This window comes from Arachis hypogaea, chromosome 7 (assembly GCF_003086295.3).
Source record: "Arachis hypogaea cultivar Tifrunner chromosome 7, arahy.Tifrunner.gnm2.J5K5, whole genome shotgun sequence".
Lineage (NCBI taxonomy): Eukaryota > Viridiplantae > Streptophyta > Magnoliopsida > Fabales > Fabaceae > Arachis > Arachis hypogaea.
The window spans coordinates 2382285-2453099 of NC_092042.1; the positions used below are offsets into that span (position 1 = coordinate 2382285).

Here is a 70815-nt window from a genome sequence, read left to right on the forward strand (position 1 = left end):
TGTTCCTCAATCATTTCCCTTTCTCCCACATTATTAATTAATCATACTATAATTCTTTATAAACAATAATATGACCAAAATGCCCCCACCAAAATAAAACATCGATAAAATGAAAAATAAAAATTTTATTGTTGAAATTATAATTTTATTTTACATGAACTCTATTTAAAAATAATTAAAATATTATTTTATCACTTTAGAAGAATACAATCTTTACTAAATACTTCTTTTTCCTTCATTGTAAAGATTTTGAATGGTGTCTTATTTATTAAAATAATAATTATTACTTTTTAATTAATAATATATAGAATTTATTATATTTGAATTAAATTAATTTCAATAGTAGTCACCAAAAAAATTAATTTAAATAGAATTAGTTTCCGATAGAATAAGATCATCTCCATATTATTATTTTTATTGGCAATAGTATAACTTAAACATTATTTTCATTTTTAAATATTATTTAAAATGAACACATCTTTTTTTAAGGATGAACCTAAAAAAAAAACACACAAATTTAATATTGGCGGGAGAGAAGAAATGGACCCAATGGAACACAAGTAATAAATACATCTGTTCAAGAAACTCAAATCGATAACCACTTTTTTTTTTCCTTCTAATAATTCATAATAATTAAGAGTAAAAGTAATGCTGCAAAAAGATTAATTGAAAACTTGAATAATGCCTCAGCTTCTGTATCTCTATTCTCTAGCCTACATGGGAGGCTCTTTTAAGATATGTTTGGTGTTTTGTGTATTTATATTTTTTAATAATAATATTTTTGGTTTATTATGGTATTTTAGATTTTAGTAAATTAAAGATTAATTTATTATAAATTTAAATTTTATTTAAAAATTTATTATTGATTAATAAATTATTATATATACAAAAAAAATAAATTTTTAATATTTATTTAAATAGATTAATAAATTAACTACTAAATCTACTTAAATTAATTATTTTTAATAATATTTAGTTAATTAAAAATAAATTAATTATTAAAATTAGTTATTATATATTTATGTATAAATATATGTATAATTTAATTTATTTTTAATATATATTTTATATTTTAATATATATTTACATAAATAACTAATTTTAACAACTGATTTTAATATACACAGCTAATATGGTGGTTAACTAATATACCAATACCATTGATTTATTTTATACATATATTAACATTTAATTAATATTTATGCCACTGATTAGTTTTCATATTTTATATTACAATACCTTGTTGCTCATCTTTTACTAACTTTCTTGCTACTACCAATTTCAATTATATATTGTGAAATTTAATTAGAAAATGAGTTATGTATTGAAATCAATCATCAATCATAGACTTGTGTAAGAATATATAATAAAAATATATAACGTAGCTAGCAACAAATATGAAATAATAATTTAAAGACCAAGAATAGTCCCAAAGAGCCTAACAAAGGGCAATGTTGTCATAATAACACCAACGGGCATGCATGGCCTTTTTGTTAAATGTTCCATATTTCAAAATTAAGTAAAGCTATGTATTAATATTATTAATAAGGAAAATAATTTTTCATTAAAATAAAACTAAAAAAAATTATTTACACTAAAATCAACCATCAAAATATATATTAATTTATATATTTTTAAATAAATAATCAGACACTAAAATAATTAAATCTATAATAAATAAATAATTAAATTTATAAAATATTAAATATATATTTTTATACAGAATATAATTAATTGATGATTAATTATTTATATATACGGAACAAAAAAAAAAAAAGAGAAAACCAAGAAATGAGGCAAAGGGCAAAAATTGTGGTCAGAGGTTGGGTGTCAAAACGAATCTACAGACACGTTTCTGTCCAAATTAGTTTATGACAACATCAATGTGAAGACACCTATTTTTTCTGTTTAGTGTATAATATAAGCTTCTATAATATATGTTTAATAATATTTATTATTTAATATTAAATTTAAAAAAAAACGAAAAGTAGTATATATATGCGCAAATGATGTTTTTATTTTCAAATGTAAAATCGTTTAGTTAGAGAAGTAAAAATTAGACGGTTTAATTTATGAGAAGTATAAAAATTAGACTATCTGATTTATAAAAGATACAAAAATCAAATTAAAAAATTTCTGTTAAAAAAATTAAATAATTTAAAACAAAAATTAAATCCTCCAATTTATTTCGATTTGTATACTTTTTACACTTTCAAAAAATATAAAAAAAAACATCACTATTTTTACTTCATAAAAAAAAAAAACCTATATATGCTGCGTGCAAATCAAAGAACTACATTTATATTTTTTATTTTCGTGACTTTGTTTGGACCATAGCCTGGTTCTCTTTTCTACGTAAGTATCCATTATTAGAATATAATTAATCATGCATTGACTATGGCCCTACGTTTCACCATTTTTATTGATAAATCCATAAACAGCCTTGGTGCCCATCAAGTGTTCTATATGGCCCCCCATAAATTTCCATATTTTCTACAAAATTATTATAATAATATTATAATGCACATATTTAGTAGTCACGTTCTTACTTAAACAATACTTCATCAATCATTAGTTTCCTTTTATTATTCATTCATGATTTAATTTCTACACGCGAGACAAATAATAATTATCATTTTATATTTTTTATTTTGTCCCTCAAATTACTCATTTCATTATTGTTAATCATATGCTTATTATGAAATTTCTACCTATCTAACAACTATGAATTTTAAAATTGTTATTAAGCATGCATTCTCTCAATTATATATGCAAACAAGTAAATAAATTGTGAAAACTCAGGTGAAGTCGATTGCACGTGAAGTTGATATTTGAGAGCCGTTAGATGAAAATTTAGTCAAATCAGTTAAATCATCTAACCGTTTTCAGACATTAACTTCACGTGAAGTCGACTGCACCTGAGTTTCCACTTAAATAAATTTAGAGGAGTGCTAGGAGGCCAGCAGTTTTGGTGAATTGTAGCCATCAATTAGCCATCAATAATATATTTAATGGTGTGAGATTTCATCAAATAAAAAAAATCACTCATTTTTGTTTTGCTGGCTAAGTGCTGGCCAGATTTTAATAAATCTGCTGACCCCTAGACTTTCCCATAAATTTATTTGCTGCTTACAACTTTTTAGAAAAGTTTGAGCAATAAATTGGTAGCTCTATCTATTTATTATTCAACCTGCAAAGCATGCTGGGTTGGTTAGCTAATAACCTCAATATAGAGCTTAAAAGGCATGATAAAAAGGTGTCACCCTTTAATTAATTAATTATCCTAATAATATTACTGTATGTGATTAAGAGTTGGCTTACTTGCCGGCATGAGTTTCTGCCTTCTACTTTCGCATTGCATATTTTAACTCATCTGGTAAAAAAGTTACTTGTTACAGATGAATCTAAATTTTATTTAAGAATTTATTATTAAATAATAAATTATTATATACACAAATTATGATTCAAATTCTTTATGTATTTATTCATTTAACTATTCGATCAATTTAAATTGATTTCTATTATTATTATAAAGAATGTGTTATGTGTTTAGTTTGAATAAATTTTGACTAATATGAGGAAAGAAAATATATATAATATATATAACTTACATTATCTATCTAATATTTTACGGTATTTTTTGATTTGATAAATTAAAAATTAATTTACTGCAAATTAAAATTTCATCTAAAATTTTATTGTTGTTTGACCAACAAAAAGATATAGGATTTGTTTGGGTGAGTTTTTAAGAAAAGATTTTTTTTGAGTTATCTTTTTTTAAAAGATCTTATAGAAAAGTAAAAGTAATTTTATGTTTGGATATCTCATGTAAAAAGATCTTTTTATCTATCAATTATGTTTGGGTATAACAATATAAAAGTACTTTTTTGTTTATTTATTACATAAAAAATATCTTTTTTTAAAGAAAAAAGATCTTTTAAAAAAAGATGTAAATTACAGCTTTTCAAAAAATATCTTTTTTTTATTTTACTAGTAATTTTACTTTTACTACTAGAAATTTGCCAAATACGTTAAAAAATAAAAAAAGATCTTTTTTCTTTAAAAAAAGATATTTTTTTAACAAAATAATGACACTCAAACATATATATAATGTAAAATTAATTTAACTGATAAAATAAAAAGTAATAAAGTAGTATGATAAAATTAAATATGGATTTTAGATTGGATTAGTGTGAAGTGTGGAAAACAGCAAATCGATAAGGAAGATACCAATAGAATGCACATGTGGCCTTAACACAACAGACAGGGAATACATTCGAAACTTGAGAATTTTGTATAGCTAACATTTTTGTTTATTATTATTATTATTATTAATTTTTTATAGGTAACATTGACCAGCCGAAAGCACAATATCTCTAATAACGTATCCATCACATGCATTTGTATTTTAAAATAATTACTTCCCATTTAGCCTAAAATAAACATGAGTTAAGATTGCCACCCTCACATGTGATTCTAGTATATTATTAGGCACAAAATCTTTGTAAGTTAAGCCCTATTTGCATCATATTGTACCTATTTCTCTTAGTCTGAGAATAAAGATTAATCAACTACAGATCTAAATTTTATTTAAGAGTTTATTGTTAATTAATAGATTAATCTCAAATATATCAACTAATAGTGGTGATTTAATGAATTTATACTTACCTCTCTTAGTTTTTTTTACAGCAATTTCAGTTGACCATCGCAAAAAAACCGCCACTATCTCTACTAACTTTTTTTATAGTGATTATTGCATGGTGAAAATTCAGATGACGTCGACTTCACGTGAAGTTGATATTTTAGAATTGTTGGATGAAAATTTAGCCAAATAAATCAAATCATCTAACGACTTTTAAGTATCAACTTCACGTGAAATTCACTTCAACTAAATTTTTACCTTATTGCATATATAATACAGAATTTAAAAGCGAACAAATGAATTAACTACTCATTCAACTCAAACTAATTTTTTATTTCTCTTAGCTCTTATAAGTTAACTACGTATACCTACTTCCTTAGCTTGACGATTAAATATGAGTAATTGGTATTAGTAAACCCAATTATTGGGTTTGCCACTTTTGCCATAGTTGTTACGCCACCAAATCAAATTAATGTCCATTTTAATGGTAAATTTAATTTGTACTGAGAAATGATATTATATTATAACTACTATGCACGACTTGAATATGTTATATTTTTAAGGTGAAGGTTTAGTTAGTGAATATAATATTATGTATTGTTAACATAAAAAAATTATACAACTAATTAATTATGTATTATTACTTTAATAAAATAATTCATTTTAAAACCTATTATTTAAATATAAATTTGAGCGAATAGTAATAATAGCATATAACTCTTTATAACTGTTGTAGAAAAAAGTTGGAGAGAGGGACTGTTTTAGTATCAACAAATTTGGCAACAACCTCTATACTTTTATTTTCATTTTTTTTTATTTTTTGTTCATAGAATAGTAATAGATATACACCTAAATGTCGATATTACAAATCATAGTGTCCCTCTAATAATGTTGTATCAAATGAAAGGGAAAAGAAAATTCCTCTTTCTGTAAGCCCCACTATTTTTTTAGTAAAAAAAAGTTAGAAGTTAGGCGAAAATTAAAACATACATCATTTGTATTTTTTAAGTCAGTGTAGTATCAATTCCATTCACATCAAGGGTTAGTTTGATATGGGAGTAAAGATTAGGGTAAATAATAAATCAAACTTACTAAAACAAAAAGAAAAACACTCGATGTATACGATTATCTTTATGTAAAGTTAATAATTAAAAATTATTAGATTATAATTTAGTCAAATATGTTTAATCATTCAACAATTTTTAATTAACAACTTTATATAAAAACAACTGCATATGAATTTTTATAAAAAAAAAATCCTTATTTCCATACCATAAATTCATTATTGTGTTATATTACACGCTAATTATTGTTAAAAAATTTCTTCATATATCCAACAGCACCCAATGTTACAAAGCGTATGTATTTAAAAAAACAATAATAATAATAAAAAAAGAATGCATGACAATATGACATAAACTAGAAGCATAACATAATATAGATTAAAAAATAGTATATATATAAAAAAATTACTGTTCACTTATATATATATATTTAAATATATTATTTTATATATTTTTACTGTATATTTTATATTTTAATGTAATTATATATACTAATGTAATTTGATTTATCTACCTCTTACGTTAAACGTTGATAAATACATTAAATTATTTATATAAATATATTTTATATGAATAATTAATTTAATAATAAATATTATATATATACATATACCATTTGATTTGATTTCAACTAGTGAGATAAGATTTTATTGTTAAAGAAAAGTATAGGTAGACAATAAAAATATTAAATAATGTGAATAATAGATATATCGGATGTTTATTTTACTAGGTGTATGGATAGTTATTTTAATATTAAAATTTAGATGGATAATTTAGAGATGTAATGTGTTTTTATTTGATTGATAGTTTCTTCATCTTGTTTAAAATAGTTAGTGTTTACCTAGCATTCCCCATTTGTTAATGTTATACTGTGGAAACTTAGGTGCAGTCAACTTCATATGAAGTTGATACTTGAAAACCGTTAGATGATTTGACTGATTTGACTAAATCTTTATCTAACGACTCTAGAATATCAACTTCACATGAAGTCGAATGCACCTGAGTTTCCACCATGTTATACATATATTTATCATCACTAGGCATAAGAAATTGGAGTGTATAGGGAGGGACGATTATATAGTTGAATAGTTAGAAATATTTGGGTGGTCAAAGAAAACCGCTATATAGTTTGTTGTGTCTCTCTTTTCCCTCAAACATAGCCAAGCCACATTCAACAAATTACATTCACATCACATCCTGCGTTTTCTTCCTCTTCAACAACATAACTTTCACCAAGTAAGTAAATTCTCTCTTTTTGTATTACAATAATAATAACTTCTATGATTTCATTCTCAATACTAATGATCATGCATGCCATTTCTTTCTTGAGTTTGAGATAGGCAAAGATCTATTCTATTCCAATAATAATAACAATGCATATATTCATTGTTGAATTAGGTTAAATAATGACACATAATACATTGAGATCAATTTATATTAAGTGTATGTATATATGGTTTTAAATTGCGGATCACATCATCACATGATTTTAACTTTATTATTGTTTTTGAAGATCATATATAATCATGGATTTGCCTATTATTATTACGCCCTAAATTTTGTGATGTATGATGTTAGGGGGATCAAGGTCTAAATGCATTCATGTCTTCCACTCCAAAACATCTCCGAAATATCTCTACATCATCAATGAGAGATATCAATAATGAATTCCATAACTGTAATTCTCCAAGAACTCCAGGTTTTATTCGCCAACGAAGGCCTTCACACTCAAACGAGGTTAGTAATTTGTTCAATTATATTCGCAATTAAGGACAAAGATTAATTTGTTGATGGTCGAAATTTCATTACTTAACCGGACTAGTAAACTAACTACTAGACCACCCAATTTAGTTATTTATTTGAACATATAAATATTAGTGTACCTCGTACAAACTAATATATTATTTTGAATAATTATTTTGGGTTGGTCAAGTGGTTAGTTTACGCAAGTGTTCGGATTTCAAATTTTATCTTGTACATGTAGTAATCTATTGGTTAGCAATAGACTTTTAAATGAAACTCAATTTTGTGATGGATTAGTTTTTAATCTGTCATGATTAAAAGATAACGGGAATAACTAAAAAATATGTGATTTTGAATATAGTAATATGCTGATTTTTTTTTCTTAAATTATGTGCAGATTCCTGCAGAGATAAGCAAATTAAATGGGACTAACCATTTGCTTATCGATGACAAAGCTAAGTACAAGTCAATGTGGATACGTGCACACTCATCACTATGGATGCTTTTAAGTCTCTTACTTCTCATATACTTGGGTCATCTTTACATGTGGGCCATGGTGGTTGTTATTCAAATCTTTATGGCACATGAACTCTTCAATCTACTAAGAAAGGCTAATACTAATAATCAAGATAAACGTCTCCCTAAGTTTAAGTTCTTGAACTGGTAAGCTACATGCTACTTTCATTAATTTTCATGCTAAATAGTGTCTTAGGTTTTGATAACTTGAAATAATTTATTTTTGTCTATATGCTACATAATATTTATTAAATTCAATTTTTAAAGGGTATGATTTTGTTCATTTGTTAAACAAAATTTACAAAATTATAAATCCTAATTATGTATCGAATTGACTTAATTTAATTCGATTTATTTCAAATTAATTTAGAATTGGATTTGAATATGTTGTAGGCATTTTTTCTTCACAGCAATGCTATACGTATATGGGCGTATTCTGAGTCAGCAACTTGTGAATACAGTTTCATCAGATAAATTCCTATATAGACTTGTCAGCAACGTCATCAAGTATCAGATGGTTATATGTTACTTCCTATATATTGCAGGTTAGTTATTTAACTTAGTTGCTTAATTATTACAAAGTTTAATTATAATTATATTTGAATGATTGGTTTCATTTATATATAATCTCAGGTTTTGTATGGTTTATTCTTTCACTAAGGAAGAGATATTACAAGTATCAATTTGGTCAATATGCATGGATTCATATGATACTCATTGTTGTGTTTGCCCAATCAGCATTCACTGTAGCCAATATATTTGAAGGCATATTCTGGTAATATGTAATACTTTTTCATGCATTACCTTAAAAATATTATATCATTATTATGATTAAGATTAAGATTAAGAAACTAACTAACATGTTAAATTTTGTTATGAAGGTTTCTTTTCCCTGCAGGGCTAATTGCTATGAATGATGTTGCTGCATATTTCTTTGGTTTCTTTTTTGGGAGGACCCCTCTTATAAAGCTTTCTCCAAAGAAAACATGGGAGGGTTTCATTGGAGCTTCTGTTGCCACCATGATTGCTGCATTTGCGGTAACCATCAATCACTTGTTTGGCGAGAGAGACAGATATTGAAAAAGATAAAAATACATCTATTTTGATATAAAATTTGTCTATTTTTCTATTCATCTAAAATCTAAGAATACGAAAATAGAAAAAGAAGTAACTTTTTTAGTAGTTACTTCCATGAAAACATCTTCATGTGAAGATGATATTATGGACTATGAGATAGTTTGACATGTTTGACTGAACCATCTAACGGTTTGCAATATCATGAGTGGTCGCCAACTTTTTTTTTCCTAAGAACAAAACATGTTAAAAAATGACAAAAAGACATAACTGATTTAACTGTTAATATCTGTTGCAGTTTGCTAACTTCTTGGGTCGCTTCCAGTGGCTAACATGTCCAAGGAAGGTAACAATCTTTCATTGGATTAAACTAATTAATTAATATATGAATTTGACCAAAAGACTTGTGATGTTCCTAACTATGGTATCATTTTTGGTGGAATCAATCAATTCAGGACTTATCAACTGGTTGGCTTAAGTGTGACCCTGATCCAATATTTAAGCCAGAGTACATTCCTTTACCAACATTAATTGCTCAATGGGTAATTCATAATAATAATTCTCGAGTTTTAGAAATTTTATTATAATAATCATAATCTTATAATTAGGCTCTTTTTCTTTTTAAATAATTTTGCAACATGTTTTTAGCTTCCTTGGAAAGAGATAGCAGTTTTGCCAGTACAGTGGCATGCCTTGTGGATGGGACTATTTGCCTCCATTATAGCACCATTTGGAGGATTTTTTGCAAGTGGTTTCAAAAGGGCTTTCAAAATCAAGGTCTTTCTTTGCTCTCTAATTTAAATTTAGAGTAAATTAGATGATATTACATATGACCAATTATTTTTCAGTCAATATCAGCCAACCTTTTCAAAATTTTCCTTTTATTCTAAATTTTAAACTCTAAAACCTAAATTCTCAAAATAGTGAGCATTAAAAAAAATTACAATAAAAAAAATTAATTGTTAGTTAATTAAAATTTGATTCCCTATATTTATTCTGATGTAAAAAACTATCTCAGTGTCCCTTAATATCTTTCTATGAATATAGGACTTTGGAGACAGTATACCTGGACATGGTGGAGTCACTGACAGAATGGATTGCCAGGTATATATGAATCTATAAATATTAATAGGTTTACAGTAATCTAAGCAGACAATAATTTAATTCAGGGAATAGTGTCACTATAGTATTACAGTAATTAACTTGCTGTTCAAGATATTCATATGCTATAATCCAAAAAATTATATTGTTTTTACACTGTGTTAGCATGCATCCCTTTTCAGATGGTAATGGCTGTTTTTGTCTACATCTACTATCAATCATTCATTGCTCCCCATGACTATTCAGTTGAGATGGTTTTAGGCCAGGTCAGCATTCTTTTTCTCTAAGAAATTTATTTAGTAATTTTCCATTAAGTTGAAATTAGATAACTCTAATTCCTTCTAACTATATTTAGATGTTCTCAGAGAATACAAATATAACCACTTAACTTTATTTATAAATCTAAAACTTATATGCAATTATCTATTGATGATGTAGGTATTGAGGAACCTTGATATGGAGGAGCAACATGCTCTTTACAACAAGCTGGGGCAGGTATTAAGAGAAAGGCGTTTCATTCAAGATTGATTTAATGTACATTTTTTTATAAACCATGCTTTGATTAGTTAATATTCATAGATGATGCCCCTATTGGAACAAGGGGGTAATCATCAAAAAAAGAAAAAAAAATTGGTTTTTGACTCAGACTTCTCATTCTAGCTGCTCAAGTAGGTATAACTTATTTCTCTTTAGGCCTTTAACATTGAAAAGTTTAATTTTTGGTACTATTGTTACCTGTGTGTCTGAAACTTTAAATATTGTTTGTAATCCAAAATTACAACGGTGACAACAAAGCATTATCTCATTAAGTGGGGTCGGTTATTGAAGACGTAACCTGAGGCAGGCCATGTCAAACTTTGCAATGAAGTTTAACAGACAGAGATGTTTCTAAGTTGCAATTATGTTCTTAAAATTATTTGTTCAAAATTCAATCAATAATAGTTTATTTTCTCATAACATACATCAGCCGAAACGAAATTCATACAAATAAATATAGAACTTACACTTTCTTGGCTTTGCTTTTGCCACTGCTTATCTCTCATCTGGTTACATACTGAATCTCTGCATGTTCTCTCAACCATTCAAGCACCTTAGCTCCTTCTAGTATTTCTTGGACCTTCATAGAAGTTCAAAAGCATCATATTAAATCAATGAGTAGAATGAGTATAGAATTTAAGTCAACAAACTTGAAAGAACATGCAAATTACCTGATCCTTTACCCTTTCCTCGTCATATTCTTGATTTTGACGTTTGAATTCGGTGATGGAATTCTCAACCTCCTTGACAAGGTCCTCAGTGGAGAACTGCAAAAGAATTATGCAGAAATCATTTTAATAAGCACAAAGCATTCAACAAACATACTAAAATGGTCCAACAGGAGCAAATGTTATTTCTCAATCACATCAAATTGAGTGGTCAAAACATAAAGGATAAATGTCTTAATCAGATAAGCATACCTGCAGATTTTCGCGCCTATATATATCACCGACGGCCAGATTCTGTTTTATCAAATTTCTTATATTGTCCTTCTGATGCTCAAGATATTCATTCACAGCCTTTTGACTTGACAGAGAAGCCAATTGCTGGTCATTTAGATTCATTTTCGCCTGCATAACATTAGGACAAGCAAGTATAGTAAATCATGTGTAGCGCGGAGAAACAAGACGACCTTTCGTTTTTACAAAATATTGGAACCCAATTTACTTGATTTGCTTGAAACAGTTGCAATAAGTACCTGTATTTCTAAAAGGCTGGCTCCATATAGCTGTCTACCTTGTTCCTCAAACAAGGATTGAGGTATATCAACTTCTACCATCTGAAAATGACAAGTATAAATATGTGTTGTGATAAACAATGCATACACCAGCATTTTCTTGTAGCAGGTAATGCAAAAATATCAACAACTGATGTTTTCCAAGTATAAATTTTCCAACATACTTGATATAGATTATTTGACCATTCGGGCCATACGAAAAAGAGGGTCATATCATTATCTCATCCCTTGTCAATGAGAAGTATGCAAATTGCAAACAAAATTGAGAAACATGCATTGCAACCTACAAGAATAGACAACTTCAAAATAATACTGCTACCAATCAATACAATGTCACTTTACCTTGGAAATCTGATCTAATATAGCATTATCAGTTGCTTGTTCTCTAGCTGATTGCTCCACCTCTTGACATCTCTGCAACAATAGGTCTCTGACCTGAAAATTCATACCGAAAAGTTAAGACTCAGAATTCAACTTGATATAATTCTTCATTTTCACTCTAAAATGAAAATAATTCTTCACCTGTTGCACTGTGGTGCATCCAGGGATAAGCTTATCAGCAATAGAATCATCCAGTTCCGGCAAATCTCTGTAAAATAGTTCTTTGCATTCAACCTATAATCAATGAAGAGAGGTTTAATAAGCATGACTCAATATAGTCAGAGGCCGATCTAACAGCTAAGCCAATAATAAGAAAATAAATATCTAGGGACGAATGAGGATACACGAACTACAAAATTCATGTTCTCAGAGCTAGTGAAGCACTCTATGTATCCTATTTAAAAGGTCCAAAGTTTTTAACAAAAGGAGGATTAAAAGCACCATAGAAGCCTGTAAAATATGCGGCTACATAAAGCACTAGGCTGGCTTGTGGGTTGTGGCCCTAATACAATAAACTTTTGGATTGAGCATGTGAATTATGTATAAGAAACTTACAGTAAACTGAGCATGAACACCACGGAGATTTTCTTGATTCCATGTTTCAGGAAACACAAGAGGAAATGACTTTGTTTCACCAGGACGAATTCCAATTATAGAATCAAGGAAACCGGGCAATATTCTGTAACCATCTTCTGTATCGAAGTTAAATCCTGCACACGCAATAGAATAAGGTTTAGAGGAAAAAAAGTTCATGATATACCATGAACAAGAATGCTACCCCTATATCGGTATATGATCATCCTTCAAGAACATCACCAGACCTTTACTTTCAGCAGAAGGAATATTTTTAATCTTTGATTCATCTTGGTCAATGGTTGTTGCTGAGATGTCAATGACAACAACATCACCAACCTGCGAACAAAATAAAGTTGATGTCAATTTGTGCAAAAAATAATTACCAGCATAATACTAAATACAAAGAAAATGAAACACTATTTGATTGCCAATTATTTGCTAGTAATTAGTAAAAATATGAAAATGATCAGAACTTCAAAATTTCAGGAAAATGATTAAATGTTAGCAAATAATCATATTAAAATGCATGTACACCAAGTTGATGGATATAAATCAAGTTCAGCCACCTGTAGTCCTCTGTCAGCAACAACCTTCAGCGCACCAATGGATTTGTGACGCCTTTTGAATTCTTGTTCAGATGCTTTCTGAGCATCAATATCACTGTCTATTTCAACAACAATTTTCAGATTCTTGTATCCATTATCAGGAACCCATTTGATTTCAGGTACAATATCAGCAAGGACATCATATCTGGAGAACAGAAATCGAGAACAATAATCAATAAAACTTCCCACCGAGTATTACACATTTAGCTTAACCAATACATGTTGTACCTAAGACTCCCTTGAGAAGAATATGTTTTCTCCAACTCAGAAAACTTAGTCACTATACGCACAGAGTCCGGCAAAGCCTTTCTGGTAACCTAATAAATAGAATGGATCATTATGTATTAAGTATGAGACCAAAGTAGTATATCTTATCTAATAATCCATTTGTTTTTTCAGTATTAACTTCGGATAAACGATAAATAGTAGAAAACATTATAATTAAACAAAAAGATCCCTTGATCAGTATCAATCTCAGCAGCATATAGATTTCAGGCCATGTTGTTGACAATGAGGAAAGATCAATAACTATTTAAGCATGACTTTGAAGAATGAAGAGAGATTTCAGTAATTTCAAATAAACGCAACGAGCTGAATTGTATAATAGACTAAACATTAGGAAGAAACTAAGACATAAGAAGATAAGAAAGTAAACCATAATGCAACATACTGAAGTCATAGCATGTGGAAGTGTTCTCCTCAATATAGATTCGATTGTGGCCTTCTGAACATTTTTGCGCCCGACGTAACCGACAAGAATACTTTCTGGAACCGGCTTTCCGGGGCGGAATCCGGGGACCTGTTGATGTGAAACGGTAAATTAGCCCATAAAAGTAGCATACTATTTCAAAAATTTTGGATACATGAATCTTGAGCAAACTTCTTTGAGATATATGGTGAAGCAGTAACCTCGGACTGTAAAAATTAGTCAGCTAAAATTTTTTATAAGAAAAACAAGGTAGGGATGTTATACTCATCAATGTAGATACAAAAGAATCATAAACTGCAGGCATTATAGATAATAATTGCATGTATAAAGCATAAATTAAGTGTTGATAGTACCTTTGCTTGCTTTGTAAACTCAGATATGACCCTTTTGTAACAATCCTCACAGACAACTGGTGGCACCTCCACTTGAAGTCTAACCTGCAATGAAATGAGATAATATGTTGAAATAAAAGGTCAGTTTTTTTTAAGGGTACTGAATATATTATTGAATGCCTAACTACAAGTGCATATAAACTAATTGAATCCTTCTTTATAGTCCCACAAACTTAGACTCATATAAAATTTTAAATTAGGTTATCTATAACTATTTTTTGTTTAAAAATCCTTTTTTTTTTCGAATATACGTTTTTGTATACCAATGAAATATTCTAAAAGCAAATATTCTATGATTATTGTGTTACTTTTCTTCTTAAAAATAACAACTAACAAGGATCTAATTACAAAATTTTATTTAGTATAGGACCCAATTATAAACTTTTAGACATTTAATTAAAAATTTGATGAAATTATGTGTAATTAAACCTTAAGTAATCATATATAAAAGCATATTATTAACAATAGAAATTAAAAAATAAATCAAAACCCTTAAAAAATCTCACTTTCTAAAATAGTCCTAATTGTGCAAACACCTTACTAACATAGATTGCAGAAGCTACTCTATTGAGCAAGAATCTAAGCAAACCAAAACTTAAAGCATCGATGTAATTATGTAAATGAGCTATTAAAATCAAAGCATTGACAGAAAAAAAAAAAAAACGGATGAAGAAGAAGAGCGCATACTCTGGAATTGGGTTCTTGTGTTTCGGTGACGTTCAACTCTGCCGGAAGACGGTCCATTTTCTCTTCTGTGGAAGAAGCAGCCACCGAAGAAGAAGAAGAAGAAGAAGAAGAAGAAGAAGAAGAAGCTGAAACAATGAAGGAAGAAAAACTACCGTGATGATGGTGAAAGAGAAAGGGTGGTTGTTGGAAGTGGTGAAGAACATGATGATTATGATAATGAGATGACGATGATGATGAGAGGTTGAAGTAGTTGCTGGATTTGGAAGGTGTTGCATAGTTACAAGTAGTTGCACGAAGAAGAGAGTGAGAAGAAGAAGAAGAAGAAGAAGAAGAAGTGCGATGAAGAAGAGTTGTTAAGGTTCGAGAACAGAGCTCCATTCTTCAAGTTAGTTAGTAGCAGATAGACTTCACACCTTGCTCGGATAATAACTAGAAACAAAGATATTTTGTTGCAAAAATATTAAAGGGAATAAATTATTAATAAGATACTTAAAATCTATTTTAATTTCATATTATTGCATACAACCAATATATTAAAGGAAAAGTATAGGATCAGCAACTTTGTTAAATTTTGGCCAGTATGTAACTAGCAAAGAAAAGTGAACAATTAGATAAAATTTTACACTATTAAAATCATCATTAATGACTATTTGATGACTACAAATCATAAAAGTTGCTGGCTCTAGCATTCTTCTATATTAAACAATGTGTTAATAATAAAAAATAGAAATTATCACTTAAAGTGGGAAAATTCTAAATACATCATCGATAAATTACCTACTTCTTTTTTAGAAGTGTTCACGGTGCGATTTGAATCGATTTTGAATAAAAAATTTATCTGATTTGAACACTAATTTTATTTGAAGTGCAGTTCTGGATTGGATGATTTAGAAAAAAAATCCAATCCGATCAAATTTCAAGCGGTTTGGACTTTGGATTGGATTTGATTTGTAATTTTGTAAATTAAAAAAAATAAATACATATAACAAGTCTCAACATCAAATTTTAAATAATCAACAATAACATAACAATCTCAATAATATTTTAAAAAACCAATCAAAACATAACAATAACAATAGAAATAAAATTATAGGTTAGTTAAAATAAATAAATAAATAACATTTTGAACAGAAAATATTCATTAAATGATAATAATACATAAATAATATAAAAATGTATAACAAATTGAACATATTATAAGTATAATTGTAAATATAATAATAAAATAATAATATTATAGCACATTGTGCGGTTTGGATTGGATTGAATCGGTTATGAAAAGTAGATTCAAAATTCGATCTGCTCTAACAGTTTGCAAAAAATAGAATCCAATCAAATCCGAATTAATGCGATTTTAATTGATTTTCGATCGGTTTGAATTTGAACACCTCTTTTTTTATGGTTCAATAAACATTACTTTATAAAAAGATTTTGCTATTTTAGTTATTATAAAAAAAAAGTAGTTATTCTTTTTTTTGTAAATAAAATAAGTCTACCATAATATTCAAATCTGAAAAAGTATTGAAAATAATAAAATAAAATCGTTGAAAGGCAACTAGAAATTTTAGATGTTTGCTCTCACATCTTAAGTTTGATCCGGGGAGTTAAATATGTTTGTAGAAGGAAATTAAATTCGCAATTATTCTCAAATTACAAATTATATTATCAAAAATTATATTCTTAGATTATCTAAAGACAGATTTTATTATCTTCCTATAAAATTCTTACTCTACATTTTTTGTTACAAAAACTCATTTATGTCCCTTTTTTTATTATATCTTCTCATTTTTCTTCAATTATTTTGTAGTATTCTGTAGTAATCAATTAATGGGAAGGAAAAAACTATTCTTCCTCCTCCATGGTTTATATAGAAATTTGTCTTATCTGAAATATGTTAACCAAGTCATGGTATGCTTAATTAGAGGTAGATATGAAAACTATGGTATGAACATACAACTACAAGGGTTGCATCCTCCCACTACCAAGAATTTTACTATAAAGAATCAGTGTAAGCAGCAATAGCATTGTTACAAACCAAAATCTGATGGTAGCAAACCCATCTTTATGGCATCATTGTCACTCTAAAAAGCTTAGAAGAAAAGAATAGTCCATTGCTCAATGGTAAACAACTGGTCATGATGCTCTGAAAAGATACATATTTGGAAGAAAAATTAGATGATTCCCAATAAGAACTCACTTAGGAATCTCTCTTTTTTTATCCTATGAGCTCTTACTAGTTACCATATGTTAATGCCTAGTCTATCATTCAGTTGCATTCTTATCCTCCTCCACACCTTGGGTTACACCAACTTCGGCCGGGCGAATAACGCGATCATAAAGCTTATATCCTGCCTGCAAACGTATCCAAAAGACATGATTTTGAATCATTTCCAAATCACTTAAATAAACTATTGATCAACGAGCCCTTTTATGGGAATGATTGGCATGATTGATAATGATTGAAGTGGGTTACAAATGGCGAGATTGGTCCCTTAGTATTGTCAAATATAAATTGAAAGGGAATTACGAAAAGTAACATGTGATGAGATGAGATTGTTAAGGATTCAATAGTTGGAAAACCGAATTGCAGCCCTTCATAGGACCAAAAGTTATGTAAATTACCTTGAGAACAGCAGCAACGGTGCCTGGAGGCTTGGAGCTGTCAGGAACTTGGAAGATGGCATTGTGCATATTCGGATCAAAGGGCTCATTTGTAGGATCGAACTTTTCAACACCAAACTTTTTAAGTACCTGTAAGCAGAAGCAGTTACTTCAATAAGCTTATAAACTTGAAATAAATTTAGCAGGTTCAATGATGCAGAAAGGTACTGAAGTGCATCCCCAAACTGATCATGCCACCTCCACGAAGGCATTTACAACGAGAAGCTTGTACAGAAACTAACGAGAAAATCGTTAAAAAAAATAGTTTTTGAAGTTAAAAGACAAATGGAGCCCCCAAGTCTCAAAGGTATTGTTTGCAGGCGCCTCAGCCACCACCAACCAACGTGAAAGCCTAGAGCCCAGAGCACTGTATCCTAGTGCTCAACAAATCACACTTGCACTCACATTCACACAAAATATTCAACCCACCTTTAATGATGAATATAAGTATATAACAGCAATAGGTGCGAAGATTTTATTTTATTTTTTTGGGTCCCCTTGTGGAGTAGGGAACCTTATCTATGAAAATTACTCCAAATAAAAGATAGAAAACTAGATTAGCTTAGACTACTACAATTATAGAAAATGTGAATAAAGTAGAACATTCTACCTCTGAAAGTTGCTTGTCTGTCATTTCAACACCTTCCAAAAGTGTTTTCAAGAGTTTTACGGATTCGGAGGTTTCATTTGATGCATCAATCTTTGAAAAGCTTTCCTTTACAACAGAGGAAGCTCTTCCCAAGTTGTCCGCAACATCTAGTAAGCTCTTTGCGAAATTCTGAAACAAATTTAAACCATTCAGCTTACAGTTAATAAAATAAAATAATAAAACACATTATTTAGGACAAAAAAGTTCAAAATTCTAGACCTGTATGGCAAATTTTTTTGAATTCTCTGATTCACGTCTAGTTCTGTCCATGACATTCTCCATCTCTGCATAAGTACGCAGAACTTTATCCTGCATTTTCTCAATCTCTTTGTGCTTCAAATTCAAAAGTTCTTCCTTCTCAGCAACAAGCTTAATTAAATCATCCCTTGATAGATCTTCACTCTCTATATCAGAATCTGAATCAGAAAATGCAACTCGTTTAGAACTTTTTCTCCTCCTTTTGGGGGTTTGAGATTGAGAATCAGAAGCAGAACCTGATTCTTCTCTTTGATCAGCACCTTTGGCTTGTTCACCCTGATCAATTTCCTTCTCATCCACACTTGTTTTGGCAGGGTCATCATTTGTAGAATCTCCCACATTATTTGCCTTTTCCTTTTCGTCAGGTGATGCTGATGAAGAAAATCCAAATATTGGAGCCAGAGAAGGATTTATTGGTGGATATAACAAATTGGCTTGAACCTGAATAGGCTGAAATATTAGAAAGCAATGTTAAACTTCATGAATATTTTACACTGCATGGGTTCATTTACTCAAATAAACAGTTTCAACAGAAATAATTGCATCATCTTAAACTTATAGTTTTACAGGGCATAATACAGAAAGATAAGTTCAAGCAAATTGTTCTGCTCTCCATAATTTTTTTTTTAAAAAAGAAAAAGCTATGTTCATATGCATGTATCAGATTACTGATTTTTTTTTTATTCAACACTCTTTCTTCTAAAATTGTCCAAAGGAAAATGATCACACTTTTTAAAATCCTTTTTTTTTTTTAACTAAAGCACCTTCTAACATTGGAGAAGCTATATCACAAGCTAGAACTAAAATAGGAATTACAAATCACGAAAAAAAAAATATTAAAAATCTAACAGGAGCTTCAAAGTGCTGAATTTGGATATTCCCACCCAAAAAAAAAAAATCAACAATCCTTATAGAAGAGAAAGAGCATAGAGAACAAGAACACCAGAATATTCGTTAAAATTATTAAAGTCATTAAATTTTCAGCTAAGAGCTAAAACCCTAGCAAAACCCTACAACACAAAAAAGGAAAAAAATCGAATATTTATGATTGAGGCGGGAACCTACCTTGGTTTGCGATTGGGGAAGGAGGGAATGGAAGTGATTGGAGAAGGTTGAAAAGTGTTGGGGGTGCCTTTGCGAAGCAGAGAGAAGCGTGGAGCTTCGAGAAATGGTTCTGGAAACACGGTATAGAACCTTGTAGACGAACATCGCTGATAAGAGGAAGAATAAGAGACGAGAAAATTGAGTGAGAAAAGGAGAAAGCTTGAAGCGGAGATCAATGAGAGGGAAGTAGTAGAGAGTTTCTGTGGAAGCTGCTTGTTTCCAGAAGAAAACAGAGAGAACGTGAGCAAAATGATAGCGGCGGAGGAAAAAAAAAAGATAAATTCAATAATTTTCAAACGACGTCGTTCTAAGCTATTTTGTTTGTCTTCTTTGGGTCAACAAAATGGTTTGGGCTGATGTTTTTTATTTTTTAACAAGTGGATTGGACAACCTCAATCCTAAGTACCTCATAGATTGAACTATCTCAATTCTAGGTATAATATACACCCATACACTTTTCATATGCTTACCAATTTTTTCTTCTCGATTATAGTTAGTAAGAGTTGAACCCAAGACTTTTGAGATGGGGAGGAGGTAGAATGCCGTGTAAACTAAGGCTCATTGGCGGGCTGATGTTAACAAAGCCATAAGCATTGGCAAATTAAACTTTTGGTTTGTCGAATTAAAAAATATCATAAAAAACAAAAAAATATATTAATTTTAAATAAAAATTTATTTTTTGCTGAATGTGTGATAATACAAACTTTAGAAAAAAAGTATAAGATTAATTACGAGACATAAATCAACTTAAGTTAGTTAAGTAGTCAATTCACTTATTTTTCTCAGTATTAACAAATTTTTAAATTAAGTTCAAATATGCAACGAATTAATCATTACCTTACTGGATTGAAAATACCTTCGGAAGAAAAAAAAAAACTTGAGACATGGCACAAGTGGTAATTGTTTGACTTCAGTGATCAAACTTTGAAGAAGTGCTTTTAAGAAATTTAAGACAGAACCAACCAAGCTTTAAGTGATTAAATTAATGATTTCTTAGAGGACTACAATGAAGGTTATCAACTCTTACATTATTTTCTGACTTGGAACTTATTGGCTATTACAAAACTGATTTAATAATACAGAACACAGTCTAAATCCCCAAAAAAGAATAGAAAATACAAAATAAAGATATCTGATAACATCTACAATATGCTGCAGATATCTTAAACTCCAATCAATGCAATAATTATTTAACTGGCAAAATTGCTCTTAAACTAATCATAGGTACTCTTAAAATTCTTCAAGAGGTTAGGAATGTCATAAGCTAACATATCATCTACTGCTTGTATCATTTTTGGTTTCAATCTCTCAAAATTGCCAATATTGAAACCACTCAATATCTCTCTGAAATGCTCAATGTCTGGGAAGTCCCCAGGAGGTAGATGGAATTCTCTTTGTACCTGTTTTCAAAGTTTAAAGTCATATTATGAGTTTGTGTGTGAAATGCATGTGAAACACATCAGATTACATGCTGAATTCCTACCTTTACAAATTCTGAAGCCAAATTATCAATAAGCCTTTCCTGAGCTTTAGCTTTGCCCAGCAAAACCGGCATCTCGTTTTTAAGATGACTGATAATGCAAGCATGTATCTTGGCAGCTCGTGCCCGTTTTACAAATTCATTGATCTACAATTAGTCAATACACATAAACAAAGTTGTTATTGTTATTTATTAGAACACAACTAGCAATTTGGGGAATATAATTATGCATGAACATATGAGTGGTCTGATTTTAATGGAAAAATATAAGATAAACAAAATAATAACACGGAACTCACTCTTCGATCACAGGCCATCTTTGGTATATCTTTTAGGTCTGAAAGAAGGTCATCTTGTTCTTTCTCAAAGAGTTCCCTACCGATTGGACCACCGGCAGCATCATTTACAGGCTTTTCGATGAAGGAGCTGACAGAATAAAGTATTTCAGCACAAAACAGCACATGGCAATCTAACGATCAAGGAACATGTGTAAATTATACAGCACATGATACAAAAAAACAAAAGGTGGAAAAAATGAAAATAAACAAGTTTGCTTCCAATAAAAAAAACGTAGCCAAAACCATATAATTTTAGAAAGCGTAAAATATACTTTTTGTCCCTAACGTTTAATTTCATTCAATTTTATCCCTAACATTTCCGATTCATTCAATTTTGTCCCTAACGCTTTTTATATATGTCAAAACTATCTGAGAGTTTTCAAAGAGCTCCCTACCGATTGGACCACCGACAGCATCATTTACAGGCTTATCAATGAAGGATCTGACAGAATAAAATGTTTAAGCACAAAACAGCACATGGCAATCTAATGATCAAGGAAAAGAACTCGGTTATATCATTTCTAAATTGTATAGTACATGATACAAAAGACAAAAGGTGGGATAAAATTGAAAATAAAAATAAAGTGTCTCTCTATAATGGCAAGTGAAAGAAAACAATTAAGTGATGACAGTTGATTAGCATTTAGAAATACATTTATAAAGTGACCTACCCAATATACACACGTGTGACTTCAGGTGTATTCAGCACCTTCCCAAGTGACCACATTAATGCTCCATAAACCCTCATTAACTGCAAATAAGACCAAAAATGGGTTAGGTTGCACCTTACCAATTACCATGTTGCAGTATATTTAATAAATAAACAAATGGCAGTTTAACTACACATGCTCTTACTTGTTGAGTATCAACTTGGTCTGCCTTGTTCAAAACGACTCGAACTTTATCATCATGCCCACGTAAGGATGAGATCACACGCTTGAACTCGTCACTAATATCAAGTTTGTGAGGATCAAACAGGAGAAGTATCAAATCACATTTGGCAGCAAACCAAGATGTTACACCGGTAAAATCATATGAGCGTTGTGTTCGTTGCTTTTCTCCTGATAGAACTCCAGGACTATCCACCAGTGTAATCTGGTCTAGTAGCTTTGGATGTTTGCATAAAAGAGTAAGTCCAAATACCATAGGAAAATCTGATAAACTGCTTCAATGGCTCTAGCGCAACCTACCGGATGAGGCATCTGAGCACACTCAAATTTTGACAAAAAAGCCGTGCCAAAACTTGTTAGACCACTAAATGGCATGTCTGCTTGGACAGCAACAGTATTTCCAGGAATGGTTCTCTCATCAGGCCCAGACTGTCTTAAAATTTATGCATTAGTAAGCTTTTTCCTATTCACTACGAAATAGGTAGATTATTGGATGTATCACAGATACCAATAATTCAAATCATTAAAAGTCATCACTAATTCTAGAATGCAAAGTACTAACTCCACTATAAAGTTTTGTACCTTATACAGATAAGTTGGATCTTGTTAATAACTAGAAATCAAATTGATTACTAATTTGAAACACAGAAAATCTTGATGTCAATACAGTCATGGGAAGTTTGGCACATACCATGATAGCAACAAACCGATCAGTTGTAGGCTCAGGTCCAATATGGGCTCCTGCAATAATGAGAAACCAAACGTTATCAAATAAATTTCCATAAGAGAGATTAGCAATCTTATATGTATACACGAATACACAAAACCACTTGCCTGGATAATTACTTTTAAGGAGATGTTTGATAAATGTTGTTTTACCAGTTGAGTATTGACCCAAAAGCATAACCATTGGCTTGGCTTCAAAATCACTATTTGTCTAGTGTGTGTAAAAATTTCCAGTCAATAAATTGTGCATAGAAAAAAGACAAACATAAAAAATGAATATAGTGATCAGCTAAAGTTGACAGTGAATCTAGATTGGGAAGTCAATTTTTCGAAGGACAAAAAAAAGAGGAACTTACTGACCAGTAATGGGAATACAAAATCATTAAAACGATATGTAACTTCTAATGGCTTCAACTTCTGGATGTAGAGTTTCTTCAAGCCATCAATTATTGAGGTCACAGAGGAAGGTGAAACCTGTACAATTAGATTATGGGAATCAAATCATGTAACAATATTAATATAAAAAAACAACATATTAGATTAGAAAAAATACATGACAAAAAATGCAAAATTTGTTAGTCTAAAAGGAGCAAACAAAGATTAGAATCGCATTTCAAGTGTGAGAAATCAAATTAGTAATAGTCCTGCCTAAAAATATTAGACATACGAAACCAAAACATACTAAAGATGTTAAATTTCGTTAAAAGTCGTCAAATTTTCAGCTAACGGCTAAAACCCTACAACACAAAAGGGGCAGAAAAATCGAATATTTATGATGGAAGTGGAACTATTACCTCGCTCTGCGATTGGGGAAGTAGGGATTGGAAGTGATCGGAGAAGGTGGATAAGTGTTGGGACCTCAGCGAAGCAGAGAAAAGCGTTGAGCTTCGAGAAATGGTTTTTGACACGTGGCGGGATAAAACCATGTACACGAACATTGCTGCGATGGCGAAGAAGAAGAAGAAGAAGGGAACTGAATGGGAAAAAGGGAGAATATTCTTCGTAATGGAGATCAATGTTGCTGCATTGAATATTTGTTGTCCATTGAAGTATTCACCTCAGAAACACAGAGAAAGTGAGGGAAAATGTTGAGGAACAAAACCAAAATGCAAACGACATCGTTTTCAACTGATTATAACAATTTTAGGTTAAACAAAAAAAACTAACGTCGTTAAAAAATGCGTTTAAGTAAATAATTATACTGTCTAAGTTTATAATTTCTGCTTTATTTATCTAATATTTTAAATATTTTCAATTACTATTCTAAAATTCATGTGTCTAATTAAAATTGTAAAAAAAAAAGTAACTGTTCCAATAAAAACGTCAAAATATATTTTTAAAAAAATATAATTGCCACACTTTAAATAAAAATAACACTTTTATAATATATAAAAATCAAGCCTTATAATTTATCATCTAATAATAATCAAAATAAAATATTTTTACATTAATCATAAAAGAGTATCCAACAAAAAGAACATGTGTTTATTGCTTGCACACATGCAAGATTTAAAGATTATTTGAGATAGGTTTCACGTGCAATGAGAAGATGAATCCATTCACATGTTTGGATGGTGGTATAGTATTCAGATGAGTAAATTAAATCGAAGTAAAAATCTTATAAAATTAGTTAACTTATTTAAAATCGTAATAACAACACATTTTAAGAGTGAAATTAAAATTCTAATTACTATATCATTATAGCTAATAATATCATCAACCATGTACAACAATGTCCCAAAACAAAACACTCTCTACTAGTACTAGGTATTTTCACAAAACAAAACACGTACTAGGTATTTTCACAAAACAAAACAAAATACTATACTAGGTATTTTAACAAAACATGTACAATAATGTCTTGAATTTGAATGTGCTGCATCGACCAACAGGAAAGCTTTGGTCGCATCTAACTCCATGACCTCTCTTGTTAATGTAACCTGGATAATCAAATATTCCAAAAGGTACTTCTTCTATCAATGAATACTCAGCTTCCTTTGCCAGCTTCACTATTTCCCAGTTACAAAAAGGGTGTGCTGTCTTGTGTGTAACATGAACTTCTCCATCTTCCTTTAACATCTTCCTAGCACTCTTCAAGAACCCACTTACAACCTCCTGGTGAAGCCTGAAATAAAAGTAGTACACTTTGTTAACTCAATAATCAAGCACCGTCATGAAATGTTTTATTTCTTGTTAAACTAACTTACATAATTTGCAGCCACTCATGCTCTCTTCCATGAAATCCAGCATGGGGAAAATTGAAGACTATTCGGTCAAATAACTTGTTCTCTAAAAGTGGGTGATGGTTCATTGTGTGGCCATCTACTTCATGCACAAGAGTACACCCAAGATTCTCCAACTCATCCAAGTTTGTTGAAGCTCTAGAGTAATTTCTCAAAAGTGACTCTAATTAAAGAAAAAGAGTTGGAACGAATACAAAAACATCTTAGGATGGAATTGATGAATGAATATGCTAACAAAAGCGTAGTTTGTGTACCTTTGGAGTCAAGGGAAGTGGCAACGATGTTTGAAGCTGAACCAAATGCCGTTGCCAAACTAAGTGCAAATGAGAAGTCCCCCTCTCCAACAAGAAGTATCTGATGACAACTGCTATAGTGCTTAATTCTTTTTACTTCCATTTTACTACTCATGCATTCAAATGATACCATAAACTACATTGTAACTAGTTGTCCAAATACTGATACTAAATATTACTAATGCTAGCAATATATATATATATTCTCCACATTGATTAGCTTACTCATCCATTTCCCGAGAAAGTTTGTACCCTATACTTTTCCAAAGTTTAATTAGGTGTTTAGAGCTTCATATCATCACATGCCAATAAGGTCAAGCAGATTATGGAGAGGCAATTGCTTAATTATTGAGTTTTTCTATGGATAAGATATGTTATTCCCATTAATGACATTGCACAAATCACAATTGAGCCTTTCAGTTGCTCGTTGCATTGCTGGCCAGTGAAACTATGTCAAGCATTTATTTACGAGACAAAATTATCGAGATATAACATCATATTTAGCAAATAAAATATAGACACTATCACACTGATATTATGTTCAAAAATATTGAATTAGTGTGTAAATATTAATAAAAGATATAACTTACTTTTTATTTTTTCTTTCATTTTTTTATTAATTTTTTATTATTATATTTTTCTTCCTAAAATTTTTATATAGAAAAAATGATAGTAAATTAAATATTTATAATTTATTTTTTTATATTTAATTTATCACTAATCAAAATATAAAAACATTATTTTTTGTATTTTTGTTTTTTGTATCTTATTTTCAGAACCTATCTTATCCTGTTCTCTTGACCAAATCCAGTTATTTGCTTTATTTTAAAGTTCGTAGTTTGAAATAATGAGTATAAGAAATGAAAGTTACCATAGTTAATTTTTCCCGGAAAAAATGTACCTAGTCCTTATTCTTCGAGTATAGATAAAACTTAGTTTTGAGGTCTCAGGTATTCTCCATAGTCCATACCTCACAATAAAAATTCAACAAATATAAATTAAAAAATAAAACTGTCGCATTGACAGCTTTTTTTGTTCAACTTTTTTCCTGACTTTTTGAACTTATTCACGAAAACAAAATGATAAAGAATACAGTAAGAAAGTCTACCCAAAAAAAAAAAAAAACGCACATTACATAAAAAATGGCATGATACATGGTATACAGAGTCTGCTACAAATGCCTAAACTCCAATAAACTACTGATTATTTAACAGGCTCAATTGCTCTTAAAACTAATCATATGGATTCCTAAAACTTTTCAAGAGGTTTGGAATGTCATAACCTAACATGTCATCTACTGCCTGTATCATTTTTGGTTTCAATTTCTCAAACTTGTCAAAATTATAACCACTTAGAGTCTCTCTGAAATGTTCAACATCTGGGAAGTCTCCAGGAGGGAGATGAAACTCCCTTTGTACCTGTTTCAAATTTTACAGTCACTTATGTGCTGATGCACATTACTATTGTTATGAAAGAGACATATGCAGAAATCCTACCTTTCCAAATGCTGCAGCCAGATTATCAATAAGCTTTTGCTGAGCTTTAGCTTTACCCATCATAGCAGGCATCTCCTTTTTAAGATGACTGATAATGTAAGCATGTATCTTGGCAGCTCGTGCCCGTTTTACAAATTCGTTGATCTACATAAACACAAACAATATTTTATTATTTATAGGAAGCAGCAACTTCAACAAACAAAACACACCTACCAGAGTAGCAGCAATTGACAAAACATTGGTTAAATACTAAAATATAATAAAGAAAAAGCAAAGTTAGATGGATGAACTCACTCTTCGATCACAGGCCTTCTTTGGTATATCTTTTAGGTCTGAAAGAAGGTCCTCTTGTTCTTTTTCAAAGAGTTCCTTACCGATTGGACCACTGACAGCATCATTTATGGGTTTATCGTTGAAGGAGCTGACAGAATGAAGTAATTAAGCACAAACAGGACATGGCAATCTCATGATCAAGAAAAATAACTCAGTGATCAAGTCTAAATTGCATAGTACATGATAAAAGGTGGAAAAAGAATGAAAGATAAACAACTCTTCCTCAAATAGAACAAACATAGCCAAAACCATGTGATTGTAGAAACAAAGTGTCTCTATCTCAACAAGTGAAACACTTAAGTTATGGCAATTGTTTAGAGATACACGTATAGAGTAACCAACCCGATATACACACGCATGACTTCAGGTGTATTCAGCACCTTCCCAAGTGACCACATCAATGCTCCATAAACTCTCATTAGCTGCAAATAAGCGCAAATAGTGGTTAGGTTTCCCCTTAACTTGTTGGGTCGATTTAATGAGTAAACAGATGGCAGTTTAACTATACATGCTCTTACTTGTTGAGTATCAACTTGGTCTGCCTTGTTCAAAACTACTCGAATTTTGTCATCATGCCCACGCAAGGATGAGATCACACGCTTGAATTCATCACTAATATCAAGCTTGTGAGGATCAAACAGGAGGAGTATCAAATCACATTTGGCAGCAAACCAAGATGTTACACCTGTAAAGTCATATGCCCGTTGTGTTCGTTGCTTTTCTCCGGATAAAACTCCAGGACTGTCCACAAATGTAATGTGGTCCAGTAGCTTTGGATGATTGCAAAAAGGGTAAGTTCAACTATCAAGGGAAAATCTCTTAAACATTTTCAATGGTTCTAGAGCACCTTACCGGATGAGGCATTTGAGAGCACTCAAATTTTGACAAAAATGCGGTGCCAAAACTTGTAAGACCACTAAATGGCATGTCTGCTTGGACAGCAACAGTATTTCCAGGAATGCTTCTCTCGTCAGGTCCAGACTGTACAATAGTACTATTTGCTAGTTAAAATTAAAGCGGTATTAATTTATTTCCCAATTACTTCAAGATAGTTACATCATTAGATGTTCACAGACAACAATGATTCAAATAATCAGAAACTTGGCAGTTATTCTACGATACAAAGTACTAAGTACACTGTAAAGCATTGCACTCAGATAAGTTGAATCTTGTTGGTAAAATCAAATTGATTAGTTAATTCAAAGTTCAAACTAAGAAAATCTTGATGGTAACAGAATAATTGGACAATTTGGCTCGTACCATGACAACAACAAACCGATCAGTTGTAGGCTCCGGTCCAATATGGGCTCCTGCAGTCATGAAAAAACAAGAGAAACGTAGAAACATTATTAAATAAATTTTTGAAACAGATATCATGAGCATTCCATACATATCGAGGACACACAAACCCTCAAAGCAGAGAATCACTTGCCTGGATAACTACTTTTAAGTAGATGTTTGATAAATGTTGTTTTACCAGTTGAGTATTGACCCAAAAGCATAACCATTGGCTTTGCTTCAAAGTCACTATTTGTCTGAGTGTGAAAAAAAATTCCAGTCAATAAATTAAACAATTTTGTATTACTTAAAAAACACTAACATAATAGAAAAGAACGCAAACTAAAAAATGTATTTAAGCGACTAACTAAAAGTTGACAAGAATCTTCCAAAGTACAAAAGCACTAAATTACTGACCAGTAATGGGGATACAAAATCATTAAAACGATAAGTAGCTTCTAATGGCCTCAACTTCTGGATGTAGAGTTTCTTCAAGCCATCAATTATTGAGGTCACGGAGGAAAGTGAAACCTGTAGGCATGTATTTGGAGGAAGGGGAATTAATAACAAGAATGTATTGACAATATATAAGAACTGAAAATAGCAAAGAAGCAGCAAAACAAAAAGTAAAAAGAAACTATAGAAATGCCTGTCAATAGTTGAAAAATGAAATGAATATTCCATATGAAACAGTAACTAAATTGTTACCCTTTTTGTTGACTTCGAAGAGAACCAACTACTTGAAGATGGTGATGACTGCAATGGAGAACTACCTGCATTATTGCTAACTACGGAAACTGGATTTTCAAGACGAAAGAAGGAATATCGAAACCAAAGGAATACAAATACCCATATTCAGTAATAGTGGGAATAAATAAATTACCATTTGAATCAACTTCTTTTTCTTTATGCCTTTTCTTCTGGATAAACAAAACCAAATAGTAAGCACTTTCCCTAAATAAAAATTAAGATATCAATCACCACAATAATACTAAAAGTTAGAAAATACTTACAGCCATTAATACATCCAAACCATCCATTGTGGGAGGTTTCAAGTTTTTCAGCTCAACTGAAAAACAGAAGTTCACAATCAACATATGCGGACAGCAACAAGAATTGCCATCATGAAGTCTTCAACAACTAATATATATATATATATATATATATATATATATATATATATATATATATATATATATATATATATATATATATATATTCAAACCAAACAACGGCAAACAAATCTAGAAGTACAAAAACTCACCACCACTAGAAAGAAGATCTTGTGTTATTGGTTGGCCGGATTGTGCCAAAGAAATTAGCTACATTTCAAAAAACGTAAGCACTCTAGAAAGAGTTCAACATCACACTCCAACTAAAAAATAACATGAATTCACCTGCATAGCAATGATGAACTCTGCAAAACCAAGATATCCTTGTCGCTTCGAATCCGCAATAGCCCACACCTTCAATTTTGGCAAATTAGAGCACACAAATAAACAATTCAGTTAAAACTTGAGAAGAAATCAACTGTGATGCATATCAGCTAAGCACAAATTCCTACAAACCACTCAACCATTCATAGCCAGCTAGCATCTATATAATCAGAAGCTAGAGAGTTCAAAACTAATCAAATATAAAGCTGAAACTAACCACTATCATTAGAATCAACAATTGTAATGAAAATAAAAAAATACAAAACCTGCTTAAGATCCTGGCGAGACAAATTGGACATGGCGAAAAACTTGGTGGCATCACTCCCCGTAATGCGGCTATCGCCATCTGAAAATAGAAAAAAAGCACAGTACAAATTCATCGATTTTTGAACACGAACATCGCAACACCAAAAAATAAAAATTAAATAAACTAAAATAATTGAAAACTTTGCGTACCTGAATCGGCGTAATTGAACCACTGCTGGTAGATGATCTGGTTCTCTTTGGAGCAGGAACCGATTGGGATCGGGTCGAATTCCATCGATTCGCTGCGTTTCGAACGACTTCGAAAACGCAACGATTAAGATCTCGTGTCGTTTACTACTCTAAAGTCTTTTATACTTATCGTTTGGCAAAGTAGAAATTAGAAAGCGTGACTGTGTTTATTAAACGACGGCGATGAACTCCACCAGCGTCGTCGTTTTGGGAGTGGAAACCTGAAGCACTATTTTGCTGCTTTAACGAACCCTTTTATTTTATTTATTAATTTATTTCATGTGAAGTTATGTGATGGCGCCAAACATTAGGGGGCAAGGTTTTTTCTTATTACTTTAACTACTCCTTGAAGCTTAAGCAAGCTTAACGTTAATGGCAGTTTGTGCCACCTCTTGCTTTGTTTTATCTTCTAAGTTCGCTATATTATTTATTTTTGACTATTTGAGGATACATGCTTTATAATTCTTCTTTCTTTTATTGACTGGTGTCTACGTTTCTCTATTGCAAATATCAGAAATAATAACGTGATTACATTTATCTTTATTGATTATGACGTGATTACGTTTATCTATAAAATATTATAATGATACATTTGCCAACCAAATATTATAGCCAATAAATAGATGGTATTGTTTTAACTTTTTAAGTATTGTTGTTACTGTATATTGTTAGTCAATCAGGTAAATTTTGAACTCTAAATATTTAAAAGGTGTAAAATCTTTTTTTTATATAGTTGAGTTTTAATTTTGACTCAAAAACAAAAAAGTGTTCAAAAAGATGACAATTAGGCAATCAATTTTTTTTTTAAATATTGTCACCAAAGATAAATAATTAACTCAACTACCGTCTAAATACAAAAGTTATAAAGACCTAAATATCCTACCAGAACACAAAATTAATTATTATATTTAGCTAAATAAAAAAAATCATCTCAATCAAATATGATATCGAAAATATGATTATATTGCTATTATTCTCTCACGTCAAATTCTATTAATACATTTATTTTCTTTCAATACTTTCAATTTTTCTTTTTATATATTCGTAACGGTACTATTTAAATTCATCAGAATTCTATCAAAATGCCGATAAATCACCCATATCTTCTAGTTTAATACTATTTTTATATTCTTATATCGTTGTTATTTTACATATATAACTAAACAACTTTTAATTACACTAAGTTACTCTATTTTTATTATAATCTTGTGCTAAATTTCTCCATCTATCAATAAAGAAGAAATAATTTGATTTTGTTAAATGAGAGCTGAAACTTCATATGGAAACAAAAATCTAAAGAAAAAGGATAAAGTCTAATTATATCTAGGTGAAAATTCAGGTGCTATTAATTTCACGTGAAATTAATAGTTGAGAGCTGTTAAATGATTTGATTTATTTGACTAAATTTTCATCTCACGACTTTTAACTATCAATTTCACATAAAGTCGACTGCGAATTTTCACCAATGTTACATTACTGTCCCGAAATTAGAGCTACAAAAATGTAAAAGATCCCACGCAAAAATTAACACCATGTGACATAGTGCATGATTATATTTATGTTTAGTAATTGAAACGTATAAAAAATTGTCAAAAATATATATAGAATACAGTTTTCTTTTTGTTTGGTCAGATTTTGGGATTATTGGGCTTATAGAATGGGCTTATAACAGGCAAAGTAAAACTACGTGAAAGAAGCAAGCCCAAACATATATGAACAGATTTTATTCCTCAAAAAAACAAAACACAATGACCAAAAATTATATATAATTAAAAAAATAAAAAAGTTATTTTTTCTTCTTCCAAATATTTGTGTTCTGCGCTGTGGGGATAGATCTTAGATCCAAACTCTTACGCTCTTCTTCAGCTGATTTCTACTTCACAAATCACAAGGTACTCTCTTTCTCTCTCTCGATCTCTTCAATTTTGTTGTTCGATATTTGGATCTTTGCATTTCCGTCTTCTCTCCCTTTTTAAGGGTTCAGTTTTTTAATTCTTTCATTTTCAATTTTCCGTTTGCTTCTATTCGTTGTCTTTCTTCTATTATATATCATTTGGTTATGGTTATGGTAATCTCAAGTATCGAACCAAATTTTAGTTTCAATAAGAGGATTTTATCAGGTATCACAATAATCTTAACAATCAAGCAAATATATGGGATGAGTTTTGAGCTACTAAGACTTTTATGCTGGGATTCTGCCCTAGGGTTTATGTTTTAACGCCGCTATTGGAACATAGGGTTTTGGGAATTGTTTCCTTTTTTTTAAATTGTTATTGTAGATTATAAGTTGTTCTTTCAGTTGAAGCTACCTTGTTTTGGCACATTTTGTTTTCAGTTATTGTAGATTATACCCTTTTTTCAGATTGAGATTACTTTTAGATGCGCTATACTGCCATTTATCACATGCTAATATAGGGAAGGTTTTAGGGACGCGGGATAAGAGCATTATCTATTTTTGCTGATATGTACAAATTTATGGTTTGATAATTTGTACATACCAAAATTAAAACTGTTTCGATGTCAATGGTTTTTCGCTATATGACGATTCTGTTGTCGACTGTTCGCCATGTTTGATTTATGGAGTTTTAGAAAAATGCAAAAATTATTTCTCAAAATAAGCTTGCTAAATGGTGAGTTTGGTATGTATGTGTTGATGGCAGAACTATGCCTTCTCAAAAGGTTGAAACGGGTCATCAAGACACGGTCCATGATGTTGCAATGGATTACTATGGTAAGAGGCTGGCTACAGCCTCATCCGATCACACCGTTAAGATTATCGGGGTGTCCAACAATGCCTCTCAGCACCTAGCTACCTTGGCTGGTCACCAAGGACCTGTTTGGCAGGTTGTGTGGGCTCACCCGAAATTTGGTTCTCTACTCGCTTCTTGTTCCTATGATGGGCGTGTTATATTGTGGAAGGAGGGTAATCAAAATGAATGGACTCAAGCTCATGTCTTCGATGATCATAAGTCTTCTGTTAATTCAATTGCTTGGGCACCTCATGAGTTGGGTCTTCGCCTGGCTTGTGGTTCATCAGATGGGAATATCTCGGTGTTCACTGCCAGACCAGATGGTGGGTGGGACACTTCAAGGATAGATCAGGCTCACCCTGTTGGCGTAACTTCGGTGTCTTGGGCTCCCTCAACAGCGCCTGGTGCTCTGGTTGGTTCTGGCCTTCTAGATCCCGTGCACAAGCTATGCTCGGGTGGCTGTGACAATACTGTGAAGGTGTGGAAGCTCAGCGACGGGCAATGGAAGTTGGACTGCTTCCCTGCTCTTAAGATGCATACGGATTGGGTTCGGGATGTTGCTTGGGCACCCAACTTGGGACTCCCTAAGTCCACCATTGCCAGTGCGTCGCAAGATGGTAGAGTGATCATATGGACCGTGGCCAAGGAGGGGGATCAGTGGGAAGGAAAAGTTTTGAATGATTTCAAGACCCCCATTTGGAGGGTTTCGTGGTCCTTGACTGGCAATATATTGGCCGTGGCGGATGGTAACAACAACGTTACCTTATGGAAGGAAGCTGTAGATGGCGAGTGGCAACAGGTGACAACCGTTGAACCTTAGGATCTGAATTTTTTTTATTCTTTTTTCCAGGTCTCGCATGTTAATTTTGGATTATGGTCCTTAGAGCTTACTTCTTAAATATAGTTGACATCACATTTCATTCCATATTATACGGTTTGAGTAATTGTGCTTGGCAAGTTCCTTTAATGTCGCGATCCACTGAACACTCTGTGATTGTAAGATTGAAGTTGAATAGCATAAGCTGGTTTATGTATGGATTGGAATTTAGAAGGTCATGTCTCTAGGATATCTGTGACATTTCACTAGAAGTGAGTTGCATAAACTTGTGGCGCATCCTTTTTTATTTTGCACAAGCATGGATTAAATGGATAGTTCTCTACATATTTTAGTCTGTAAAGTATGATTACAAAACAAAATAGTTTTCTTTTTAAATTCTTCTGGTGCTGGAGGCTGTGACCTGTGAGCTGCACAAGAACTTAACAAAGGAGTGTGATCATTAAGTAGTGTTTTGTTTTCTATTTTTGTTTTTTTTTTATTTTGGTACTACAACTCTACAAGTTTAGCAAGGTCCTCAGTTACTCAGATTTTATTTATTGTCTTAAAGAGAAATGGACAAAAAGAAATAAATATATGTAAAGGAAAAACGACATGTCCACCACAAGGTGGCAGATAAATTATGGTTTAAATTGTAACCCAGATAATGCTAAGTCCACTAGGAGGACATCTGCAACATTAAAAAAAGTTTTGAAATGCTTTTGGTTTCAATTATAAAAGATAGTAGTAATTTGCTATGCACGAAAGAAATAAACTTAAGGGTTGAAATGTTACAAAATTGGGAATGGATATTGTTACTCTTGGAGATAGATATTGTCATTTTTGTTTGGGAGATGTTACTCTTAATCTCATTTTTGTTTGAAAGATATATATTACTCTCAATACAAAATTAATTATAATAAGATTTTATCAAATTAGAAGTGATATTATAAAAAACGATTATTAGTATCCATTTATGACAACAAAAAATGGCTATGATCTTACACAACTACTTTAGCCAAATCATTAAGGAAAAATAGTTGTCCAAGAAAATTAAAATAAATTATGAAATATTTTGTCATGTGAATGATTTTAGTTCTGACAAAATAGTTCTAAAGAACATAAAAAAAATTTGGCAAATTCTACGAAATGTGAATGATTTAGGATTAATTATAAGTGTACACAATATAATATCAACAATTTAACATGTCACTTTGATACACTAGAACTCATCAACAATGAGAAAATTACAATTGATAATATTTGTCAAAATTTTCAACTTTCAAAAATCACTAGTATCTTTTTATCTTTCGAAAACTATTTCATAAATTTTTCAAGAATTAAAAGGTCTAAAAGGCTGATTATCCAATAAACTAATAAATCCTCTCTTTTCTTCTTTTCCTGGATCTGGAAAGACAAAACTACATAAATGCAAAACCAAAGAGAAGATGGAAATGAAGACCTTGGAGAAAAAAATATCACAAAAATCAGGGTTTGTGGACCACAAATGTCAAGACAGGCATCAACTCCTACCTTAAAACATAATTCTAAAATTTGTCACTTACCCTTACCCCAATCAATTGGTAATACAACAGTGGAGGATATCATATGAGACAGATGGTTGTTCAACCTTGAAAGAAAGAAAGAAGAAAAATAACCCTCAACTAATAAGACGTGGACCAAATGTATACACTTCCTATTAAGAAAATAAGATCACCTACTCCAGTCTCTAACCATAATCCACCATGTGATCATGTCCTCCTTTTTTTTTTTTTTTAAGAATTATATAATCCTACCACCAAATCCCTTATTGGAGGTCCCAATCTCATGTAGAATAATCAACCATGGGTTTATACTTTATACTTTATAGGCATCAAGTAATTAATATTGTTCCATCTAATAGTCATAGGCATGCCTACTCTTAGGTCCTTCATTTTTGTTTTGGTGGAATAATAAAAGGTTCAAGTACCCTAGTCATGTTATTTATTATATTACGAGTTTAATTTTGATGCAATGAAAAGTGTCTAGACTACTTTTTAAATAATAAATTTAAAAATTAGTTATTTTTATAAGAATAAGTTAATATACAAATACAATACAAAATTGGTGGACATTACAATCACAAGGCATTAAAAGAAGGTATGTGATAAACATAACAAGAATTATTATTGTTTCTTTTATGTGGTTGAAGAAGACACAACAAGAGTTATTCTCAGCTGATCCAAACAGCAACATATTTATAAATTGACAACAACTGTGGAAGGTTGATTTGTTGGAAGCACAATGATAACTCACTATTTCATGCTTCCTAATTTTCCCCCAACATGTTGTATGATGATCATATTTTCTTTCTCCATATATTCCTTTCTTTCTTTTGTTATTTGAAAAAAAAATAGTGTTACAAAAATATTTATAAAAAAATAGTTAACAAAAAACATAATAATCAATAACGGAGTACAATCATGAAAAATGATGGCTACTATAAGTTTTTTGTGACCACCAAATTATACAATCATCCTAGCTATTTTGCCTATAAACTCTATAAAATATTTGATGACATAATTTAATCAATTAATTTCATACCTTTTTTATTCTATTTTACTAAGATTTAATTATTCTATTACTACCTATAATTTTATTAAATTTTTAGTTAGATCTTATATATATATATATATATATATATATATATATATATATATATATATATATTATTCTATTTCATTTACAATTAATCATTTTCATGTCAAAAACGTTAAAATTAATAAAATATTTTTTAAAATACATGCAATTAAAAATTTAATAAAGGTTTTAATTATGAATATTTTTAATTTGTGAAAAAATATTTAACTAAATCTAATATTTTTTACATAAAAAAATTATTTATAAAATAAAAATAATATAAAAATCTAATAAAAAATATATATATAAAAACTTAATTATAAATTTAGTAAAATTACAGAATAATTAAACTTTTACTAATAAATTTCTTTCAATGTGCTACAAAACTTTCAAGCATAGCCTAAGGTATGACAAATTAAACCGAATCATAGTGATGTATGGAAATAATAAGATTTGCTTGTATCTTAATAGAAGAATAAAGATTACATTCTTGTGGCAACAATCAAGCCTAAGATGCTGTGTGTGTATATATATATGATTTCTATTAATTATATTAGATTAGATAATGGAATGAGTGGCAAGGTGGGCAAGTTCATGGCAGCATTTTGCGAAGTTGAAGGCAAATGATGGGTCACCTCAAACAGTGTTTGTGTGTGTGTTTCATCAACTTGGTCTTAGCAACGCCGTTGACTTTGTAGAAAACCCCTATGGCCTAATTATGCACTAAATAATGCATTTTATATCTAAATACTAATTAAATAATCATTATTTAAACATGAAGTTAGTGGTTATAAAATATGAACCAATGAAAATGGTAATAAGAAATAAAAAATAAAAAAATAAAATTTTAATGCTAAAAAAATATTAGGAGACTAACATTTTAGTAAAATAAAATAAAAAATTAATCAATATTAACTCAATGTAAGATAAACATAAAAGAAAAAATAGTTACTTAACATTTTTCATAGAAAAATAACAAATTTTAAAGAGGATAAAGGAAATATCAAGATAGATCAAGGCGGTTTTTTTTTATCAATATCGATGTAATTGTAAGTTATTGTTATCTTATTAACTTTTTTTTTATATTGGTGTAACGTTTTACAAATATAACTTTAATTAATTTTTTTACATTCTTTTAGTTGAATCATCAAAATTGGCTTATTTTTTACATGTAACTTTTAAATAACTATCCAGATGTTCTTGAAAAAAAGTTTTGGATTAAACGCACAAAACATTGGTCAAATATAAAATTTGTCTATTACTTATTAAAATAGTGTTATTTTAATACTTTTATTATATTTTAAATTTTTTGAAAAATTTTGTCAATGCAAAAATTTTCAAAAATATTTGTGTTAAATAAATAACAAACACTTACATACAGTTAATAATTAAAAGTTATTAAATAATTTAATAAATTTAATTAAATTATTATTTAATAAATTTTTAATATCACATGAAATTAATAAATAAATATTAAAACATAAAGTAGAGCAATAGCTTAGCAATATAAGCCCGTGGAGTCTAGAAGAGTCACGCACAAAACAATGAGTGAGTGGGGTATGCTACGAAAATTCATGGAAACCCTAATTTCTTATATCCCAATCTCACAAACACCGCACCTTCCTCTCTCTGGAATTTTTAGGATCAACGTTCAAATTAGACAAGCCATAACTATTTAATGTACAAGCCTAATCTCATTTCACTACCATTAGGTCAATTCTTTTGGAATTTGATTCCATCTCTAGAATGATATAACCATTAAAGAAAGGACAACTCGATCTCTAACTTTTTTAGTTCACTTAAGTTTTTGAAAATTTAAAAATATATTTAAATTTTTAACCTTTTTAAAATGGACAGATTAATCATTGAGTCTAATTTGTCGCATTTTAAAAATTCTTCAGCATGTGCATTCGCAACGATCAGGTCAGTATAATAAGAGTCACGTTTAATTTATTCGTTGAGTCTAATTAATCCAAGTAAATATAATAAATCGATATGTTTAGATTTTAAAAAAATTAAAAACTTAAGTATATTTTTAAATCCTAAAATACTTAAATATCAATAATCTAAAAGCTAAAGGCCTGTTTGTCTTTTTCTCTAACAATTATTATTGAATGAGAGGAATTGTATATTCCTTTCTTTACAACAACTCTAACTGTAAGTTAGAATGTCAAAACTCTTCTTATTTATAACAAATAATCTCAAATTCAATTTCTGAATACAACACTATCTATTGAAGAAAGTTGTTTCCTTATGAAATTTCTCTAAAATAGTGAAAAGGTAATATGTTATTCTTTATTTTCACTTTTTATTTTTTTTTTCAAAACTATGAAAATAAAAAAAATGAAAAGAAAAAAAACACAAACCAATATCACTACAATTAACTAATTTGGTGGACTACACCCACTTAGCTACCATTTAGACATTAAAATTCACAAGAAGAAGATGCCCTATAATTCCATTAAAGACATGTTCATTTCTTACAAGGTTTTATGACCTTTTTACAACATGAGAAATTATTATTTCTTAGAAGAAAAAAGAAATTAAAAAAAAAAAAAAAAGAGGGAGGGGGATCCATTTCTCTCAATCTAATCATTCATGCTGAAAATCTACACCCTTTGAAGCCATGCCCCTTGAGTGCTAAGGAGGCAAAATGATAGTAGTACTTTATCTTTTACAATTGCTCTCAAGATAAGAAAAGTTTCAAAAAGAAAAAAAAAAAGAAAAAAAAATTCACCACCTACAACACTAATCAACCTTTGTTTCTTTGGAAGCCCTTCAAGTAATTAGACTTGACCATAAAGTTAAACAAAAAAATCAAAAACCAAAAATGATCTCAGAAAATCTATGCCAATTGCCAACCCTTCTCATCATTCTAAGCCATACATGTTGCTAGATTAATCTCACATTGCTGGAAATTCAGCATAGGAAACTAAAATTCCTAAAAATAATTAAGAGGATTAGTACTAATCTAACTTTAATAGAGTAACACTTGCATTTGTTAACTAGTATTATGAAATAACACAAAAATTTACCAATGCAAACCCACATTAGATTTAGACTTGGATACATAACCTTAACAAATTCCAATCCATAAAATTATCATCCAACAACATAACATAACATTTTTTCTTTTTTTTTTTTAGGTTTTTGCAATTCCACTTATAGAAATTAAAGAAAAAAAATAAATGTGAAAGAAGAAAAAAAAAACGGATCCAATCCATCCAGGAACTTACTCTCACAGAATTAAGATCATATTACCATAATCTTATATCTGATCATCATTCATTTAAATTGTTTTTTTTTTCCTTCCGCATCATAACAGATAGAAAAAAAAAATAATAACAGAAGAAAAAAAAAGATTTAATAGAGATATAAGAAGAAAAAAATATTAAAAGTCATCATTTCTTCAAATATAGAATCATTCAAAGGCATAAGGCGGTGCAGCGAAGCTCATCATCATCGCCACCCTCCAACGGCGGCGCGTTGAGATCAAACGGCAACGGCGCTCTAAACGACGACGAAACAATATTATCGCCGTCGTCAACCACCGACGATGAAGAATCACAATCACTATGGCAATCTTCTGGCACAACCGGAGGAGTCCGAGGGTACCTCCTACCCACCGTCGCCGGCGCCACCGTACACGGCGGCGCCGTCATCGTCCGCGGCCCGCTGAACGATTCCACTGTGCTGCTCATTCCACTGCACGTCGGCCTCTGAGGGTTCACCGGACTCTCCTGAAACCCGCCGCCGGCGCCGCCGTTTACGGCGGCGTAGTAGTAAGGATCCACGACGGCGCTATGGGGGTTGTTCTGGTAGCAAAAAGGAGAAGAGAGAGGAAAATTGGTCTTGGCTTTTGGTCCCCGGAGTGTTCTTGCGGCGGCGTCGTAAGCGCGTGCGGCGTCCTCGGCGGAATCGAAGGTTCCGAGCCAAACCCTTGCTTTCTTCAACGGGTCTCTGATTTCGGCGGCGAATCTTCCCCACGGTCTCTTCCTCACGCCGCGGTATCTAACTTCCTTCAATACTGGCATCGGCCCTGACCCGTTTACCTCCGCCGCCGCAACCGCCGCCGTGGGTTTCAGAGCCGCAGCTCCTCTGCCTCTTCCCATGGCGATGGCTTTGGTTTTCAATATAAAAAAGAGTAATAATTTGGTGATGTTTTAAGGAACAGAGCGGAACCCAGATTGGGAAACGATGAAAAGAATCAAGCTTTGAAATCAAACAAGCATTTCAGTGTGTGAAATTTTGATGGGTCGTTCACACTGATTTCAGAGAAAGAAAGAGAGAAAGAAAGAAAAGCAACACCTTCTTCTTCTTCTTCTTCTTTGTTCTTTGAATCTTTGTCTTTGTTGTTGGGTGTGGTGTGGTGTGGTGTGGTGTGGTGTGGTGTGGTGCACACCAAAAAAATTTATTAATAAAAATGGATGTCAAAGTGTGTTAGCTTCTTTCTTCTCTGTGGCTTTCTCTGGCCGTGTCTGTCTGTAATGTCATATCTTTTTTCTTCTTTTTATTTATTTCTTTCTTTTTTTATTTTTTGAATCAATTCATTATTTTTTATTTATTTCTTTACCTTTATTGGGGGCTTCTCCCTTCCTTCTCAGCCTGACCTCTTGTCCTGCTTTTCTTTTATCCTTTTGTTTTTGTATTTTTCTCCATCTCCTAAAATATTTTACATTTATTCCTAGGGAATCATTTCAAATTTTATTTCCAAAAAATTAATTAACTTGATGGAAATTCAATAACTTATGATTAAGAAACTATATCGCCAATTTTGTAATAATTTTAATTTTAATATATTATCAATCGTAAAATCATATTTATTTTTTAAATAATTATTGGATAAAATAATTATTTTTACTAATATAAATATTTATAATAATCATTTGACTGATTTTGACAAATTTATTTTGCAAATCACGTGTATTTATTATTTTTTGGCTTTTTATCCCCCATTTATGAAGAACCGAGTAATTGGTGTTTGCAATGTCGAAAATGCCCTTGTGGTTGTGGGGTTTCTATATTTTGGAGGGTAAAAAAAATTGCGTTTTGCAACGCGTTTGGTTGGTATGCTGTACTTTTGATTTGGTGAGGTCTCTTTCATGATATCATATCTCTCTGTGTTTTCTTCTTTTCTTTTCTTTTCTTTTCTTTTTATTTTATTTAATTTTTTTTCACTGCTTTCAGCAGTGGGCAGTGGGCACACACAAGGTAAAAATATGGAACAGAGGTGAGATGATCGTATCTGTATCTTAAATCTTAATAAACAAAATTTTCTTACGTGAGAAGCAATAGATTTTGATTTTGGAAACACTCTTCGTCCATTTCTATTAATCCATAAATTTAACTTTTTTTCTTCCTCAAAAAAGGGAAAAGAAGTTTGACTTGTATTTCCTTGTAAATATGATAATTATTTAGTGAAAACTCATATGAAGTCGACTTCACGTGAAGATGATATTTAAGAATTATTAGATAAAAATTTAGTCAAATCAGTTAAATCTTTTAACAGCTCTTAAATATCAACTTGATGTGAAATTGACTGCATCTGAATTTTCACCTTATTTATAAGTTTAACTTTAATATACTAATAATATAAAAATATTTTATATAACTATATAATTATATCTATTTTTTATAATTATTCACATATTTAATATAAAAAATAAATTATTTCATATTGACAGTGTATCAAATTAAATTTATTATTTATATAAAAATATTTTAAAATTTGATATTTAATATTTTTTTATTATTATTTTTAAATAATAATTATTTTTATATATATAACAGCACTTAATGAAATATTATTGTAAAAAAATAGTAATTTGTATGGCAAGAGAGAATGTATATATAGTAATTATGATTAGAGAGAGAAAAACAAAATAAAAAAAATTGAAGATTTTAATGAATTAATTTTCAATTATTTCGGCAAAGGAAAAAGAGAGAGACGACCTTGGCTATGGCAATGGCATGCGTGATGCCATTCATTCACAATCACAGCCGGCTAAAAAGTTTTTATTTATATATTTATTTATTTTATTTATTTATTTATTTATTATTATTATTATTTGTAATTTTCAATGGAGTCCCTTTTATTGATTTCGTGAACCAACCTTTAAAAAATTAAACATGTACGTGTTAGTGTGTTACCACCGTGTGAACCTGTTTTCATTTTTTGGTAAGAAACCTTACTCGTTTTCTCTAACACTCTATGAGATCTTTATTTGTACAAATTAATTAAGCAAGGATTAACATCACGTTCAAAAAGAAGAGTGCATTACTCTTTCTATTATTTTTTTTATGTGTGTGTGAATAATGTAATTTAATTTTTGGTTTAATTGAATATCTTGCCAATAAAACAAAATATTATATATATATATATATATATATATATATATATATATTAAAAATTCTAAAATTCAGTTAACTTCATATAAAATTGATAATTGAGAGTTATTAAATAATAATTTAATTAAATCTGTCAGATTATTTAACAACTTTCAACTATCAAATTTATATAAAAACAACTGAATCTAATATTTCATATATATATATATATATTCGTTTTTGTCAAAAATTTGAATTAATCACTTAATTAGTATCCCAAAAGTGAATTATTATATGTTGAAATAAATTATTTTATTAACTCAGACTATATTGAATCACAAAAAATATATCATAGTGCGAAAGCGTACCTTTACTCATAGAAATAAAAAATTGACAGAAGGATTGTCTCAGCCTTGTGGTTATTTCGATCTTTCTCAACCAAAGCCTTCTGTATCCCTAATAGGACTGAGTTAATTGTGACTCTTCTGATGGGAAAAGAACAACAAAGACAGTTTTGATATTGGAGACCTAAAGCCTGAATGCACTATTTATATTTAAGTTTGGCACCTATTAAACCCTAAAGCTAAAATAAATTAGTATCTAAAGTTCAAAAGATAACATATCTAAAATCTAAAAGATTATCTAAGGAATAAAAGATAATATCTAATTTTATTCTTATTTAATTTCAAATAAAAAATAATTATGATTTATTCAATTTAACATTTATAACAATAAGTAAAATTATTATTATATAAATTATTTAATTTAAAATAACATAATTTATAATTATAATTAATATATATATATATATATTATCTACAAATAAATTAAAAAATTAAAATAATTTCCTAACATTATATAGTACGTGATGCAATCAAATCCTTTTTCATTTTATTACTTTGAATGGACAATTTAATCTAGTAATTATGTAATATATGTATATATTATTTAAAAGGTAAAAAAAAAAAAAAAAACTAGATATTCATGATCTGGTCCACCCCCCATGATCTGGCCTAAATTTTATTTTCTTGGATTTTTTTTTTACAAAAAATAAAATCCTTGTTTATTAAATATTCAAATTGGCAGCCAATAACCAATAAGGATAGAATGTCCTCAATATAATCCAAATGGAATTAATCCATGGTTCACCTTAATGTGTTAAGTTATCAGCTACTTCCCTGAATTTTATTGCACCTTTCTAAGAGTGATTATCTATTGAAGTCTTTAAAAAAATGATACTTTTAATTTTTGTTCTTTTTACATTTTAATTATTTTCAATTAATTAAGTGGATGTTATACTCTATAATTTACTAATAATCGACTTTATATTTTAATTTCCAAAAACATATACATATTCAAATAAATTCGTCTATATTTATGCATAATTAATCTCTTTATATGATTTTTATAAACTAAAAGTATAAAAGGATTCATATAATCGTATATTATATCAACAAAAATAATTAATTTTCAATTACTAATATTTTTTATATAAATATACTAAAATTAAACTCATATCTCAAATTAATTTAAAACCTTTTTTTAATAATAAAATCTCTATTAATATACGAGAATAAATACTTTTAACTTAGGTGAATATTTTAAAAAAAATTCTGTAATTATCTTTATATGAAAATATTTTCTTTTAATGATTACATAGTAAATTATAAGATTAATTTTGATATATTATAAAAATATTATTTTTATCTTCATTTGATTAATTATTTTTTTTATATATTATGTTTTTAAAAATAAATATTTTTAACAAAATATATTTTTGACATTTTCAGGAGAACATGTGTCATTTAATGCATATTTATGGTGATGTTCCACAATTTCTCTTCAAATAAAATTCATGGGTTCCTTCAAGTCCTTCAAGCCTTGAATCTTAGCCAATACTAGACCTACTAAAGGGCCATCTATGAAGTGAGAGAGTTTTATCAAGTGCTTCAAAAAGAGGGAACATTGGTACACTGTACATTGTCTTATTCCCCTACTCATCATTATTACATTACAAAAAGTAACTTGTAACTTGTGAAAACGGTTGCACCAAATGACCAAAGCCTGTGTTTTCAGCTTTATTTTATACTTAACTAATTTAAAGTCGTCGAATAATCACTTTACTTATTTCCTTAAGTAAGTGTTAGAGATTTTAATTTCATTTTATACATGTGTTTCTTGTTCGATTGCCAAACGGGTCGGATTAGTAAGATGAATGAGATAGGAAAAATCTAGATCTCGCTGTTAGTAAACGAGTAGACCTCCCGGATCAATGTCAAAGGGTGAAGAGCTAGAGCATCGCGATCTTCTAACCTGTTGTGATGTAAGACCATCTCCAGTAGGGAACTCATCTCAGTCCCTATTTATGGCCTACTTGTCATAAAAAGTGATTCCACATCAGATTTTGCATCATAACCAATAAATAAGAATTCAATGAATCTCTCTCTTCTCCATTAGAAGGAACTAACTTTAATTCCTATTGTGGTCCCACCTAATTACTTAATTAAGTAATTAAAATTAATATAATTATTATTATTTTTTAATAATATTATTTAAATTTATAAATTCAAAATAATTCAATATTATAAAATATTAAAATAAATAACTTAAATTTGATTAGTATTTTAAATTTTATAAATAAAAATAAATAATCCAACTAAAAATTATTTTATAATATATAAAAATTAAATTTATTTTTTATGTAAAATAAATTTAATTAATTATGATTTAATATAACAATATAAATAATATTTGATATTGATTTAACATAATTATTTATATTAATTATAATTTAATATAACTAATTATTAAATAATTAATATAAATAATTAATTAAATAGATATATAAGTATTTAATATATATTTAATATATTTTTATTTTTTTTATTAACTTACCACATGTCATAATTTTATTGGTTGTTGCAAGTCCCTGCTTAGAGGGACTCTCAACCTTGATCCCCGTGAAGAGCCCTCTTTTTCTTTTCACTCCAATGGTAATTGAGTCCCCATATGTCAGAAGAGGAACTCTATTTCTTAGCATTGGAGTTGGTCTAAGGGAGGAGCCACATGCAAAAAGGACTCCGACGCTCAAATCAAAATCCGTACAAATGACAGTAAAAATGAATGGATAATGACATACCGTGAGAGAAGAGTAAGACCCTCCACTTATATACTCTGCTTCTAAGACAGGCCTCCACATGATCAACTTGTCTTTTAAAAAATTTTCCTCCTCAATTGTCATGTGCCTTGTTAGAGGAGAGAGAATATTCGGGTGTTCCCCTCAATTCGGGGCGACGCGTCACATAGAACGGGTTGCAACAAATAATAATTTATTGGTCATAACATATCTTTAAATATAACTTAAATTCGCGATGGGTTAGTCATTAATCTATCGGATTAAGTGATACCGTAGATAACTGAAAAAACTTTCCTTTATATTTCAAAACTTGAAATGAAACGTTTATTTTTATTTTTTTTCCTCATTTTGTATTCCGTAAGGATAGTGTTTGCAGTTGTAAGCAATATTATTCTGCTGGTTTTAGTTGGCATATAAATTTTGATGCATGAATCATGTCCACATGACTTAATATCGAAATAAAAAACTAAGAGAGTTTGAGATGTGGTTTCCAATTTCCAATGGATGATTTTTTTTTTGTTTTAGTATTCTTTAATGGGGGAATCAAAAGATTGTATTATTAATACTTGGGAAACAAAAAGGAGGATTGTATTGGCAGCATTTTTAAAATAAATAAATTAAATTTTATATTATATTTATATACATTTTTCAAATTATTTACATTTTTCAATCAACTTCTTATATAGTTATGGTTATAAATTATATCCGATTTATACGATAAATAAGATAAGCAATTTAGGATAAAATTATGAAACAATAGAAAAAAATGAAAAAATTTTATTGATTATTGATTAAATTGAATTACGAAGATAAAACTAAATATATATAGAGCATTATCTATAAAAGATAAAAGTAAAGATAAGATAAGATAAAGAAGATAACAAAAAAATAAAATAAAATAATAAAAACTAAAAGACTAAATTTATGGGTCATGAGACTTTTTTATTATTGTTATTGGTTAAAATAGAAAAATAATTTAATAATTTATATTGTAAATAAAAGGTACATGTTAGAATATCTAAATTATAATATTTTAACAAGTATTGTTAAAATTAAAAAATTAATAATATTTTTATTAAAAAAATAAAAAAAAACTGTTACTAAAATATAAAAAAATGCAATGTTAATTTTAACAATACATATATAATTACTATCGCGACCAAAACATCCTTATATAAAATTTAATTTATTTATTTAAAAAAATCTATTACGAAGAGTTTAAGGATTATATTCTCAAATATTGATTAAGAGAATTAACAGTAAAGAAAATCTTGTTTAATCTTAATTACAGCTATCATTGACTTCAAACTGAAGTAATTAAACTTGTTGCTTTCTATCTGCAAATAAAACTTATTCAACACTTAAATTACTAATTTTATATTAGAAAAAGTCTAGAAAATCAGTAAATTTTGAGATTTTTAGCCATCAATTAGTCATTAATAATATTTTAAATGGTGTAAGATTGTATCTAATGGTAAAAAATCATTTATTTTTTTTTTATGGTTAAGTGCTGGCCAGAATTTAGCAAAAATGCTTATTCCTAGCACTCCTCTTTATATTATTAGCAAAATTAGCTGCTTCTTTTTTAATCAACGAAAGCATTATGAAATATTCAAATAAATATAATTTGGCCATTTGTGCATTTACAAATTTCATTTAAAAACAAATAACAGAAAAAATGTTCGAGCCTAATTTTAAGATTGGCTTGGAGGATTTCCTTCAAAAGAAAGGAACATAGTTCATCACTTTTGGGCTCGAATTGTGTGTATATGTTGAAGTCAAAATAACCAATAATAGGAGTGAGGAACCTTATAATAATATGCAACAATTTTGGCCATAAAAGAAGGGTGACCAATTATTTCAAGCGATATATAAAATATTCTTTTAATTTTTACAATTTTTTATGTAGGCACTTTTCTATGATTAAAGTAAGCATTCGAGTACCCTCAATAATGTTGTGTTTTTAAGCAGATGACTAGGAAGTAGGAGTAATGCTTAAACTAATAATCAAATTTTATTAAACCTTATTAAAGTTATTAAGAATATTTGTAAGAGATTTTAATATCTAAATTAGCAAAAATTTAAATTATTTTTTAATAAATTAAGATAAAAAATATGAATTTGATAAAAAATTTATAGAAAAAAGTATTATTACTTACAAAATTTTTAACTGTAAGTAGTTAGTAACTTTTTTTTTTTATTATTTTAAAAATTATTTTATATTAAAAAATTATTAATTTATGAATAATAATATCTGAAATAATCTCTTCATATTCATTTAAGATAAAAAATAATAACTTATTCTCTAAATTGAGATGGATATAAATTATAATATTTGTATTTTGAATAAGTCGAATAGATTTATCTATGTCTTTTCAATATTTTTAAGTATTTTTTTACTAATGTTTTTTATCTTAAATATGCCAGTAGATAGTGGATAAGTTTTTTTTCTAGACCATAGCTCTAAGTATTTAGGCTAATGTATAAACATGTGAAGTGAAGGATATGAAAAGTTAACTAAGACATCGTGATATGAAAGGAAAATCTGAAATTAAAATTATAAATAGATAATTATTTTGTGGTTAAATATATAATATTAAAAATAAAATATTTTATATAACATTTTAAAATGTAATATTCCGTAGAGATAATATGTTAACAAAAATTGTTTGACTCTCAAATTGAAAAGGACAAAAAAATGTTAGTTTTTTTGACAAGGCCATAAACTAATAAAATATACAAGAATTAAAGGATAAAATATGTTATTAGTTGAGGAGAAAAACATGATAAAAATGTCGAGAAAAGGATAAAATATATTTTTTTTTCATTTTGTTAAAAAATTTTAAAAATAATACTAAATTTTATTTTAATTTTTTAATTTTGAATTAAAGATAAGTGTTATGTAATGTAGTATTATTAGAGAATCGCATATTTAACACTGTTATGGTCCTACATGATTACAAAATTGATAATCCATCTTTTCAAAAAGAGTAATAAGACGATTCAATTTAAATACACAAAATCGTCCTACATGATTACAAAATTGACAATTCATTTTTCGTTTTATTTAAGTTTCTAACGTTTTAAAATTATTTTAATTTTATTCCGCTGTCAATTTTATTGATGGATTCCTAATGGTAGGATAATATTGAGCCAATTTTAAAACGTTAGAAACTTAAATAGGACGACTGAAACGTTAAAAACAATTTTAAAACTTGCCTCGAACATTTGAAATAAAAACAATACTTTACTCATAAAAATAAAATAAAAGAAATTCATCATTAAGTTCTACCGAAATAAATGCATGAAAAATGAACTTATCAATTTCTATACTCTAAAAATTCAAATTCTCCTCTATTAAAAAAATTGGATCGTCCAATTTGATTGTTGTTCATTTACTGAGGAAATCAAACCTCTAATTTTACTACTTGTAATTAAAAAAAAAAATTGTCACATTAGAATACAACACACCCTTCTTCCACATATAACACACAAACTTAGTTCATATATAAAAAAATCAATCTTTTATTTTATTTTAATTTTATCTTAAAAATTTTAGTTTGCATCAAATATATTTTTAACAGCTAAATTTTTAAAAAATTTAATACTAATTTAATAATAATATATGACAATTATATCTGATTAGTTTATATTAAAGGTTGTTCTTGTGAAAACTTTTGCTAAATTAATTCTAAATTTTTTGAAATATTAGTCGCCAAAGATATTTTATGCAAATCAAAAAATTTTAGGACAAAACTAAAAGTAAATAAAATGTAAAGGTATTTTTAAAATTTTTAACAAATTTTAAAAACAAAAAATATATTTTATCTTTAAAAAAAATACTTCCAGCTAAAGGTTGCAAATTTTGTATATGGCTTAAAATTTGGGTAAATTCTCTTAAAATGAATAATACAGATTATTTTTTTTAAATATTGTTTGTATTCTAAAATCGACTACTATGTATTTGTATATAAATATTTTTATTATTTAACTCATTTTTAATATTTATTTTATATTATAATATATATTTTATATTAATAATTAATTTTAGTGATTAATTTTAGTATACACCTAACAACATGATTGATTTTAAGAACTTGGTTTAAATTTTTGCAAATCATGAAAAGCAATTTGTAAATTACAAAAAAAAATATTTTTTTGTGTGTTTTCTATATTTCTTAAGTTGGGGGGAAAATGATAGTTTTCTTTTGCAATATGTAATTATTTTTCTTAACTTTTTACATGCTATAAAAAGCATAGTAGCCAATATCCTTGTACCTCCTATTTTGGTGAATGATGACAACTAGAAAACTATTTAAAAAGTAATTTATGCCAACTAAACGCATTGTACAAGTTGAGTTTAAAGCTGTTAAAAAATGTTACCACCACCATGAAAACTTAACCTAAAATACAATATTATGATAACCCAATGAACGAATAATGGGACCCAAACCCAATGAGCATGATTTATTTGATCTCTTTGACAAAGGTCATAACCCTCTACCATGTAGGGCAAAGGTGGTTGACCATCATGAATTGCTCATTGCTATCCCTAACCCTAAAGTGGACCCTACCGCAGCTGACCAACCCAACACACCCACCCCCTCTTCCTTTCCCTTCTTCCCAAGGCCACACCCTAGAATTGAAGGCCATGCATGCCCTTTTTTTTCACTGTATTTTCCAATTCCAAAAGTTAAAAATTAATGTGTCGTAATCTGAATTCTATTTAAAAATTTGTCGTTAATTAATAAGTTATTTTATATACAAAATAAAATTCAAATTTCAATACTTATTTAAATGGATAAATAAACTGATCATTTGATCAGTACAAGTTGGTTGGCCATATATGATACGACTTAATGTGAAGTAGATAATTGAGAACGATTAGATAATTTGACTGGTTAAACTAAATTTTTATTTAACGACTCTCAACTATCAATTTTACCTGAACTACACGTGAGTTTTCACCTTATATATACCCCTATTTACTTTGCACATATTATTCTCACATGAATGTTTTAAAAGGTTATTAAAATTAATATTTTAACCATAGTTCTTACTTCTTAGACACTCGTTAAAAATAATCTACTAAAAGTTATATAAAAATTTAAGAATTAGCAGATGCGCATATAAATATTTTAAGGAAAAATATAAATAAATATTAAATTAGTATATATTTATATACATGTTAAAAGTCTGGCTCGAGAATTGTTGTTAACCAAAAGTCTCTGTCCGTCCTGAACAACAACTCTCATCTAATCCAAATAAATTACAATTGAATTATATATTTAAATTAAAATAATAAATTAATAATTAATTTATGAATATTTTGGAAGATTTTCTCCCCATAAGAGGGATTAGTGAGTTACACCATGCTGCTAAACCACCGTAATATAAACCGGTCGATTTGGTTTGGGTTGAACCGAACCAGTTTGATATGGTTTTGAAATTTGAACCGAAGGAGTTTCATAAGGTGTCACGTTTGAGTGTGGGGTAATGGGTGGACAAAGAAGGGAAGCATCAAAGGAAGGTGGGTCCCAGTCTCGTAGGTCATGGAGGCACTTCTTACCCACACCTGTGGCTGTACTCTCCCTTCTTTATCATTACTTCCCCACACACCTGTCCTTCTTCCATTATTTTTTGCATCTTCCAACATTTTATTTTATCTTATTATTAACATATCAATAATGTAATCACACCCAAAAATAAACCTCTCTTAAGTTGATGTATGTTGGACACCAATAACTCTATTGGTGTAAAAAGAGAAACAAAAAAATACATTTTCTTTCATCTTAAGGTATTCATTATAAAATTTAAAAAAGCATATAAAAGTTTTTTTTTTAGTTTTAACATGTTAAAAAAATTCTCTTATAACTTGACCATAAAAAATATTATTGGTAAAATTTATAGGATAAAATATTAACAATTATCTTATTATAAAAATATGTTTTTTTTTTGTTTTTTATTATACTTTTAATTTGATAAATTTCTATAGGTAAATATTTAATTTGATCTGTATACATAGGGATGGAAGTGAGTCAAGCCGGCTCATGAGCTAGTTCGAGCTCGACTCGTTAATAGCTCGATAAGTTAAGGTCGTGAGCTAGTGAGCCAAACTTGAGCTTGGAATTGAGCTCGTAAATTAAATGAGTCGAGCTTGAGTTTAAGAAATAGGCTCGATTATTAATGAGTCGAGTCGTGAGCCAAGCTCAATTTTTGTAAGCCGAGTTTAAACTTGGTCTAGCTCGACTCAGCTCGACTCACTTCCAACCTTATATATACATAAATAGACAAACTAGTAGACTAACTATTAAATTAATTTAATTTAAATTTTAAATATTGACAAGTATTATATAACTAATTTAACTAAAAAATATTATATTTAATTTAACAGGCATATTAATTTAAGTGTTCACCTTTTACTTTTTTTTTATTTTTGTACTTGTAGCTAATAAAGTATGATTGATTAAATCTTTAATTTGAACATGAAAAGAAAAAAGGAAAAAGAATTAAAAGGAAGAGATGGAACTTGGAAGATGAGGATGAGAAGGATGAGGATGAGGATGAAGGGTTGAGAGGTGGGTTGGTTCACTTGTTTGGTAATGGGTGGTGCAAGCAATTGCAATGGAATTGATTTGGGATGGTGGGAATGTGGGGCCCACCTACATTTTATTATTTATTTTATTTTATTGGGTGGGGACTATGGATCTTGTCTCCATAACCATAACCCCAACCCCCCTTCACTCTTTCCCATACACCATTACTTCATCTTCCTTCTTCCCTATTCTACTCTATTTTATCTTTACTTCACCCTCAAGAATTTCTTATTCTTAATTCTTCCTTCAAATTTAACTCCTTCTAATCCATTAACATCACAACTTAGTCCTATAGTGTAATATATATATATATATATATATATATATATATATATATATATATATATATTAAAAAATTTAATAAACAGATAATAGATTTTCAATTCTTAGAAAAAATTTATTTTTTATTCCAGTTTTTATAATTTTTTGTATTTTAATCAAGTAAAATTTAGAATGATATTTATTTATTTTCTATTATTAATTTATTATATTAAATATTGACATAATAAGATGTACCACATAAATATAATTATTTAATGTATCATATCAGTATTTAAAGATGCAGCTAATAGAAATGATTAAAATATATTTTTTTTATTATACCAAAAAAATTTAAAAATATAACAAAATATTTTAAAAAAATAAACAATTATTTAAGGTCAAAAGATAGATAATAATTATCAAGTAATATGAATTAATAATTTTACCTTCTATAAAAGATCATAAAGTTTCTTGATATAGTAGCTATTTTTTCTTTTTCTATTTTAATTAATAGTCTGAAATTTGAATATTGGATAAAAGAGATGATATTAAAAAGACAATGATAAAAATGTTTTAAGTGGAGATTATTTTTTCTGTTGATTATTTTTAGTGTCCTAACTCCTAAGGTATGAAGAAACTCAAACGAACCTTATCCTTAGTTAATTACTACAATATTTAATGAGCTACCAGATCCAGGGATTATCCATACCCCTGTGTAGATTCATTATAAAGTTATAAGGAATTCACATGCCATGTGATTATTAATTAATGGATATCTATCATGAGGGTTTCGAGTAAATATGATAGATTAGGGAATAAATTATAATTTTTTTTATGGTGAAAATTTTATATATGTCCAAATAACTTTGATAATTAAAGATTGAGTTGGTTAGTTTGATACAATTATTTAACCAGGCATTTTTATTAACTAAAATGAATATCAAAGTATTTTTATAATTATTAATGCTTATATATTTCACCATAAAAAAATAATTTAGTCATATGATAAGAGTATTTTTTATTAAAAAGAAATGGATTAATTATCAATCCTGCTAGTGAATTATCAGAAAGCTGATAAAAATAATTTTTAATTGTTTAAAAAATTTAATTTTAATGGACTGTTAATGTAAAATAATTTTATATGTGCATTTAATTATGTAACATTATATCATTAACTACGTAAATGATCATCCAAAAAAACATATAATTTTGTAATGAGATAAATACTAAATCGGTACTCGAAAAATTCTGACGCTAACAAAATGGTACTTAACTTTTGTTATTGACAAAATAATCTCTGAAACCTTTTAAATTTTGACAAAATTACCCTTAATATGAAAAGATGACATCACAGTGAACGAAAAATGATAATGTGACCATCTAAAAAGAGCTTCGGTGACATTAAAACCACTACCAATCCCTTCTTCTTTTTCCTCTCTTTGTCCTTGTCCTTCTTCTTCCTACCACCAACCCATTCTTCTTCTTCTTCTTCTTCTTCTCATTTGGCACCGGCGAGGGAGGCAGGATGCCTGCAATGGGGACGCAAGAGAGTACGACCCACTATGGTGTAATAGAAGAGGGCGACACATTTTCTCATGGCTACTGCTTCACTTTCGAATCTCTGTTCTCCTCTTGCATCAACTTTCGCGCGCCACCTCCATCACCATCAATTATATATCGAAATCCTCTTCGTTTTCTCTCTTCTACAACAAAATCCTCCCTAAACCCACCGCCACCGCCACAATATGTGTCGTTAGCTCCCACAACCACAACTCTCCAATCTCCAAACCACAACAGCACCAACACTTGTCTCTCTTCTTCTTTTATGATGACGTCGAAAAATCACGTGAAGAGTACAGCGTTGCTGGAATCTACGGTGACCCAGAAGCCTACCGCCTCTGCTACCTCGCTCCCCACACTCTCCAATGTCGCGGTTAAAAAGGTACCGCCTCGATCAGCTCTCGCATGCATCCTTTCTCGCTAGAGCCGAGGAGGAGGAGGAAGGGTTGGTGGTGCTTTTTAACGTCGTCGGAGTTCTCTTTCGACGGCCATATTAGTATTTTTTGTTCATGACTGTCATCTTTTCATGTTAAGGGTGATTTTGTCAAATTTTAAAATATTTCGAAGGCTATTTTATCAATAACAAAAGTCAAAAACCATTTTATCAATACCAAAATCTTTTAAATACGGATTTAATATATACCTCTTTTATAATTATATAAAATAATTTATATTATCTATATATCAAAATTAAACTATTATTTAAAACACTACAAAAATATCCAACTATAAATAAAACTTCTCCCCTCTTCAATATTCTCTCGTTATAAATAAAATTCAAGAAATCAAACTAAAATTTTTTTGTTACAAAAACTGAACAAGTCGAGTTTTATTTTCAATTTCAATTCTGACCATAAATTCAAAATCTATAACAAATGGAATCAAAGAAAACCGTTGATACTTTAATAAAAGTTCTATCATTTTTGTCATATAAAGATATCTTTTTATAAATAGTAAATTATAGAATTTGAATTTTGTATATTATAATAAAAATATTATCTTTGTCTAAAATTGATGATTTTTTCTTTTAATCAGTACTTTTTTTCTATAATCACAATTTCAAAATATAGTTAAACAAATATCTTTATAAAAATATTTTTTAACATTCATTAAAATAAATATCTAACATAATATGTTATGTTATCTCTTAAGGAAATAATACAACAACAGAATATAAATAAATATCTTTTAATTTTTTTATATATAAAATATATATATATATATATATATATATATATATATATATATATATATAGAAAAATAAAAGCAATTATTTTATAGAGACTGATAACACAAAGGTGCATGTAAACGTAGGGTGGCGGTGGAGCACAATAAGAGAAGCCAATGCAAGTGGAGGGTGGTGGGGCCCGTTTCGAAACGCGCACGGCAGTTGGTGGTGGCTGGCTACTCGGAAAACAAATGAATTTGGAACGCTTTCTTTTTCTTTCTCTCAATTGCGCGGGAAAATCATGCATCTCCCGCCCTATTTCTTCTTCATCTTGGTCGGTTACGCCTTTTATTTTTATATTTATTGTTTATTATTATTAATTATAATTATTCCATCAAATCCACCACTAATTCTAATATGCTACTTCGCCACCACTCATTTTCACCACCCTCATCTTCTAACTTTGATTTTTCTTTTCATATCAACTTGCCTAATTCCTTTCTTCTCTGCTTTACTCCCCCAAATTGTTCAACACATGCTATTTTCGTTAAATTAAACAATTATATATTGACTATCACACCATAGTTAACACGGCATACCATATATACGTTAAAACAAAAATGTTATATAACTATCAAATTCGTTACTATATATTTATATATAAATATATCTATTATTTAATTTATTTTTTATATATATTTTATACTTATAATTAATTTAGTAGTGATTATTTTTTATTTACACCTAATATATCTCAGGTTAAATGAATGAAATTGTAAGCTGGTTCCTAACTATTTTTGTTACTAATAAATTAGTTTTCAACAAAAATAAGTTGACAAATTAGTTTTTCTTTTAGAATATTAGGTAAATATTTTTTTTCTTTAAGAAAATTAAGACAAGTTATTCAAATAAAATAATTAAAACCTAAAATTACTAGATTGTAAGTTTTTTGAACTGAAGATATAATTACGACTTTTTTATATTTATACAAATCGATAATAACGGATTCAAAATCAACATAAACTATTACTAAAGGAATAATAGAACAAAGTATAAATTACTATAGGCAGTAATGATTTATGCGTATGAGAGTGATAAATATGACACATAATTGCTACTATAGGCAGTAACAATTTATATTTTGTTCTATTATTTTTTTAGAATGCTGATGCATGTAAATTCGGTTGGTAGTAGTGGTTTATGTTGATTTTGAATCCGCTGTTACCGGTAGCAATTGTTTGGAAAATTTATAATCTAGTAGTTTTGGATTTTAATTATTTTATTTAAGTAATTTGTTCAAGAAAATAAATTCATCTTTTACGATGTTTATACTATGACCCAAAAAAAAATTATGCAAAAATTTAAGAATTAGTTCTTTTATTAAAATTTGGTCAACATTTAATTAGTAAAAAAAAATTGAATAATTCTATACTATTATATATAATTTTATACTAATAAAAATATTAATAAATTAATTATTGATTACAAATCACAAAATTATTAGTCTTTTAACATTTTTCAAGTTATATTTTAAATAAATCACTTCAATTCTACAAAATATTTTAAAAGATCCAATAAATCCAAATGGCAAATGTTAGAGTGATAATTAAATTATCATTCTACATTTAAAAATATCTTTTTTAATTCAGATATTTTTTTAATTTTAATCTATTTAAAGTTAATGCTAACTTAAACATCGAAAGACGTGAAAACAACTTCATTTCTTTTGATAAACAAATTAAAACTTTTATCCAAAAAAGTATAGAGTTGACACCTAAAGCTGTTAGTTTTGGATAATTCCACAAAACAAATAGTATATAAGCAAGTCCAGTACTTTTATTAATGTAATAGTAATTAATTAAAGGAATGTATGTGCATGTAGACTAGTAGTTTAAAGTATTAGTTTATTACTAACAGTTCATATACAAATTTAAATCAAAACTATTTATATACAGTATATTTTTAGCATCCTTGCTCTTTACCTTTTTCTGTTAGTTCTGTCATTTTATGTATACTTGTCGGTACTAATAAATGCTTGGAATTAAATACATAAAGTAGTTTCGTTTACAAACTTAATTTATGAAGGGGAATTCAAAAACATGAAAGGTAGAAATTAGAATTACGTGTAGGGAAAAAAATAAAAGGATAGTTGGAAGTTTGGAATGCCTTTGTTCACTCTAAGATTCCTTTTACAATTTGCCTTCTTTCATATTATATAATTAGTAATTAAGTTGAGTTCGTCTAGGTTACTTTATTAGTTCGTTTAAACAAGTGTTATAAGTTCAAATTTTAAATTTATACATATAGTAATTTATTTGTTACGACAAATCTTTAAACAGAGTTTAATATTGTAGCGGATTAGTCATTTGCCTGCTAAATTGAAAGATACCGTGAAAAACAAAAAATATAAAAATAGGATAAAATATACTTTTTGTCCTTCAAATTTTACAAAAATTTTAAAAATACCCCTAAATTTTATTTTGTTTTAATTTTGTCCCAAAAGTTTTCGATTTGCATCAAATATACCTTCAACGACTAAATTTTCAAAAAATTTAAGACCAATCTAATAACAATGCATAAAAATTATGCTTGATTTGCTTGTGTTGATGGCTGTTCTTATGAAATTGTTGTTAAATTAGTCTTAAAATTTTGAAAAATTAGCCGTCATGGGTATATTTGATGCAAATCGAAAATTTTTAGGACAAAATTGAAACAAAATAAAATTTAGGATTATTTTTAAAATTTTTGTCAAATTTCAGAGACAAAAAATATACTTTACCCAAAAAAATATTATATAATTAGTATGTATATTCAAATCTATGAATTTGGTATGTAAAATTAAAATGGTCAAAATGATTAGAGTTGCAATTATCATAATATGTTCAAGTTGTTTTGCCAATTGACTGGTACACATAATTAAGCATGTCATGGCTTACCATTCTTCAAATTGTCCAATAACTTTTTTTTTGTTTAGAAATTTAAGAAAAGAGAATATATATATATATATATATATATATATATATATATATATATATATATATATATATATATATATATATATTGGAGAAATAAATAGAAAGGGAAATGGATATGATTGAATTGGAATCAGTAAATATGGCAAACCAACCACTCTATCTATAAGAGCAAGTGGATTTGTCTTGTTCCAGCTGTACATAGAAACCTTGCAGACTGCATTTAAAATTTTATATAATATGTTTCCATTCATTAACTTTTTTGAACTAAGTTTATAAATTCCAACAACAACTTCTATAGTAAACTTCATTATAATTATTTTACATCGTTATTCAATAAAATATATGTATTTAAAAAAATTTTAAATAATAGATTTAAAAATTAGTTTTTTTTATATAGTAATACACGGTTAATTGTTTATATAATTTTTTTTACACTGATAATGTATATAAATTAAATTATTTTATACTAATGTAAAATAAAATGATTTTGCAGTATGGATTAATTTTTGAAGGGAACTCTACTTAAAAGGGTAACTGAAAGGTAATTAATCATATCATAGTAATAAGAAGAAAAATATTGTTTAATGCTGTGAATACTTGCAGTAGAATATATATTAGTTTTTTTTTTGTTTTTTGTTTTGGAATTTACACGGTATAAGATCTCAAATTATAAGAATTTTGCAATTCGGGCTGAGGCCCATTAAGCCCATTATACAATACTCAGCATATCCATACTGTTATGATAGTTAGGTCCATGTAGTTGGGTTTCTATTGATAAAGGAAAATAGTTTAGCAATACCCAAAAGAAAAAAGAAACCAGGTTTCTTGAGTAAAAAGTCCGCATTCCAAAAAGCAAAAACCACATATTAGGTAAATAAATGGAGTTGGGAATATTGTAAGAAATAAAAAACAAAAAAAACAAGTTGGGGCGGATTCGAGAACTCGTAAATAGAGCTCCGTACCGCCACAAATTAGTTTTTAGGCTAAGGAATATTGTAAAAAAAAAAAAAACATTATGTGTATATTGAAATCAATAATTATGTATTTATATATAAATATATATATTAATTAATTTATTTTTAATATGTATTTTGTATTATATATACTAATGAATGATTTTGTTAATTAATTTTAATATTAACTTGGTATAGTTATGTAAAAAGCATAAGGATTTGGAATTTAATCTTAAATTTCATGTGACCAAAAAGAATATTAAATACAAATCAATGTCGAATATATATCAAAATTAGTTATTAGTGTAAAATATATATTAAAATATAAAATATACATTAAAAATAAATTAAAATACATATATATTAATATATAAATATATAGTAACTAATTTGGTGACTGATTTTTTTTTTTTTTTTATCACCGTAACATTATTTGATACCAAAATGGCAAAATCCATCCCTCGGTGTCACACAAATCCAACTAATCTGTGATAAGTCTGAGAAGTAGGAAGTAGCCAACATTCACACAAATCCAAATAACCATAATGCATAGAGGTTCATAGATTTTCAGCTTTATAATTTCCTTTTGCCATGTTTCTGATGAATTAATTCATATCTGTATGAAGCATCACATGAACTTTCAATTTTTTAATTAATCAAATTTTAAATACATGAGATGAAAACCTATCATATCAACTATCACATGATATCAAAGACATTCCCGTTATTCAATCACCCGAAGATATCATAGGGGTAAAGGGTTTTCCAATTTTTGCCTTGATTGGATCGTTCTTATTTTGTAGGAAATGGACAACGAAAAAGACATGGAGGATGTGCAAATTGCATCAACCACCAAGTGGGTCATTCAATCCCGAATATCAAACATCATTCATGATTATGTTTTGATGGTTTGGCAGGTGATTCCACTGATAGGGGAAACGAAGTTAACATTCTTAAGACATTTTTATTCGTGATAATGAAGATGGTTTCAATTTTTTTAGTTAATTTTGTGTATTTAAATTCGTTGTTAAATTTAAACAACAATAATAATAAGCAGATAATGAAATCTTTAATTAGGAAGAAAAAGAACTATTTTAGTTCTGATTCATTGTGTGCAGAGAAAGATAACATAAAATTTGAATTAGATACAATCATTCTGGATATCCTTTATGCTATCAATGTTTTAGACTTGTCGTCTCATCAGTTGACTTTTAAAGAAAGTGTATCAGTAATATTATTATAAAACATTGATCAATCAAATAAATTATACAATAACACAAGATTACAGGTATGCAGGTTAAGTAATCATGTTATTAAATGCATCACATTACCAGAAGATAAAGTACATCGAGTGATTTTGATACCATAGATGAATATGATACCCAACAATGTTATTATTTCTTTTAGGTTTCAAAGGAGATAACTTTCATTAGTTATTTCATTTTCTATGATTATTAACAAGTGTCAGGATTAAACTTTAACGACGGTAGAATTATACTTGTTGAAACTTGTTTTTATCCACATTCAACTTTATATTGCTCATTCAAGATAGAAAGTACAGCCATCAATGTTATTTATAAAAAAATATTTAAAAATTTTGATAATAGTGTATAATTCTAAACTTTTTTTTTCAATATATAATAGTCACAAATTTTCGGTCTTCTATCAAATTATTATTTGTCTGTATTAGTATTTTTCACATGATTATAAAATTAACCTTACTAATAAGTCTTTTTGTTAACACCTTTATAATATTATTACAATATGTTGTGCAGAGGCACTTTTAGTCATAAATTATTTTACTGTTCTGATTGTTTTTATAATTTAAATAGTATATCTTTAGAAATTATGTTCAAATTTTATCATAAAATACTCAACTCTAATAATCTGAACCTAATAATCCAACTCCATTCTTCGTGTTCAGTATCCAGTGGGGGAATTCACACTTCCCAAATCCTGCAACACATTCAAAACAAACACATTTTCAATAAGAACTACTCAAATAAACACAATTCATAGCTACATTCTAAAATCAATTTTCTTAGTACAAAAGAAAAACATGCACTATGAACAATTTCGGTTATTTTCAAACTAGAACACGTGAAAAATGAAGCAAGTACATGCATGCCGTAACAAAGATCATGGTAATTTAGCACTTACTAGGAGGTTGCGTAACAACATAAGCAGCACCGCCAAAATCGCACGTGCCAGAGCCACGTGACATTTCTCCGCCGCAGCACCACCATTCGCCACACACCAGTTGCCCATGTTCGACGGCGCCGCCTCCACCTCCGCCACCGGAAGAGGAATATCATAAACCTTCTGCTCGGTTGGATAAAAAAGCCCGTAATTCCTCTCGGAAGTGGGCCCGGGCTTCTGGTTCTCGTTAAAAAGCGCGAATAGAAAAACGTTAAGTGGGTCATTGGGTCTTAAGGGGGTCCCACTCCCATTCAAAACACGCTTAACGAGATTTCCGTTATAGGACGCCGCATTGGCCTCACTCGCTCCAATCTCATTGGAATCCCCTTTGGAAGGCCAACCCGTTTCCGAAACGACAATCTTTACGTCGCCGTATTGGAGTGCTGACGTGGCAGCATTCACCGCATCGACTTGCGCGTCGAACAAACTGTTATACTTGAAACCGTTACCGGAATCAACCACCCCTGGATTGTTCTCGAAGAGCGCGTAACTGAGATTGATTTTATCGCTGTTAGCAGCGTACGCGAAGAAAGGGTACACGTTCACCATTAAGTAGGATCCGGTTTTTCTGAGAAACTCGAGCATTGGTTTGATGACCGGTTCGACCAGGTCTGGTTTGAACGAGCCGGAGGAGGTAGGGTATGAGGCGGAGAGTGCGGAGAATGCGATTGGGGATGAGACTTTGATGTCGTTATGGAGGTTGAGTTTCTTGAGGGAGTTGTAGACGTTGTTCATGGCGGGAACGAGGTAGTTGGTGGTGTTGTTAGGGTCCACGAAGACTTCGTTTCCGACGGCAATGGCTTCGATTTGTGTGGCGGGGTAGTAGGCTGAGATGTTGGCCTCCACCCAGTTATCGGCGAAAAACTGGTCTCCGGCAGCGGAGGAGAGAAGCTCGTTAGGCATGGCTACAACCACCTTGATTCCGGTGTTGGAGAGTGCGGAGAGGACGGTGGCGTCGGTGTCGTAGAGCTTGACACGTGTTATTCCCTGTGACTTGAGAAGCTGCACGACCTTGGAAGGCGGTGGTAGGTCATTAGCCACCCTGCCATAGTTGATTCCGATGGAAGGTGCAGCTTCCGAAGTGATTGAAAGAGTGAAGATTAATAATAATGAAAAAAAGAATGCAAGAGAATCAGCCATTGTATCAATGTAACCACTAACTAACAAGAAAGAAGAGTGTGTGAGAGTAGTGGAAGTTATTATTTGGAAATGTGTGTGATTTATAGAGAGAGAGAGAGAGGAGGAGCAAAAGACATTTTTTCACTTTTGTGTAAATTTGTGTTGAATCTTCTGTTGGACCCTACACGTAGGGTGTTTTTTACGAGGCACGAGCAGGCGAATTTCTGTTGCAATGGTTAATAACGCCTAAGGTTCTTATTTAAAAAGTATAACTTATTTATTTTGTAATATTCTAAATAAAGATAATATTTTTACAGTTTTATTTTAAATAAAATTAAATTTTACAATTTATCATTCAATAATTAAGATGATATATCTTCACATGATAATAATTATTAAATCTTTATTGGAGTAGCCACCACTAACTAATTATACTGATTATATAACAATTAAGAGGAAGTAACACTAATCTCATCGTGACTCATACGTCGCTCTTCATGGGGGAACTTCGTGGAGACGTAGACACTACTCCAGATCACAACAGTTGAAAGCTCTAAAATAGTATTTAACTAGATTTTCTATTTATTATATCTTCATATAGTTTGATCTTAAATTGATCTTATAAAATTCATTATGCATTTTAAGTTTTTAACAAAGGAGGATGTGTCATGTGTGTGCTTCGTTTGTTAAAGATATTTTAGCTTAATTGTTACTTCATATATATTTCAAACATCCTTTTATGAAATAAATACTTAAATATTTCATCAATAATTTTAGATTGAATATTTTAATTTTTAACAATTTTTTATTATTTTATAAGTTTTTAATAACTATTTTTATTAGATGAATTGATTATTCTTTGATTTCGAATGAAATGATCTATCTTATTAATTTTGCGCTTATAATGTATACAAATTAAATTCATTACTTGTATAACAATATTTTATACTATGTAAAATAAAACGATTTTGCAGTATGGTATGCTATGATTTCATAGTTCTTTGATTAATTTTTGAAGAGAACTCTACTTAAAAGGGTAACGGAAAGATAATTATTATATCATATCATAGTAATAAGAAGAAAAATATTATTTACAGTATGTTTGGATATAAGAAAGAAAATAAAAAATAAAAAATATAATTATTTGTGTATTGTTTAAATAAAAAAATAATTAATTTTTTTTATTAGAATAAAAAAATAAAAAAAATTATAATGATATAAAATTACATTAATATCTTTAAGTATTTTATTTTTTCATTAATCAAAGGATAAATTTATAATTTTATTAACTTTAATTCTTTTTTTTCTATTTTTATATCATCTTTACATTATGTTTGGATCAAAGAAATTTGAGAGAAAAAACATATTAAAAAAATTAATAAAAAAATAAACTTTTCTTTAATTGGATGAGAAGAGAAATTGGATGGAAGAGAAAAAAAAGTAATGTGGGACCCATGTCAAATTTTTCTCTTCAACCATGCAAAGAAAATTGATAGAAAATTAATAAATATAAATTTACTCTTTGTGTAACATAGAAAAAAAAATAACAAATTATAATTTATATATAACATAGGTAAAAGTGTTAATGTAATTTTACTCTATTATAATTTTTTCTTTTTATTTTTTTTGTTTTTATTCAAACAAAAAATAATTTTTTCTATTTTCTTTTCATTTACTTTCTTTTTATCCAAACAAAAAAAATCTACTTCTTTTATTTTTTTTGTCTCATTTTTTATTTTACATCCAAACAAAATAATGCCTTACACTATGTTTGGATCAAAGAAATTTGGGAGGAAAAAAATGTAGAGAAAAAAATTAAATAGAAAAATAAATTTTTCTTTGATTGGATGAGAAGAGAAATTGGGTAAAAGAGAAAAAAAGTAATGTGGAGTTCATATCAAACTTTTCTATTCAAATCATGCAAAAAAAATTCATGAAAAATTAGCAAAGTATAAATTACCCTTTGTGTAACATAGAAAAAACAATAATAAATTATAATTTATGCATAATATAGGTAAAGATATTAATGTAATTTTATTCTATTATAATTTTCTTTCTTCTTACTTTTCTTTTCATTCAGACAAAAAAAATATTTTTAAAATTTTTTTTTTCGTTTATTTTCTTTTCATTCAAACAAAAAAAATATACTTTTTCTTCTAATTTCTTTTTTTTCATTTTCTTTCATTCTATTTTCTTTCCTGTCATTTTTTATTTTACATCCAAACAATGTCATACATTATGTTAGGATCAAAGGAACTTGGGAGGAAAGAACATGTAGAGGAAAAAAATGAATAGAAAAATAAATTTTTCTTTTATTGGATGAGAAGAGAAATTGGATGGAAGAGAAAAAAAGTAATGTGGGGTCTATGTCAATTTGTTCTCTCCAACCATGCAAAGAAATTTGATGAAAAATTAACAACGTATAAATTTATTTTTTGTGTTATCTAGAAAAAACAATAATAAATTATAATTTATATATAGTATAGATTAGAGCATTAGTGTAATTTTACTCTATTATAATTTTTTTTCTTCTTACTTTTTCTTTCATCCAAACAAAAAAAATATATTCTATTTTCTTTTCATTCATTTTCTCTTCATTCAAACAATACACACAAAAAAATCTATTTTTTATTTTATTTTCTCTCATTTTCTTTCCTTCTATTTTTTTTCATTTTTCATTTTACATCTAAACAATACTTTATATTATGTTTGGATCAAAGGAATTTAGGAGAAAAAAATGTAAAAAAAAAATTCCTTTGATTAGATGAGAAGAGAAATTGAGTGAAAAAGAAAAAAAAAAGTGATGTAAGACCATATCATAATTTTCTCTTCAATCATGTAAAAAGAATTGATGAAAAGTTAATAAAGTACAATGCCTTAGAAAAAAAAATTTTTACAAAAAACCCACATCATATTTTTTCTTTTCTTCCAATTTTCACTCTTCATCCAAACAATAAAAAATTTATTTTTTCACCCTTTTCTCTCCTTTCCATTTTCTTACCCCTCATTTTCCATAACATTCCTCATTTAATGCTGTGAAAGTGTGAATATTTGCAGTAGAATATTAGTTTTTCTTTTTTTTTTGGACGGGAGAATATTGAAATTTTACACGGTATAAGATCTCAAATTATAAGAACTTTTGCAAGTCGGGCTGAGGCCCATTAAGTCCGTTATACAATATTCATCGTTAGGTCCACGTAGTTGGGTTTCTACTGACAAAGGGAAACAGCTTAGCAATACCAAAAAAAAAAAAGAAAGCAGGTTTCTTTAGTAAAAGGGGTTTAAAGGAAATTACCAAAAGTAAAAAAGGCGTTTAAAGGCCCCCATTCCCATGACCAAAAAAAAAGGCCCCATTCCAAAAAAGAGAAAAACCACATATTAGGTAAATAAAAATGCTATAAATTAATCAAGTTGGGTTGGTCTAGTGGTTAGCTCACTAGTCCACTTAAGCAAGTGTCGAGGGTTCGAATCCCGCCTTGTGCATGCAGCAACCCATTGGCCAGCGACAAACCATTAAATGGAGCTCAGTACCGTGGATTGGGGGATACCGTGGACAAAAAAAAGCCATATCTAAAATATATGTGTTATTTAATTTATTTTCAATATATATTTTATGTTTGATATACTAATAGCTAATTTTAGTTAATTTTAGTATACACTTAATGTGGTTGTATCCTAAAAAACTTAAGATTTGCTATTCAATCTTAAATCCCATATGACTGAAAAAAATATTAAATATAAATCAACTATATTGGGTATAATATTAAATTTGTATCGGTATAAAATACACAATTAAATATAAAATATATATTATAAATTAAAATACACATATTAATATACAAATACATATTAACTGATTAAGTGATTAATATTCTGTTTCACCATAACATTTTTTAATACCAAAATGGTAAAATCCATCCCTCGGTGTCACACACATTTGTGATAAGTCTGAGAAGTAGGAAGTAGCCAACATTCAGGCGATGGGATTAACCCCAATGCATAGAGGTTCATAGATTTTCAGCTTTATAATTTCCTTTTGCCATGTTCATGATGAATTAATTCATATCTGTATAAAGCACCAGATGACCTTTCAATCTTTTAATTAATCAAATTTTAAATATATGGGATGAAAACCTGTCATATCAACTATTCTAACCCTGCACATTCCTGTTATTATTCAATCACCCGAAGATATCATAGGGGTAAAGGGTTTTCCAGTTTTTGCCTTGATTGGATCGTTCTTATTTTCTAGGAAACGGACAAGGAAAAAGACATGAAGGATGTTCAAATTGCATCAACCACCAAGTGGGTCTTTCAAATCCGAATATCAAACATCATTCATGATTATGTATTGATGTAATGATGTTCATATTAACGTGTGGCTATTAGGCCTTATACTTCAAGTTGCGACAAAATGTAAACGTCTTCTAATAAAAAAAGAGTAGGACAAGTAGAAGGAACAAAAACTGAATGAAATGTATTCTATGATATCCATTAATTAAATAATAAATATAGATAGGAGATAATTACAAACAAATGATAATGGAGTCAACGAAACAGATAATCCTCCGAACTACTCATGAATATTTATTCATAAATACAAAGAAAAAATAACAAAGCTATCAAAGTAGTAACGCAAGTTTCTCAGCCACCAAAACCCAACGCTACCGTGGAAAAGAACAAGTGACCTACAAAAATAAATGCCTAATAATAATAAATCTAATAATCTGAACCTAATAATCCAACTCCATTCTTCGTCTTCAGTATCCAGTGGGGAATTCACACTTCCCAAATCCTGAAACACATTCAAAACAGACACATTTTCAATAAGAATTACTCAAATAAACACAATTCATAGCTACATTCTAAAATCAATTTTCTTAGTACAAAACGAAAAACATGCACTATGAACAATTTCAGTTATTTTCTAACTAGAACACGTGAAAAATGAAGCAAGTACATGCATGCCGTAACAAAGATCATGGTAATTTAGCACTTACTAGGAGGTTGCGTAACAACATAAGCAGCACCGCCAAAATCGCACGTGCCAGAGCCACGTGACATTTCTCCGCCGCAGCACCACCATTCGCCACACACCAGTTGCCCATGTTCGACGGCGCCGCCTCCACCTCCGCCACCGGAAGAGGAATATCATAAACCTTCTGCTCGGTTGGATAAAAAAGCCCGTAATTCCTCTCGGAAGTGGGCCCGGGCTTCTGGTTCTCGTTAAAAAGCGCGAATAGAAAAACGTTAAGTGGGTCATTGGGTCTTAAGGGGGTCCCACTCCCATTCAAAACACGCTTAACGAGATTTCCGTTATAGGACGCCGCATTGGCCTCACTCGCTCCAATCTCATTGGAATCCCCTTTGGAAGGCCAACCCGTTTCCGAAACGACAATCTTTACGTCGCCGTATTGGAGTGCTGACGTGGCAGCATTCACCGCATCGACTTGCGCGTCGAACAAACTGTTATACTTGAAACCGTTACCGGAATCAACCACCCCTGGATTGTTCTCGAAGAGCGCGTAACTGAGATTGATTTTATCACTGTTAGCAGCGTACGCGAAGAAAGGGTACGCGTTCACCATTAAGTAGGACCCGGTTTTTCTGAGAAACTCGAGCAATGGTTTGATGACCGGTTCGACCAGGTCTGATTTGAACGAACCGGAGGAGGTAGGGTATGAGGAGGAGAGAGCGGAGAGTGCGATTGGGGATGAGATTTTGATGTCGTTATGGAGGTTGAGTTTCTTGAGGGAGTTGTAGACGTTGTTCATGGCGGGAACGAGGTAGTTGGTGGTGTTGTTAGGGTCCACGAAGACTTCGTTTCCGACGGCAATGGCTTCGATTTGTGTGGCGGGGTGGTAGGCTGAGATGTTGGCCTTCACCCAGTTATCGGCGAAGGACTGGTCTCCGGCGGCGGAGGAGAGAAGCTCGTTAGGCATGGCTACAACCACCTTGATTCCGGTGTTGGAAAGTGCGGAGAGGACGGTGGCGTCGGTGTCGTAGAGCTTGACACGTGTTATTCCCTGTGACTTGAGAAGCTGCACGACCTTGGAAGGCGGTGGTAGATCGTTGGCCACCCTGCCATAGTTGATTCCGATGGAGGGTGCAGCTTCCGAAGTGATTGAAAGAGTGAAGATTAATAATAATGAAAAAAAGAATGCAAGAGAATCAGCCATTGTAATTTGTAACTAACAATAAAGAAGAGTGTGAGAGTAGCGGAAGTTATTATTTCTAATGTGAGAGAAGCGTGTGTGAATTTATAGAGAGAGGAGGAGAAAAAAGACATTTCACTTTACGCTTTGAGGGACACGTGGAGCGTCTTTTACGGGGCACTAGTCTCATCGTGGCTCATAGGTCGCTCTTCATGGAGGAACTTCGTGGAGACGCAAACACTAGGTGTGTGTTTCTATTAACATTTGTAAATAAAAGTTTGCATAAAATTAATTTTGATGAAAAATAAATTTGTATTTACGTGATTTATATTTAACTATTTTTATATTAAAATTGATTATAATAAAATAAATATTGTTTTGATTATATTACTTAAAATTATTTTTACATAAAAAATTACCAAAAGAGATATCAATTTTAATAATATTTTTTATATACATACAAAATCAAAATCTAAAAAAATAATATAAAAAATATTTATCATATAAATAAAATAAAAATATAAAAAAGAGTATTATAAATTTTATAATGTCAAACAAAAAATATTCTATAATTCTTTTAGTACTTTAATTTAGTATTATTTTTAATTATAATTCTGTAATCCATTTCTTTTGTTGTATCAACTATTTTTCATTATCTATGACTCTATTATTATTTATAATTAGTTTTTTTATTTATTTTGTCTTTTTTATAAGATCATAATTTATATTATAAAATTTTGATAATAAATATTGTATATAATAATTACAATTATAAATTTTATAAATCAACTAAAAAAAGATTAATACAAAACAAAAATAGAGTACACCAAAAAATAAAAAAATGATACAGATAAAAAATAATAAAAATTTCATAAAATCAATAATATATATCATATGAACAAAAAAATAAAATAAAAGGTAAACAAAATTCATATGAATAAAATCAAATAAAAAAATAAAAAAATTCATACACAACATAATACAACACAGTAAAGGATAAAAAAAGGAACTCATATGAACAAAATATCATAAAAAATAATAAAATATCTAAAAATTAGAACACTATAAAAAAAATCAACAACATTTATCATATGAATAAAAAAAATACAATAAAATAAATAAAAAATTATATGAACAAAGCCGAAAAAAAAAAGATTTCATAAAAAATATACATATAAAAAAATATAGTAAATTATAAAAAACTCATATAAAAACATAATATGAAACAAATTAAAATAT

The 70815-nt window shown here is 29.2% G+C and overlaps 9 protein-coding genes, 1 long non-coding RNA gene and 1 pseudogene across 16 annotated transcripts; 3 read left to right on the top strand and 8 right to left on the bottom strand.

Moving 5' to 3' along the window:
• The first annotated feature begins 6818 nt into the window (after positions 1-6818).
• Positions 6819-10868, top strand: LOC112701911 (phosphatidate cytidylyltransferase 1). The gene is made up of 12 exons (XM_025752711.3): positions 6819-6942; positions 7285-7443; positions 7847-8112; positions 8359-8510; positions 8599-8740; positions 8847-9003; positions 9338-9385; positions 9495-9581; positions 9688-9816; positions 10087-10143; positions 10323-10406; positions 10579-10868. Exons 2-12 carry the CDS (start codon positions 7309-7311, stop codon positions 10666-10668), a joined length of 1347 nt encoding a protein of 448 aa, XP_025608496.1. The 5' UTR covers positions 6819-6942; positions 7285-7308; the 3' UTR covers positions 10669-10868.
• Positions 8564-15726, bottom strand: LOC112701910 (trigger factor-like protein TIG, Chloroplastic). 3 transcript variants are annotated; one of them, XM_025752710.3, is made up of 14 exons: positions 15265-15726; positions 14539-14622; positions 14147-14275; positions 13705-13793; positions 13438-13621; positions 13117-13207; positions 12851-13005; positions 12437-12529; positions 12257-12349; positions 11876-11956; positions 11598-11747; positions 11349-11444; positions 11145-11257; positions 8564-8992 (listed from the first exon to the last, which is right to left on the bottom strand). In XM_025752710.3, exons 1-13 carry the CDS (start codon positions 15640-15642, stop codon positions 11180-11182), a joined length of 1701 nt encoding a protein of 566 aa, XP_025608495.1. In that variant the 5' UTR covers positions 15643-15726; the 3' UTR covers positions 8564-8992; positions 11145-11179. The 3 variants fall into 3 exon arrangements, with proteins under 3 accessions (XP_025608495.1, XP_072056009.1, XP_025608494.1); XM_072199908.1 differs by lacking the exon at positions 8564-8992 and adding an exon at positions 10135-10423; XM_025752709.3 differs by lacking the exon at positions 8564-8992 and having other exon boundaries at positions 11026-11257.
• A 1469-nt stretch (positions 15727-17195) lies between these two features.
• LOC112701912 (grpE protein homolog 2, mitochondrial) lies at positions 17196-20395 on the bottom strand. 4 transcript variants are annotated; one of them, XM_025752714.2, is made up of 6 exons: positions 19898-20250; positions 19069-19282; positions 18794-18990; positions 18536-18703; positions 17887-18015; positions 17196-17616 (listed from the first exon to the last, which is right to left on the bottom strand). In XM_025752714.2, exons 1-6 carry the CDS (start codon positions 20039-20041, stop codon positions 17527-17529), a joined length of 942 nt encoding a protein of 313 aa, XP_025608499.1. In that variant the 5' UTR covers positions 20042-20250; the 3' UTR covers positions 17196-17526. The 4 variants fall into 4 exon arrangements, with proteins under 4 accessions (XP_025608499.1, XP_025608500.1, XP_025608497.1 ...); XM_025752715.3 differs by having other exon boundaries at positions 19069-19273; positions 19898-20233; XM_025752712.2 differs by having other exon boundaries at positions 18794-19282; positions 19898-20395.
• Positions 20396-20882: 487 nt separating this feature from the next.
• On the bottom strand, positions 20883-24490 carry LOC112701914 (EH domain-containing protein 1). The gene is made up of 10 exons (XM_025752716.3): positions 24165-24490; positions 23731-23844; positions 23479-23581; positions 23336-23385; positions 22945-23073; positions 22610-22861; positions 22426-22505; positions 21716-21842; positions 21420-21563; positions 20883-21336 (listed from the first exon to the last, which is right to left on the bottom strand). The coding sequence occupies exons 1-10, from the start codon at positions 24306-24308 to the stop codon at positions 21151-21153; spliced, it is 1329 nt and encodes a 442-aa protein (XP_025608501.1). The 5' UTR covers positions 24309-24490; the 3' UTR covers positions 20883-21150.
• Positions 24491-25031: 541 nt separating this feature from the next.
• On the bottom strand, positions 25032-27031 carry LOC112701915 (uncharacterized protein At4g26485-like). Its single transcript, XM_025752717.3, has 3 exons — positions 25868-27031; positions 25578-25776; positions 25032-25495 (listed from the first exon to the last, which is right to left on the bottom strand). Exons 1-3 carry the CDS (start codon positions 26037-26039, stop codon positions 25207-25209), a joined length of 660 nt encoding a protein of 219 aa, XP_025608502.1. The 5' UTR covers positions 26040-27031; the 3' UTR covers positions 25032-25206.
• On the bottom strand, positions 27021-31456 carry LOC112701916 (EH domain-containing protein 1). Of its 2 annotated transcripts, none has more exons than XM_025752720.3 (16): positions 30906-31456; positions 30716-30795; positions 30411-30479; positions 30278-30335; positions 30027-30082; positions 29897-29933; positions 29722-29786; positions 29431-29544; positions 29168-29270; positions 28996-29045; positions 28588-28716; positions 28254-28505; positions 28078-28157; positions 27697-27823; positions 27403-27546; positions 27021-27324 (listed from the first exon to the last, which is right to left on the bottom strand). In XM_025752720.3, exons 1-16 carry the CDS (start codon positions 30988-30990, stop codon positions 27139-27141), a joined length of 1635 nt encoding a protein of 544 aa, XP_025608505.1. In that variant the 5' UTR covers positions 30991-31456; the 3' UTR covers positions 27021-27138. The 2 variants fall into 2 exon arrangements, with proteins under 2 accessions (XP_025608505.1, XP_025608504.1); XM_025752719.3 differs by having other exon boundaries at positions 29722-29801.
• Positions 31457-32684: 1228 nt separating this feature from the next.
• On the top strand, positions 32685-34856 carry LOC112701917 (protein transport protein SEC13 homolog B). Its single transcript, XM_025752722.3, has 2 exons — positions 32685-32836; positions 33605-34856. The coding sequence occupies exon 2, from the start codon at positions 33609-33611 to the stop codon at positions 34512-34514; it is 906 nt and encodes a 301-aa protein (XP_025608507.1). The 5' UTR covers positions 32685-32836; positions 33605-33608; the 3' UTR covers positions 34515-34856.
• Positions 34857-40350: 5494 nt separating this feature from the next.
• Positions 40351-41775, bottom strand: LOC112701918 (ethylene-responsive transcription factor 3-like). Its single transcript, XM_025752723.3, has one exon. It carries the CDS (start codon positions 41237-41239, stop codon positions 40553-40555), a length of 687 nt encoding a protein of 228 aa, XP_025608508.1. The 5' UTR covers positions 41240-41775; the 3' UTR covers positions 40351-40552.
• A 13031-nt stretch (positions 41776-54806) lies between these two features.
• LOC112703892 (uncharacterized) lies at positions 54807-56593 on the top strand. Its single transcript, XR_011864247.1, has 2 exons — positions 54807-55389; positions 56322-56593. It is a non-coding gene; the product is annotated as an uncharacterized lncRNA (long non-coding RNA).
• A 5231-nt stretch (positions 56594-61824) lies between these two features.
• On the bottom strand, positions 61825-63489 carry LOC112701919 (glucan endo-1,3-beta-glucosidase-like). Its single transcript, XM_072198947.1, has 2 exons — positions 62264-63489; positions 61825-62059 (listed from the first exon to the last, which is right to left on the bottom strand). The coding sequence occupies exons 1-2, from the start codon at positions 63440-63442 to the stop codon at positions 62024-62026; spliced, it is 1215 nt and encodes a 404-aa protein (XP_072055048.1). The 5' UTR covers positions 63443-63489; the 3' UTR covers positions 61825-62023.
• Positions 63490-67888: 4399 nt separating this feature from the next.
• On the bottom strand, positions 67889-69659 carry LOC112701920 (glucan endo-1,3-beta-glucosidase-like; annotated as a pseudogene).
• Between the last annotated feature and the right edge of the window lie 1156 nt (positions 69660-70815).

Coding starts and splice junctions, on each gene's coding strand:
- LOC112701918 (XM_025752723.3), bottom strand. CDS start 41,239: ATGGGAAGAGGCAGAGGAGCTGCGGCTCTGAAACCCACGGCGGCGGTT.
- LOC112701915 (XM_025752717.3), bottom strand. CDS start 26,039: ATGGTATCATTTGAATGCATGAGTAGTAAAATGGAAGTAAAAAGAATT. Junction 25,777..25,867: donor CACTTCCCTTGACTCCAAAG/GTACACAAACTA, acceptor TTCTTTAATTAG/AGTCACTTTTGAGAAATTAC. Junction 25,496..25,577: donor CATGAGTGGCTGCAAATTAT/GTAAGTTAGTTT, acceptor CTTTTATTTCAG/GCTTCACCAGGAGGTTGTAA.
- LOC112701912 (XM_025752712.2), bottom strand. CDS start 20,041: ATGTTCGTCTACAAGGTTCTATACCGTGTTTCCAGAACCATTTCTCGA. Junction 18,016..18,535: donor CAGACAAGCAACTTTCAGAG/GTAGAATGTTCT, acceptor TTCTGCTTACAG/GTACTTAAAAAGTTTGGTGT. Junction 17,617..17,886: donor CCGTTGCTGCTGTTCTCAAG/GTAATTTACATA, acceptor ATACGTTTGCAG/GCAGGATATAAGCTTTATGA.
- LOC112701917 (XM_025752722.3), top strand. CDS start 33,609: ATGCCTTCTCAAAAGGTTGAAACGGGTCATCAAGACACGGTCCATGAT.
- LOC112701919 (XM_072198947.1), bottom strand. CDS start 63,442: ATGGCTGATTCTCTTGCATTCTTTTTTTCATTATTATTAATCTTCACT. Junction 62,060..62,263: donor TGTTGTTACGCAACCTCCTA/GTAAGTGCTAAA, acceptor AATGTGTTGCAG/GATTTGGGAAGTGTGAATTC.
- LOC112701910 (XM_025752710.3), bottom strand. CDS start 15,642: ATGGAGCTCTGTTCTCGAACCTTAACAACTCTTCTTCATCGCACTTCT. Junction 13,208..13,437: donor TTGCTGACAGAGGACTACAG/GTGGCTGAACTT, acceptor TTTTGTTCGCAG/GTTGGTGATGTTGTTGTCAT. Junction 11,258..11,348: donor AGGAAAGGGTAAAGGATCAG/GTAATTTGCATG, acceptor ACTTCTATGAAG/GTCCAAGAAATACTAGAAGG.
- LOC112701914 (XM_025752716.3), bottom strand. CDS start 24,308: ATGTTCGTGTACATGGTTTTATCCCGCCACGTGTCAAAAACCATTTCT. Junction 22,862..22,944: donor GTGCTCAGATGCCTCATCCG/GTAGGTTGCGCT, acceptor AAACATCCAAAG/CTACTAGACCAGATTACACT. Junction 21,337..21,419: donor TGGCTTCAGAATTTGTAAAG/GTAGGAATTCAG, acceptor CTTTGAAAACAG/GTACAAAGAGAATTCCATCT.
- LOC112701911 (XM_025752711.3), top strand. CDS start 7,309: ATGTCTTCCACTCCAAAACATCTCCGAAATATCTCTACATCATCAATG. Junction 8,113..8,358: donor AAGTTTAAGTTCTTGAACTG/GTAAGCTACATG, acceptor AATATGTTGTAG/GCATTTTTTCTTCACAGCAA. Junction 9,582..9,687: donor CAACATTAATTGCTCAATGG/GTAATTCATAAT, acceptor ACATGTTTTTAG/CTTCCTTGGAAAGAGATAGC.
- LOC112701916 (XM_025752719.3), bottom strand. CDS start 30,990: ATGGAATTCGACCCGATCCCAATCGGTTCCTGCTCCAAAGAGAACCAG. Junction 30,796..30,905: donor GTTCAATTACGCCGATTCAG/GTACGCAAAGTT, acceptor TTCTATTTTCAG/ATGGCGATAGCCGCATTACG. Junction 29,545..29,721: donor CTTCGAAGTCAACAAAAAGG/GTAACAATTTAG, acceptor ACATGCCTACAG/GTTTCACTTTCCTCCGTGAC.